This window comes from Camelina sativa, chromosome 5, assembly GCF_030686135.1.
Source record: "Camelina sativa cultivar CO46 ecotype springtype chromosome 5, ASM3068613v1".
Lineage (NCBI taxonomy): Eukaryota > Viridiplantae > Streptophyta > Magnoliopsida > Brassicales > Brassicaceae > Camelina > Camelina sativa.
In genome coordinates, this window is record NC_141884.1 from 37,271,179 (window position 1) to 37,331,708 (window position 60,530).

Here is a 60,530-nt window from a genome sequence, read left to right on the forward strand (position 1 = left end):
GTTAAATTTTCATGAAAACACTACAAGCACGCGTTTTGCGATGGACGAATATGTAGCAAATCCCTCGCAAATCGATAAAAGCGAGAGATTTCTCGTACTTTCTTCACAAATCCACCGCAAATTTGCGAGAGCTATAGTCCGTCGTAACTGTTCCTCGCAAAACGCATGTTTTCTTATAGTGAAATTGGTACAAAATATTCCTACGCATTTTCTAATATTCTTACGCATTTCCTAAATTAACATTTCTAACTATATCTACGACCACTAGTTTTTCGTAATAAATTGCAGGTTGTAGTAACTCATGTTGTTTTCCTGTATGCAAAACGTTTTTTTTTTATATATATATACAAAATCGTGTCTAAATTTTAATACGTACTACACCGGCTTGTGTCTGGATCGCATTGTGCTAATTAGTCAGGTTATCTGGGCTTAGAACTGGCCTAATTAGGTTTGCAGAAATTAAAAACAAAAAAAAAAACAATAATTTGAAAAAAGAATTAAAAAAAGCAGACATAAAATAATCTTGGGGATGTGATGTTATATCTAAAATATATGGAACAACGTATATCAACTATCAAGTAATGGAAAAAGAAGCAGATAATGAGGAGTAGTAATTCTCTAGCGACATGTAGTGATGCTTCTGATCTCCAACACTACTTGAAGGTAAGTGATAGAGAGCATGATTCGTATTACTCAATATGATCTCCTCAATATGGGTCTCATGATTGTGCGCTTGCGGTAGACTCACCAGAGCAGGACATTGTTTATGCGCCAATATCGCACTACTGAGGTCGATGTTTGAGCCTATAAGATTTGTGTATTGGTTCAGAAAGGATGAGTCTGCTGACGACGAGATCATGTAGTTGTTGATGAACTTTGGGAACTGAGGTGGTTGTGTTTCTTGTGGGACAAGCAAGAGGCTTCTCAGGTACTGTTGGTCTAGACGCGGACTAGGAGTGTGAGTGTCTAAAGAACCGAAATCCAAGTAAGAAAAGGGACTAGTAGTTGTACAAGTACTACTCTCGGTAGCTTCTTTATGATCAAAACATGAACTCGGTTGAGCCACATTCATATCCTCATTGTAAAACTTTAAGCAAGAACTATTCGGGAGGATCTTGTCTAACGAAATTTGGGATATGTTTGATGGTTTTTCACAGGGCTTTATGTCGGCGCGGCGTCTTGCTGTAATGAGGAAACAAAGGAGTGAGATATAGCTCTAAATGCCGTTGTGTTTATCTTCTTTAATATTCTGCATATAGCCCATGAATCCTGCATTTTCACATATATAAATAAGATTAGACCAATTAGGTAACATAAATAGTCCAAAGGAAGGAAAAGAAAAAAGAAAAACAAATATATATAGCTATTATACAAATAAGACTTTTTTTCTGTCAACAAATAAAAGTACAATTTTGTCAACTATATAAGAACCTAGTTTCTTGCTCTTTTAGCCAACGTCACCATGTTATTAATTACTAACTAATCAATTGAGTTAGCTTTAATTAATCTGATTCTTTAAAACCAACATTACATAAGAACAGTCTTGCGTTTAAACCTTTTCTCCATATGCATGCATGCCATGGGCTTATAACTAAAATGATAATGTAGCTTAACTACTAACAACATGAATATTGCTTACGTTGGAAGAGACATGATGCGTATCACCAAGAATGTGTGAAGAAGTAGAAGGCAAACGAAACTCATGCATCATCCAATCTGTCTTAATGCCTTTAGCAGCTTTTCCACTGTAATACACAAGTGACTTCCTCAAGCCAATGCACTTGCTTCCGTCCGATGAGTATATCGGCCTGTCCGTTCCCGTGGCTTTCCAGAATCCAGCACCAGTCACTCGATTCGGTCTCGTGCTGTTCCTATACTTTCTATCTCTTGGACAGTAGAAGTACCACTCTTTCTCACCCGTCATTGCAAACTCTACATTCACCAAAGGGATTTTATTAAAAAATATATATAGTTTAGGGATTTAAAAAGGAGATAGTAGAAAGTAAAAGAGACTGTACTTGGAAGATCCCATGGGTCATATTTGTAGATATCAAGCTGTGTAATGAGCTTGATGGAGAGTGGGCGATCTTCAACCTTCCGCTTTAGATAGAAACTCACGAGCTCCTCGTCCGTTGGATGAAACCTAAACCCAGGCAACAACACATCTTCCATTTTCCTAGCAGCTTCTTCGTTAAATTCTCCCATATAGTATTAACTAGTGAATGTTTTTTGGACAAGGGTTATAAACTTTTAACACTCTTGTGTTTAAGCCTACCGTAAGAAGAAAGATATTGGGTGAGTGTGACAAGAGTAGTGAGGTTTTTTTCTAACCCCTAAATGGGAAAAAAGAGAGAGTTGGTAAGAGTGAAGTTTATTTGCTTGATTTGAACACAAATATATGCTGCCCTGTGGGTCTGACCCCGAAGGATCAGCCGCCTTTTCCGCTGATTTTACACAAATATTTTATTGTAAAGAGTTGTTTGATATCAAAAGTGTAAGTCTTTAGTAGAAGCATCTCTAGATAAGAGTTTGTGTGCTGTCTTGGAATATACGTCATAGTAGTTCAAATTTGACCTCTTAGTGGACTGCTTTAAGTCACTTTTGTAAAATACGATATGGCAAGAGATTGAAGTTGCAATTGTTTGTAACCAAAATACGTTTTGCATACACTCTTGTGTAAGGTTCTTGTCATTGGATAAATAAAACGCCTACATGACATGTTGTGTTTGTGTTTGTGACCAGTTTCGTTTTAAATTATCTGAAGGTTCTATATAAAAAAAATATTAATTATACACGAAAAAAATAAACAAACATAGTGCTAGTATATACTGTACTACTGTAATTTATGTAAACTGTAATTAATAAATGTGTTAAGGTCCCTCTTGTTTGACGTAATGACGTGTGTAACAAGAACCGAGGCGAATTAAAAGATTCGAAATTAGAATTAGCATAGCACTAAGATTTAGGTTTTCAGAATCTAATGTTATGATGAAAAATTCAAAAAGACTAGAATATTTTCCGGAAATCCGAAAATCTCTGAACGTTTCATTTTTATTCCAACAGGTTAATTCTATCCCCACTGATTTCTGTCAGGAACTGACAAAATTAAGTTTCGACTTAAAAGACAAAAGATATAACATGTGACTGACTATAGTATGTTGACCATTTTTATCTATCCTTCATGTGATCTAATCAGATATGTGAACCAGATCATTACACTCAATCTAGTTTAACTGAGACGTAAGTTCTTCGTAGTATATAATAGTTGATCGCTTATAATATCATGAATCATGACACAGTCATAATATTGTTCTATGGTAAACATGTACACAATATCGTGTCGTGTCCACCAAAACCCATTCAAGGTAACATGTCAACTGATAAATTCTCACGAATACCTTTTTGGTATAACGTGTTCACAGTCGTACCATTAATATGACTACTTAGTATGAATACCACGTTAACATGTTACTGTCTTACTGATAACGTTTATATGACTATAGTCTACAGGGAGTACCTATCCACTTTTTTTCACGTCCACATGCGTATTAGTAACGGAAAAAGAGTAAGTTTGAATTAGTGAGTTTTAGATGTGTATAACTGTATACAATACCTCGGATACGTTCATTTACTTCCACATTAAACAGATTAATTTATGACACAAGAAATGATATTTGAAGACTTATAGTACGATCTAAAAAACTCAATTACAAGAGGGCGCCTGAAACATTTACAAGGCAAAAGTCAAATCTGCCTATTTTGTTTCTCATTTTTTATATGGGTATTGTCAAAATATCGAATACCAAAGTATAGAATCTCTCAACAGTTTCCTGCTTTTAGTAAATCTAGTTGAGGTTAACATTTACTTCAATAACCTGAGTTTTCTTTAATACTATTTTATCTCTACAAGGACCATCATTTTTATCAATTATTTACTACAATGTCAAATAGTAATTAATATGTACCAGCTGAATAGGTTAAAATTAAAAACCAGAAAGTGACCGAGACTAATGCATGATGTCCAAATCAATACTTGAATTGATACTAATTTGTACTCCGTAATTACCTTAGTAAACTAGTTTTGCTCCTATTGTATATGTCGCTCTCAACGAATGTCCTTTTACATTTTTGTTTCTGACTTTTAAAAATCTGTCTCCTAACCGATTGATCTACTCCAAACCAGAATCAAACTATATATAGGCCAAACTCTAGGAATATATCAAATTCAATGAGATCACAAAAAGCCAAGTTTCCTCGGTAAATACCATTTTGTCTCTTCAAGCTTTCTATTGACTCATTTTAGTTTTTTTTTAACTTCCCAAACGTGTGTACTTGATTTTAGAGCTTTATATAAATAAATAATCCATTGTGTTATTATGAAAATGTTAGGAGTCAAAGTTGAAAATCTTAAAGCCCAAGCACCCATACCTCTGTCTTCGCGAACATGTTGTATGAGTATTAATAATGTCTTGGCTTTGTCTCTAGAAATCACATTTATATTGCACCAAAGTCTAGTCCATCTCCACTTACCATTTTTGAATAATATATCATTAGAGTAACCGACCTCCTTAAGACCTTAAATAATTCTCATCAACAAGACGATGATCAAAAAATTTGTAAGATTCTGGCTTACACACTACAAAGTTCAAAGAATCCAATATTAAAATACGAAAAAATGTAATCTGTGGACACTTTACTCTGTCCTGATTAGGATTGAGCAAGTTTCAACCCAAAAGCATTCTCTCTAAACATGGAAAAGAGGTTAGTTTACTCTGTCCTGATTAGGATTGAGCAAATTTCAACTTTCAACCCAAAAGCATTCTCTCTAAACATGGAAAAGAGGTTAAATGAAAAAAAAACCAACGAGTTCTGCTTCGACTTCAGCCAATACTTTGAGAACCCTTGCATAGAAAACGGATTTAGATGACAAAACATTCTCATAACAGTGAATGTAATCCTTGGAAATAAATTTTGTTCCTCATGTCATCAAAATTATCATACACTCCTTAAAAACCGTCCCACAAAGACCATAAGCCGAAGCCAAAACAATAACAATGTTGTTATGTGATGAGTCCGTTTACGAGAGAGATGTGCAAATGCGGTTTAAATCAGCATTTAGTTGCAAAATTCATAGAGATCCCATGGTAAAGTAAAGGTTATCTTATAAGCATTTTTCACAATATCTTACTAAATTTGGAGCAGCCCAAGCGAGTGTAGTAGATAGAATAGTCATGATCCCTATAAGTGTAAACAAAGACGTGAGCTTTTGCAAATCTTAAAGAGTTCAGCTACAACTGTTACGTTCATGTTGATAAAAAGTCAACAGCTTTGATCAAAGAACATAACCAATTCAAAATCTGAACTTCGCTCAAATAAACATTGTCACACAAAAGTAAATTTGATCAAACAAAGAGAAGTGGAGTAACTGATAGATTAGTGACTGAAAATAGTGAAATCAATAGCATTGGTCTTGATTTTGAACCTTGAAAATATAAGTGTCATCTATGTTGTCGGAACTGGACATGACTCAAGTTGTCTCTGTGTAGTCTTCGTTTGAATGAAGCACTTCTTATAGGTTGAGCACTGCACCCTCTTCAAAACTCACCTTCAGTCTTTCTAAAGCACTAGAAAACCAAGAAATTTCATCCTTTGCGGAAAATAAGATATACGCATTCAGTTTTACAACACTCGTTTCAGTAATTCTCGTGACCTGCAAGGTTTTGCGAAAATCATAATGAAAATTACATTTATTGAAAATCATTAATGGGATATCATATAATCATATCCCATCTGATAAGGAAATCGAATCATGTAATTGCCTTTACTATTTCATAGGTGATTGATATATCATATCTCTTTGTATTTAAATAGGAAGATACGCTCTCTTGTATAAAGTCTCTGTAAAAGGTTCTTCGTAATATACTGAAAACACTTCTCTTCATCCTCGTGTTCTCACTCTGATCTTACATGGGATCAGAGCCTGAAAATTTTTCCTAAAAAAAAAAAAAAAAGACAAAACAAAGAAACAAACAAACGAAGATGACAACCGAAGGTACAAACTCGAATGGTGCTGCAACAACGACTCTGACAACGGAGGTGAGAAGAACAATCTCACCTTATGATTTGACCTCTGCCGACAATCCGGGTGCAGTGATCTCTCATCCATTGTTGAAGGGAACAAATTATGACGAATGAGCGTGCGGGATGAAAACGGCGCTTAGCTCACGAAAAAAATTTGGATTTATCGATGGGTCTATTTCACGCCCAGCTGAAGGATCTCCAGATTTGGAGGACTGGTGGACGATTCAAGCTTTGCTTGTTTCATGGATCAAGATGTCGATTGACTCTTCTATTCGTTCCAACATCTCACATCGTGATGTTGCGAAGGATTTGTGGGATCAGCTGAAGAAACGTTTCTCGGTGACAAGTGGACCTCGCATTCAACAACTCAAGGCAGAATTGGCTTGTTGTAAGCAGAGAACTCTTGCGGTTGAGGCCTACTATGGAAAGCTCAACCGAATCTGGGATAGCATGGCGAGTTGCAGGCCCCTACGTGTTTGTAAGTGTGGCAAATGCGTCTGTGACTTGGGCACCTTGCAAGAACATGATCGTGAGGAGGATAAAGTGCACGAGTTCTTGTTTGGTCTTGAAGAAAATTTTCGAATCGTTCGGTCCAATCTGGTCTCTCGTGTCCCACTTCCGTCCTTGGAAGAAGTGTACAACATTGTACGTCAAGAGGAAGATTTGGGAAGACATGTGACGAAAGTTTCTGAGGAGAATCAGGAGATCAGTGCCTTTGCTGCTCAAGTCAAGCCACAGTTTCGAAGAGAAGAGAAAGAAAAATTGATGTTCTGTAAACACTGCAATCGTTCAGGCCATGCTTCGGAGAGTTGTTATGCCGTGATCGGGTATCCAGATTGGTGGGGAGACCGACCGAGGTCTCGTTCAGCAACAGGTCGTGGTCGTGGTGGGCAAGGTTTTACGTCTTCCAATGGACGTGGTCGTGGTGCTGTTTCCTTTGCCAACGCCGTTCGTGTAACAGCTCCAGCAAACGGTGAACAAGCAAACTATGTGATTACTGACAAGGATCGTGATGGGGTCAATGGTTTGACTGATACACAGTGGCGCACCCTCATGACTTTTCTGAATGGTAGCACGAATGCCAGCAGCAGTGGCACAAACCTATCCACCGAAAAACTATCGGGTAAGTCTCACTCTACTTGGATACTCGACACTGGTGCATCTCACCATCTTACACGAAAATATCATCTTCTCACTGATGTGAGAGACATGGTACAGCCAGTATTAGTTATTTTGGCAGATGGTAGAGAACGAATAGCTACTAAGGAGGGGACAGTCCTGTTGGGACCAGATTTGTTGTTGAAATCTGTGTTTTATGTTGAGGAATTTCAGTCAGATTTGATTTCTGTTGGTCAGCTAATGGATGAGCTTGGTTGCATAGTACAGTTAGCTGACAAGTTCCTTGTTATTCAGGACCGCGCTTCGAGGATGATGATTGGTGCGGGTAGGCGAGAGTTAGGATCCTTCCACTTATGCACGATGGTGTTGGCTGCTACTGCAAGTGTTCGCGAAGAGAAATCCTATGATTTGTGGCATAAGAGGATGGGGCATCCTTCTCCTAGAGTTGTTTGTTCACTTAAACAAGTTGATGTTTCTGTTGTTTCTGAAATTTCCAATAAGGCGTGTGATATTTGTCTCCGCGCTAAGCAAACCAGATCTTCGTTTCCAATAAGCAATAATAAAACTTCTGCTGTTTTTGAGCTAATTCATATTGATCTGTGGGGGCCGTATAAGACACCATCATCTTCTGGTGCTCGTTATTTTCTCACAGTTGTAGATGATTACTCATGAAGTGTTTGGCTTTATCTTCAGAATGATAAAACAGAAACTGCAACAAACCTCAAAAATTTCATCACCTTAGTTGCTCGTCAGTTTCAAGCACAAGTAAAATGTGTTTGTAGTGATAATGGGACCGAATTCACTTCCATGGGAGCCTATTTTCGTTCTCAAGGGATTGTTCATGAAACATCATGTGTCGGCACTCCTCAACAGAATGGGAGAGTTGAGAGGAAGCATCGCCATATCTTGAATGTTGCTAGAGCATTACGTTTTCAAGCTACCAATTGATTTTTGGGGCGAATGTGTATTAACAGCAGCATATTTGATCAACAGAACTCCAAGCTCTGTGATGAATGGTGAAACTCCGTATGAGAGACTTCATAAGACTGCACCGGATTATTCACATTTGAAGGTATTTGGCAGTTTATGTTATGCCCACAATCAGGCTCATAAAGGCGATAAATTTGCAGCTCGAACTCGTAGGTGCATCTTTGTCGGTTATCCCTATGGGAAGAAGGCTTGGCGATTATATGATCTTGATCAACATGAGTTCTTCGTGTCACGCAATGTCAGATTCTGTGAAAATGAATTCCCGTTTCAACAAGTTGCAGTTCCAATCTCGGGAAGTGATTTACAAGAAGAAGGAGCTGTCTTATGGGCCTCACTTATTTCTGATCCTTTATGCGATTTAAATGGTCAGCCCAACATTCCAAGCCCAACAACTTCTGCTGGCCCAATAACCTCCTCCTTGAATGAATCGTCGGGGTCGTCTTCAACCGAGACATCCCCTGTTGTTCTGACATCTCCACCACCGGCTCCGTCCCCTTCTTCCGACACTCATGCTTCACCCGCTTTAGGTGATTCTTCCTCCGAGTCTAACTCTCCTACGGGATCCTCATCTCCCGAGCCGATCTCCTCGCCATCGTCCTCTGCGATCTCTCCGCCTGATTCTCCACGCTCTGCCACTGCAGAGTTATCTGAAGCCGAGTCTGTTCCTCCTGTTGAACCAGTCAATCCGGTCCGGCAGAGTACACGACCACGCACACGCTCGGTCCGATTACACGGGTATGTCACCAATACAGTACACACACGCTTGTTAGATCCATCTAAATCAAGGTCTTTGTATCCTATTGGAAATTACATTGGCTGTACTCGTTTCTCTGCCACACATCGGGCCTACTTAGCAGCTATTACAGCTGTCGTTGAACCAAAGTCTTTTAAGCAAGCAATGGAAATCAAAGTTTGGAAAAATGCAATGGGGTCTGAAGTTGATGCATTAGAGGCAAACGAGACATGGACCATCGAGGATTTGCCTCCTGGAAAACACGCAATTGGCTCTAAATGGGTTTATAAAGTTAAACACAAAGCGGATGGTACTGTTGAGCGTTACAAAGCGCGACTTGTCGCTCTTGGAAATAAACAGGTAGAAGGCGTTGATTATGGAGACACCTTTGCTCCTGTTGCAAAGATGGAAACTGTTCGTTTGTTTCTTGCCACTGCTGTGGGTAACAACTGGCCTGTACATCAAATGGATGTTCAAAATGCAATTTTACACGGTGATCTTGATGAGGAGGTATACATGAAACCTCCACCAGGTTTTCATGTCTCTGACCCTAATAAAATATGTCAATTGCGCAAATCCCTGTACGGTCTCAAGCAAGCTCCGTGACTATGGGTTTGTCCAATCTCTCTCCGACTACTCGTTGTTCACGTTTGCTAAAGGAGGTATTCACCTTAACCTTCTTATCTATGTTGATGATATGATTGTGACCAGCAATTCCGTTGGTGCTTTGGAGATTTTTAAAGACTATCTTGCTTCTTGTTTCAAGATGAAAGATCTTGGTCCTGTGAAATATTTTTTGGGGATTGAGGTTGCTAGAAGTTCTACAGGTTTCTACTTGAGTCAACGTAAGTATGCCTTAGAAATTGTATCTGATGCTGGTCTCCTTGGGTCCAAACCAGAATCTTTTCCACTAGAGCAGAACCACAAGCTTGCTCTTTCCAAGTCGACATTATTGTCTCAACCAGCTCGGTATCGCCGGTTAGTTGGTCGACTCATCTACTTGTCTGCAACCCGACCTGATTTGGCTTTTTGCGTTCATGTTTTAGCACAATTTATGCAAAAGCCTAGAGAGGATCATTGGCAGGCAACATTAAGGGCTGTTCGATATTTAAAGGGGACTGCAGGACAAGGGATTTTGTTGCGAGCTACGACAGACTTTCAGATTCAGGGTTGGTGCGACTCCGACTACGCGACATGTCCTACGACTCGTCGTTCAGTTACTGGTTATTTTGTTCAACTTGGCACATCTCCGATATCTTGGAAAACAAGAAAGCAGAAAACAGTGAGCATGTCCTCAACTGAGGCCGAATATCGAGCTATGGCGTTTCTTACAAAGGAGTTGCTATGGCTCAAACGTGTTCTCTACGATCTTGGTGTTCGACATGCTCAACCTATGCGTGTTTTGTGTGATAGTAAATCCGCCATCTACATCGCAACAAACCCAGTGTTTCATGAACGCACAAAACACATTGAAGTCGACTGTCATTTTGTTCGTGAAAAGATACAGTCCGGGATCATTGCTACAACTCATGTGGAGACCACTTCTCAACTGGCTGACATCTTCACCAAGCCACTGGGCAGTCAATCTTTTGCAAGCTTTCGAGACAAACTGGGCATTCAAGATCTACATGCTCCAGTTTGAGGGGGGGGGTAATGGGATATCATATAATCATATCCCATCTGATAAGGAAATCGAATCATGTAATTGCCTTTACTATTTCATAGGTGATTGATATATCATATCTCTTTGTATTTAAGTAGGAAGATACGCTCTCTTGTATAAAGTCTCTGTAAAAGGTTCTTCGTAATATACAGAAAACACTTCTCTTCATCCTCGTGTTCTCACTCTGATCTTACAATCATAATGAGAAGTCTACAAAAAAACGAAACCACACAAAGCACATGTTCTTTAGAAATTACAATTCACATTCCATTCATTTCAACAATTGAGATCCTTCCCATGTAAACTAGTCAGCAAACCTTCTTTCACGGGTGGTTATAAAAGTTTTTTGAATCTTTCATTTACAAGTTGATGATTTGAAATTTTTTTACCTCACGCAAGTAGTTGAGAGGAGTGATGTTTTAAAATTTACGAGTATGATGTCGTAATTGAATTTAATAATTAAAACAATAAAGTGGAAATTTTTCTACGGCTTAATCTTAATTTTTTTTTTCTTTTTCTTTTGACAACAATAAGATCAGCTCAAAAGAGCCAATGTGAAGGAAAAGAGTTTAGAAAAATAATCGGATGCGGAGATGTATGCGCCTGGCGTGCCAAAGAATCCGTATTTACATTAGTATATCTAGAAATAAGAGATAAAGAGAAAGAAGAAAACTCCTTCCTGTCTATCCTGATATCATCAAGGTAAGTCTTGAAAGCTGGCCAGTCCTGAGGAAAAAACACCATCTTCACCAAGTCTGAGCAATCTGTATAAAACGCTACCTCCCGATAGTCATGGCCAATAATGCACCGCATAGCCCAGACAAAGGTTTCTACTTCAGCATGCAATAGGGAAAGATTGCTTCTGAAATTGGCCGCTCCCTTCTTCGTCGAAGCATCCTGATAGGATGAGCACACCCAACCTGCACCCGCATAGTCATCCTCCGCTTTCCATGAGCCATCAACAAAACACCTGTAACCAGAATAAGCAATAGGGAGATTCCCTACGCTCCCCCCCTCCTCTCGCCCACTAGTGGCTTTGGGACTCAATGACACATTCTCACCCACATCCTCTGCCTGAGCCTGCAACCATGTAGCCCCCTCCCCTACCGCTAACCTTACAACCTCGTCGGGTTTATCCATCATATTCTCAAACACAAACGCATTCCGCGCCTTCCAAATATACTACATCATTCAAGGAAAAGCCGCTACATGAGAACCTGGATTGGCAGAACCCAGGAAATGATCCATATTTGCATACAGAGAGTCTGTAGGGAAAGAAACCGATCCAACTGGCACCTCACCTGAGCTAAAGCCCAAGTCTGTCGAGCTGACAGACACCTAAAAATAGCATGATTCACCGTTTCCTCATCAGCCCCACAGCAAGCACAACCGGCATCACAAGCAATGCCCCACCGCTTTAGATTTGTCGTAACCGATATACACCCGGATAAGACTTGCCACATAAAATGCTATATTTTCGGAGGACAAGCCACCCGCCAAACTCCGGCGAGGAGTGGAATAAAGTCTGGCCCAAACCGAGGCACCTGAGACCCCTGTTTCGTCAAGCGTTATGTATTATACCCTTAATATTTATCAATTTAAAATACATAAAATATGATCATGAATAAAAATATTTATACATTATATTGATTTTATATTTTGTAGATGACCAAAAATGCATTCAGTTGCCAATTAACACATCAATATTTCTAATTATTAAACTGTTTTTTTTTCTTTCCCGCATACCCTTTATGTATATATATATATATATATATATATATATATATATATATATATATAAATATGTTAAATCTGCCTATTTTGTTTCTCATTTTTGTGTGGGTTTTGTCAAAATATCGAATACCAAAGTATATAATTTCTCAATAGTTTCGTGCTTTTAGTAGATATTTTTGAGATTATATTTACTTCAACACCTTATGTTTTCTTTTAAATTTTTCTTCTTTACAAGTCAATTTTATCAATTATTTATTTACCGCACCAAATATCAATGGAAAAATATTATAAAAATGCTTAGCGAAAAAAATTGTAAAAAACCTCAATTTTGTTTGTGTTGAATTAATCAATCCTCATCAACAAGATCTGTGGACACACATATGTCCTGATTTTGATTTATTAACCTGATCTTTGAGGTATCAAACTCTGTCTTTATTCCTTACCTAAAGAACCATACACTCACTATTACAAGAGAGCTTCTAGATCATTAACTCTCTAATCCGTTGTTAATACTCTCAGATAATGCATGATTGCTACAACCTCACAGATCTCCTCTGCACTTCCAACTTCATCTACCTCAGCTCACCCACGTGCTCCTTCCCTCTGATCATAGCCACAGTTGTTTTATATGATCTCCTAAACTGCATTACTAAAAATGTAACCAAGTCTCCAAGTAATTTTAACTCAAATCTTCACGGATGCCCTTTGTAAACAAATAGATTAAAAGTAAACAGTACTGTGTGGTACAATAATACATGCAAAACAAAAATCCAAAGTAGAACAACAACTCGATAATGTTTATATACAAATCTCAACTCTGACTACTTCGCTCTTGTAAAAAAAAAAGAGGCAAAAACGCAAACCAGTTCTGTTTCTGATTTAAAACCACACCTCCATGACACAAGTATATCATCCATTAGCAAACCTCAGTGCAGATAAAACAAACATATATCCACAAATCCACAAATCTTAATCATCTTTGAATTCTTTAGTCGGGCGTGCTTCGAATCCTCCATCTTCTCTTTTCTCGAGCGAGTAAGGCATGTAAGTTCCCAGAATCCGATCCCACATGACAAAGAAAGGCTGAGAAAAATTGTATTTGGTTCCATAGAGCTGATGATGGATATCATGGTAAGCCGAGTTGTTCTTGAACACCATATGGAATAAGTTTCCAGGAAGCCAGAGACCGCAATGGTCATCCACGGTCTTGATTGTGGCGAAAGAGAAGAAGAAGATGGAAGTTCTTGGTGACATACCAGAGACTAGGAAAGATAAGGCCCCTCCAACTGTATCCAAGAGAAGACCTTCTACTGGATGGTTGTATAACGCTCCATATGCATATGGGACGATGAGACGATGGTGTTGAGAGTGGATATGTTTGTATAAGAACTTGTTGTGATGCATATATCGATGCATGAAGTATTGCCATGTGTCGAGGATTATCATGGCCGTCACAAACTGTCTTGCTAGGACCAAAATGGAAAACTGTTGCGCTTTGTCTGCTTCGGCATCACTTCCTGTCACCTGCATAGACACAATAGATAAGCATATGTGATGAGTGTTAACGCAAGACACCAGAACAAACGAAGAAAAAAGTTATTCCATGGTATTGACAAATCAATCTATCAGAGACTCTATTAAAGACTTGTCTAGCAACCCACGCCAAGACATAACAAGTACTCAGGCTAAACATCATTCAATGCAGCAGAGTAGAGCTAACTAAGGCAAACAAGAATCTATGACACTGCTACATGGATTATAACACCATTCCTGCTATCACTACATAATAACTCGTTGCAATTTATTCAACAGAAAACCTTGTGAAAGCATATTTATCAGACTTAGCAAAGTTTTATATTGCTACTCATCAGAAAAGCTGATAAGAACCAGAGTCAATATCCAAATCAATATCCAAATCAGTAGCCAAACCAGAATCAATATTCCTCTCTAAATCTGAATACAAGTGACAAACACAGGAAAAACCAACGAAAGAGTCCTAGGGTGAATTCTAGAGCACCCTAAGCTCTCCCCATGTCCCAAACCAATAGCCAAATCACTAACAACGCCTTTAACTGGTCTCTTATACTCAAAGCTCTAACTCTGTTTCTAACACCAATCTATCACCAGTCTCATGAAAGATTGAGAACTATTCAACTATCAAGTAACAACCAATCTGTATGATCTACATACAAGGTTAAAATGTTACAGAACATACATAATTGGCAAATGTTACAAAAAAATTTCTCTTTTTGGGTGGACAAGGACAACTAACATCAATTCAAAAAGATTCAACAACCCTTTTTATAAAACAAATAACTTCATCATCAATCACATCAGATAGCAAAACTCCCCAATTTGTATAACCTAACTTTTCACAAAAGCATAAACACAAAAAATGGGATTACGAAAGAAGAAGAAAACTATACCGTGAACAAAAGAATAGCGACAACAGCTTGAACAACCTGCTGAAGAAGAACACCTTTGACAACATTAGATTTCGAAACAAGATTCTTCTCTGCTTCTTCAGCCTTTGAATGTAATCTATAACTCTCCAAAGACGATAGCGCTACGTAAATCCCAGAATACAACCAATACACCACAATCGGAGCCACAGTTCCTAACAATTCATCCGATACAGCAAAACCCATCATTCCCTAAAAATCTCTCTCCCTAATCTCAGATCCTCTTCTTCATTAAATGATGATACAGAGAGGGGGCAATAAAATTATGCAAAGATTTGATTTTTCACAGGAATCAAAACAGAGGAAAACTACCAAAGGTTTGATTTTTATCCTTCAAAATAGGGAAATTTTGATTGTTGAATCGATGATTGAGGATTGTTTTAGGGTTTGGGTATTATTGTTGATGAGTTGACAAATCAAACGATGAAGAAGGGAACACAAAAAAAAAAAAAAAAAAAAAAAAAACAATACTTTTGCGTTTTGTCTGAGAGACAGACGTGGCTGAACTGTACTCATTGAAAGAAAAAAATAATAAAAATAAAATATCTGAGTTATCTAGTGTGGTTATATGTACAGTGAGTGTACCTACGTGGTAAAATATGAAGCGTTTATAAATTGTGATGTGTTTTTTAAACGTTAGATTCGGTAACAAATATCTTGTTGACGTGTTACTTACCGTATTTAATTATTATTACTGTTAGCGATGGTTTTTGTTTTGTTCCTCGTTTTAGTTCCATGTCATCTGCGAAACGGTGCCGTATATTATGATGAATCCTTAGAGCCATGTCCAGTGGCAGTTTTTTATGGGTTACTCAGTCAGTTTCTGGACCAAAAATAAATCGAAAACAAAAAGAAAAACCCAAAATGTTAAGAATCGTTACTCAAGTGAGCATCGGAAAAACGCTTGAAGCAACGATAGGTGGCAACTTCTGATTGGATGCCTTTTAAAATATAAAACACCAATATTTTTTTTCCTCGTTTTCTTTTTTTCTTTTCCCGACTCTCTCTTTTTTTCTCTCGCGACACTTCCCTCTCTCTCTCAAAAACCATTCGACAAATCCATAAAAATCATTTGATTGAAGGTGATTACGAAGGTGGTCGTCGTGGGGGAGGTTTCTTCTCCAGTCGCAGTGGTGCTCGTCGTGATGGAGGGCGCGGCGGCAGTGGCAATGGCAGTCGTGGCGGTGGTGGTGGCGGTCGTGGGGAACAGCGATGGTGGGATCTGGTAATTTGTTCCTTTCTCTTTTCTTGTAAGTCTACCTTTCTCTCTCTCTCTCTCTAATCTTTTTCCTTTACGGTGAATTGATGATTTCTGCAATCTAGATGAATTGTGTGTCCCCACTAAGCTAACGGTGTGGTTTAGAAAATACTTTGGTGTGCCAAGTGATAGGAGCCAAGAGGGTTTAGAAGTCGCACAATTCCTTGCATGAAAATCTTCTCATCTGTTTTTAATGTTTCACTATCAGCTAAATACAGAAAAACGGATAAATATTTGCCATCTGCTCTAGAGTTTCCCTTCGGATACACCTTTAGAACCATACAAAACACATATATACAGTGTCGTGCTCAGGCTATTAATTGGTGGCTTAGGGCAGATAAAAATTATGGTTTTTGTTATTAAAGATATTAAAATAATTTTTTTTATTTCAAAGACAACAATTATCTTAAGATGAAAAAAGAAATAGTATAAACCAAAATTCTCTATCTTTTTTCCTAAAAATATTTTTAGTCACAATTCCAATACATAATTCTTTTATTATTAATTATCTCTTTTTTATTAATTGTCTTCCATTAGTATTCTTATACAATAGTTATAACTATAAAACGTAATTATTTTACGTGCAGAAATTTCCTTATACATAAAAAATATAGATTTTCTTGTAATGATATAATGTCATGGATTTCTCAAACAAAACACCACTTTACAAACATATTTATGTCATCAACTTAGATATATATATAAGCTTAGATAGAAAAAAATGTGGCTTAATAAATTTTTAAAAATCTGTGGCTTAGGGCAATTATGTCCTTTCCACAACACTTTAAGCATGGCACTACATATATATATATATATATATATATATATATATATATATATATACTAGATTATGATCCGTAGTACACCTTAAACAAATTTGAATCATAAGAAAATAGATTGGGAGACTATGGGAATCAGTTATTATCTTCGTATATAGAAAAACAAATTTATGGAACCCGAATGAGAATTAAAAACTGGTCCAAGACGTAACATTGTGTCTTAGTGCTCAAGACATAGAGTAGAAGAACAAAGTAAACAAAAAGAGGGCTTTTAGGTATTAATGGGAGAGTATTTGGCCTCAGAAACAACTTTAAATTCCGTCTCAAATTTCAATGTGTCTTCTTTGTCCAAGTAAGTCTGTTTAAGTTCAGCTAAACGAACAAAGTTATCCCAACCCCAACCATTCTTTTTTTCTTCGTGCCAGCAGCTGACTGCCAAAGAGAAAACGCGCAAGAAACATATAAAGTTAGATAGAGAAACACGAAACACCAAATGAATATATCAGTATATATATGTCGAAGGTTGTATTACTTTTGTTTAGTTAATAGATATATATATATATATATATATATATATATATTAATCATAACTGTGTGGTTTAGAAAATACTTTGGTGTGCCAAGTGATTGGAGCCAAAAGGGTTTCGAAGTCGCACAATTCCTTGCATGAAAATCTTCTCATCTGGTTTTAGTATTTCACTATCAGCTAGATACAGAAAAACGGATAAATATTTGCCATCTGCTCTAGACCTGCCCTTCGGATACACCTTTAGAACCCTACAAAACAATAATTCTTATGACTTTTAAACAATCACACACAAACAAACACACATATATATGTGTATAGATACATTATACTATAATATATATATATATATATATGTTTGTTATTCCAAAAAGTTCTTATAGATACTCACCATTTCCTTCCTCCCATTGGAAAACTGTTTGATGTGTAAATCTCCTCTCTCAACTCAGAAAAATTCTTAACAGTCCACGAGAACTTGGGATAAGAGAGTAGTTTCTCATCAAAAGAGACGATCTCCCAATTGGTAAGGGGTGGGGGAACAATGACATCAATACCAAACTCACATTGACCTCCCTCGAATATGTATCCATTTTCAGGGTGAATGAATGTTTCATATGGAAGAACTTTTAGCAACCCCCACACCAGTTTTAGAGCATTGAACCGCTTTACCTCAACATCTAAAAATACATAACACACATCAATAGATGTGAATATACATATATATTTAGAGAGAGAGAGAGAGCAAGAGCATGAGTTGTAAAGTTCACCTTGAATAGTGAAGTACTTGTTTATTTTCTTGTTGTAGACAAAGAAACGGAGTTTCGCAAACACCTCAGTTGGTGGGGTAGATACCAAGCTTGTGCTGTCGACTTCCACGTACATCGAAATAAATCCACTCCCATTGTCCTTTACGTTCCCTTTTGGGTATACAATCAATCTCCTGTTTTTTTAAAACAACACATTGCATTAGCTAGACTGATATATTGATAATTTATGGTTATGAATAATAAAGAATAAAGAATGCATTAACGCTAACTAAAACTCATGAATACACAAAATACAATCCGTTACACACAAAATACAATCCGTTACCATTTATGTCCACCTGAGGAAAAAAAACGAGATTGATATTTATGATCAGAGGAGGCAGTCGAATTTTCAAGTTGGGAGAAGTTTTGAATCTTGAGGGAGTAAGAAGAAGGAGGATGGTCTCTCCATTTCTGCTTGATTGTAGGAACTGGTGCTGAGATTGTTGCACCCATTCTATTCTACCCAACGCACTGCAAATCTTGAAACTATGATTGGTTCATAGGAATCTTGAGGGTGTCAAGCTAAATGTTAGGGATTTATTATATACGATTATCGTTTAACAACAACAACAACAACAACAACAACAAAACATTCGCGAGAGAAATAGAGAGACGTCTCAGAATTTTTTTATTTTTTTAATATACATCAGATTTCTCTAACCCTAAGAAGATTCTGGTGGTAAGTACGTATCTTTTTACACCAGATTTGGTACGTAAGTAACATTTTTTTCTCTAGAAAGATTTCAATATTGTTTTTGTAATCTTAACCCTTACTTTTTCTACGGCGTAATCTTAGCCCTTAATATTATCAATTTAAAATACATAAAATATGATCATGATTCATGAATAAAAATATTTATACATTATATTGATTTTCTATTTTGTAGATGACCAAAAATGCATTCAGTTGCCAACAATGTTTTCACGACCGGACCGGATGGTGAACTGGACTACTTACTGGGTCACCGGGTCATTGGGTCAACCGGGTTTGACCGCGGGTTAATTGAATTATGATTTGTTTAATATATTTATAGAATTTATATAGTTTTACAAATATTAAAATAAATAATCATACCATAGTTAAAAAATAATAAAACCTAATAATAAAAATAAAGTGAATGAAATTTTTGAATAGAGAAAAATGCAAAACACATGAGGATCAGTTATTTATAATACAAGTATACAGCATAATCGATTGCAAAATATGCATACGATGAGGAATTGATGATTAACTATGATAGTTTAATACTATATTTGATTATGCAGAGTAATAAGAAAAAGAGCCACAAGAGAATGAAAAAGTATTATGCTAATATCCAAAATCAAGTAATGATGACGATCATAGAGGAAAAAAATCGAAATAAAAGAGATTGAAAACCAACTGTTTGTTGTTAATCACTACTAGAGTCTGAGGAGATGAGGACTAGTAGAGAAGATGAAGCGAAGCGACGGGAAGTTCTAAAAACCTGAAACCTTACAGTAGTCAGATTTTTTTTTTTTTCATGTATCCCGGTCGGTCCGGTCCGGTCCGGTTCACTGGGTTACGGGTTTATTGCGGGTTTATTTGGGTTTTGCCGGTTTTAAGATTTCCGATTATTAGCAGTAATCCAAACTGGGAAACTGCCCGGGTCATGGGTTAACCGGTCGGACCGGCCGGTCCGGTCCGGTCGTGAAAAAATTGGTTGCCAATTAACACTCATCAATATTTCTAATTATTAAACTTTTTTTTCTTTCTTGCATTTCATAAAATCGGGGATTAAGGGCGAGGCTGAAATTAAAAATTAAACTTGTCCAAGCAGTCCCGTCTCAAACTATTTTTTTGACCCTAGGAAAAATAAATTTTATAGACTAAAATTTTTTTTTGGACCCTTTTTCTTTAAGAGTTTGAATGGTAACTGCGGTCAGGGCGGTCAAATCCATCTGCGGTCTGAACCACTCTATTTTTAAGGCGGATAACAGACCACTGTTGACCAACTCTATTTGTATGTAAAACGGTCCACAGTTGGTCTGTAGCAGTTCTATCTCTATTTTATTTGGACCGCACCACTACGTACTACATTTGCTGAATGATAAATCAAAAGCGGTCCAGTCCGCAGACTGATTTGTCCGCCCCAACCGCTGCAACCGTTCACACTCTAAGAGTTTTAGTCAAAAAAAAATTTGGACCCTAGTTTTTTGCCTACCTTACCACCCCATAGAGACGAGCCTGTGTCCAAGACATTAACATTGTGTCTTAGTCTACTCATAGAGTCATAATAGTAGAAGAATATCAGATAATATTCTAAATTAAAAGCAAACAAACAAAAAGGAGTTCAGATAACGGTAGAGTATTTGGCCGCAGAAACAACTTTAAATTCGGCCTCAACTTTCAACGTGTCTTCTTTGTCCAAGTAAGTCTTTCGAAATTTATCTAAAGAGAAAAAGTAACTCCAACCCCAAACCCAGTTTGTTTTCTCGTACCAGGAGTTCACTTGCAAGAAAATAAAATGTGAAACATATAGACGACCGCCAGAGCCGTGGCTATGTGTAAACAAAAGAAGCGTTCGCTTCCGGCCCGTTTTTTTGAACAAAAATTAAAGGCCTTAATTTTCCCAAATAAGCTTAATAATTAGACCCAATAAAAATAATTTTATGTGGTAAAAGGAAAAAGAGAACAACGACGGTTATAGAAAACTCGAGAAAGAGATCCATTGTTCTCACTTCTCCGATCACGATCAGTCGATCACCACTAAAACATTAACATATAATTTAACTTATGCTTATTTTTATTTTCTTTTTTCTTGGTTTGGCTGCCATCAACAATCATATAAGTATGTTTTTATAATATTATAGTTCTCTTTTTCATAAATTATATAGAGATTTTTAAAAAAAAATTTAAAGCCTTTTTTTTAAACACCGCTTCCAGTCCATATTATTCTAGGCACGGTTCTGACGACCGCCAAAATGAATAACACAGTATGTATATCGAAGAAAGAGTACTATAACAACTATTAAGATATAATAATGCAATTGTGGTTTAGAATATACGTACATTTGAGTTCTACGTGATTGGATCCAAGCGGGTTTAGGACTCGGACAAGTACTTGAGTGAAAATCTTTTCATCAGGTTTTAGTGTTTCACTATCAGCTAAATAAAGATACACGGATAAATATTTCCCAGTTGCTTTTAAGTAGCCCTTCGGATACAGCATTAGACAGCTACAAAAGATTAAATATTATGAGCGTTCGTATATTATGTATAGAGATACATTTAGTCTAAAAAATAACTATTTTTTATAATAATACTCACCATGTCTTTCCTCCCATTGAAAAACTGTTTGACTTGTAAACAGACTCGCTCAAGCCAGAAAAGTTCTTAACAGTCCACGAGAACTTGGGATAAGGGAGTAGTTTTTCATCAAAAGAGACGATCTCCCAATTGGTATGGGGTGGGGGAACAATGACATCAACACCAAACTCACATTGACCTCCCTCGAAGATATACCCATTTTCAGGGTTAATGAATGTCTCATATGGAAGAATTTGGAGCAATCCCCTCACCATTTTAAGGGCATTGAACCGCTTTACTTCTACATATATATATATAATTATATAAATACCGTTTACTGAATAATATGTGAAATGTATGCGTAAAATTTTAAAGAAGGATCATGATGAGATATAATAATGATGTATAGTTAACCTTGAATATGGTAAGATTACAGTTTTGTTTTGTAGTGTAAGTGTATTATATATATGGAAAGGATACATTAGTAAATAATATCTCTTATAAACACAGTATATATATTGTAACCCTACTATCTAATAATACTATTTAGCCTCCATTCATACAGTTAAGTCCAAAAAGTTTTTATAGATACTCACGTAAAATTTTCAATGGGAAATATTTCCTTACTCTCATTGAAAAACTGTTGGATGGGTACATATGCTCTTTTAACTCAGAAAAATTCTTAACAGCCCACGAGATCTTGGGATAAGAGAGTAGTTTCTCATCAAAAGAGACGATCTCCCAATTGATAAGGGGTGGGAGAACAATGACATCAACACCGAACTCACACTGGCCTCCCTCGAAGATGTATCCATTTTTTTTTAAAATAAAATATAAAATTTATTCGAAAAAACTGTTTTAAATCAATTGCAAACTATAGTTAGAGTTTGACAATGTTTGGAAATGCTCTTGTTGAAGGCTTAAAAAAAATTAATAAGAAGAACTCAACGCGTTGCTAGCCATAGTTCCATGCATCCTGTAACTTTGCTGTCACCATGGAGGGAGAGGAGACGATTCTTAACTTGCCTATCGAAGCTTTTCACTACAAAAAATGTGGTATTACATCATTTATTTTCTATTTTTACATCAGTTTTAAATGATGCAAAAATAATTTGCATCACTTTAATAAATGATTTATATTTTGTTGATGTAAATAATTTGTATCAATTGAAATAAATATTTGATTCAATTACTGAATTGATGTTTATTTACATCACTTATAAAAAATGTTGCAAGTCTTACATCAATTTTACTAAATTGATATAAAACATTTGCATCATTTATCAAAACTAATATAAAATAATTATACCATTTTTAAAAGCAAGATATTAAAATCAATATTATAATAAATTTATGAAATTTTTTTTTCATGTAGTACAATATTTAATTATTTATATTTTCAATCATATTTGTTTATATATTATATTGATATATATAATATATATTATATCTACAATATTTATGATGGACCCACGATTAGTTGTAATCCTCACTAAACTTATGTAATGGCAATTATGTAGGTTTAAGTATTTATAATAGATAGATCTCATCACTCCCTAAGAAGTGGTCGATGTGGGATTGTTAAATCCTCTCCTTAACTACCAACGAAAGAAACAAAAATATTGACAACAATAAAAAATAAGTAATTGTTGTGAATTATAACCAAAATACACTTAACTTATGTTTGTAATACTTTGTAAAGTAAACAAGAAATAACAAAGAGAGAGAGAGAGAGAAGAGAGGCCACGAGAAAGGGAGAGAGTTTGGAAAGCTTTTGATCAAAGAACTTATGTATTACTAACTCTTCTTACACAACCTCTTATTTATAGTGTACTACAAAACACATGAGTCACTACCTATTAGTTGTGGTAATGACAAGTGGAGAGATGTAATGACAAATGTTAACACTTCAAATATTACATAGACAAGTGTTATGCCATGTGTCTTGTGATGGATTAATCACAATTATATTTCATAATACTCCCCCTTGATTATCCATCACCATTGACGAGTTACGTACTACCTCATTAAAAACCTTGTCACGGAAAAACCCATTGGGATAAAAACCATGACAAGGGAAAAAGAGTATAGTAACGTAATCTCCCCCTCAAAAATCTTCATAGATCTCGTAGATGCCGCATTCCAATACTCTGAATATGCTTTCGGAACGTTGAAGTAGGAAACACCTTTGTAAACATGCTTTATAGTTCCCAACGAATAGTGATGCAATCTCTCCCTTCATTGGCATTCTCCGTCGAAGTCGGTCTTTTGCGTGTTATCTGCTGCCTCGTTAAAAACCTTGTCATGAAAAAAACCCAGTGGGATAAAAACCATGATAAGGGAAAAAGAGTGCAGTCACGCGAATCATCATATTCTCCCCCTGGAAGTATCATCTTCAAAATATGCATTTTGATCTCTGAAGATGCATTCTATATGAGGTAGTCGGAAGCACATTTGTAAATAACTCTGCTACATTGTTACTTGAGTTGATGGACTGGCTATCAACTTTCTTATTCTTGTCGAGTTCTTGAGTGTAAGAGAGGAATATGTCTTGTCTTGTCGTTCTTGGTGTAGCTTCCTTTGATTTGGGGAACATATGCAACAGAGTCTTCAAACAGAGTTGTTGCCTTTCAGTTGCTTCTTGCTAATGAGTCTCAACAAATCTTAACTAGTTGATGCTGATCAAACCCTCAGTGCAAAGTTCTTCGCCAACATGTTACGAGGCTCCCGTCTTCGGCGGGTAACTATTGGTTGACGTTCGAGCATCATCTGAGCCATTGTGGATTCTCGATTGGCATATGAAGCAAAATTATTTTGGCATGACTTGAACAAGCAATGGCCAAAGTCTATCACTGAAACGTCGTGAAGTCGTTGTTTTGCGATATATCTTTATATTGATCCGATATAAATCTTCCATCTGCAAAACCAACTAAACCAAACTTGGGGGTTCCAAAATATATTAAGCCCAAGTTAATCATACCTTTGCAATAGGAGATACGTTTTAACTCATACTCAAAATCTACTCATAGAGAATGAGTTTATGCTGCAAAGAGATTAGTAGAAAATGCTATGCACAATTCATAAGATACATAAATGCTCGTCAGCATTTATATATGATATTATATGACTATATATATATATATGACTTCTATTAGAATTGGCTATTATAGCATCTATTTCGGAAGATGTTTCCAAGATCTTTTCTTGCAAATAACCTTTAAAGGTTTTGATGATCATTAATGAGTTCTCGAGAACATAATTATGATATCATATATCTTTCGGGATAAGCTCTTCAAGCATCCTATGAGATGTATTTCAAGTCATCCATATAGCATCCATTTTGTTTGATAAGGTATTTTAACAAAATATGGCGCGACACACCATTTTGTTATATATAATTATACCCTTCTGATGCTTGGACCAATAGTCCAAAAATTACTCATTTTCATACGAGTTTATATAGACTTGATTACCTCTTTATTGGCCAATATATATCTCTATACGCTCACAGAGCGGAGATTTATGATCCTCATTAATCACATTGCGCGATATAATATTTTTATTGTCGACAATATGTCTTTGGTTCCATATTTTCCGTAATGACATGGTTAATCGAGATCTCTTTAATCATTATATAAATGATCTTATTCAGGTACCTGATTTCGTTATTAACCATATCAATCGGTTTCTCTACTCTTCTTGAGAAGTATCTTGCTCCTCTTTAGGATTCTCTGTGCTCCTCTCTGGGAGTCTATTAGCTCTTCTTAAAGAGTCTATCTACTCCTCTTTAAGAGTTCATTTGCTCCTCTTTTGAGAGTATAATCCTCTTTTTGATTTTCTCCTTTTTATTTTAGAGGATATTATCTTAGGAACCAAAGTAGTCTATAAACGTTTTATACGTGTCAAAGACTTACTATGTCATCCGCCAGAGACATATTTTTATTGGAGCATTTTTAGCTGGGATGTGAAATTTCTTAGAACTTCAAGTTCATATTTATCTATGTGAGGATCAATAATTAAAAAAAAAATCTCATCCATCAGCTTTTTGCAATATATGTTTTGAATAGTGATTTGTTGAACTTCTGAACTTTCAAGTTCATATTCATTATATTCATTTGTTCAAAGATTCAAACTATTCAATGATTCTCCTATAATGATGGAGAATTTTATCATCCAACATGATGATATGCAAATCTTGCAATAGGCACATCTCTCATAAGATGGCTCAATATTTTAGAGCGGAGACTCATCTCCAGCATCTATATATTTCATCCTCTGTGGATGATATTTTTATGTGGTGTGGAGGAGCATTTTAAAATATATATCACACACCCATAAGATTCAAAATGAAAAATATTTAATCTCCAACCATGAATATATAACATGGGAGAAATATTTCTTTATAAAATGTTGGCCTCATATATAATATTTACTACATGCAAAACTGCATCTTCCATGTTTTAACATGGAGATTAAATCACCAAGAACCGTTTTACAATATCTTTGAGTTGCGCTATGAAAGATTCATTATAGCTCATTTCAAGAGTGAACATCATGGATGTTCCACTTTATCATATGCGACATATATATGTGATAAACTAAATGATATGACTTCACCAAAGTTCTATCGCTCTAGGGTGTCAAATTCACCAAAGTTTATCGACTTATTGTCGATGTGGGATTCCTTGAATTCTCCCCCTCGAGATGATAACTCTTGGAGTTCAATCATCTCGTACTGAATCCCACTTAAGGATCAACAACATACCGATTTCGGCTATGTCTATTATCTTAGATCCTAATAAGATGTGAGATTAGTATTATCCCCTCTCAAGATGATGACTTTTATATCCATTCACCTTTAATCGAATCTTATCTTTAGATCATTTATATTTGGGGTTTAATTTGAGGATATATCAAAGAAATCAAACCATCATATATATACAATGAGCTTGTTAATCCAAAAAGGATGGTGAATGAGCCAACATTATATGATTCTGGAGGCATAGCCTACCACAGAATTAAGGAGGAGGTATACAACCATCGACTCCATAAATAATAAATAGAATTTTAAAATTAATTTTAATAAACTGATACGAATATAATATAAATTATTTTACCTCAGAAAATGTGAATGGAGGCATGCAATGCTTGAATAAGCTTCTTTTTCTTTTCATAAATTTCAATGATATTTAATATCATTTATAGATCATGATGGATTGATTAGTTATGCTATGCTTAAAGCAAGCATTAGTAAATTTCATATTTTACTATTATTTTGTCATCTTTGTTTTTGCATGATGCAATTATATATATATGTGTGTCTCCAATATGGTTGAACATGCGATACCATGTTTATTTATTGTCTCAATATAATAATTTTATGCAGACAAAATGTCTTTGAAACTCCATGAGTTTATTTGAGACTTTGGAGAACACAAGACATCGATAATTATGAATCTTATGTCTTTGGAAGTCGAGAGACTAACTCATCTAGACCTTCCAATTATTTTTTGCACTGTCTAAAATATATTGACATGTGCTTAATATATTCTCATAAGAGATATATATTTTTGATTAAAGACATTTCATTGTCTTTAAATCTTATATAACACATATAATTATTCTTTACGAATAAATAAAATTAAATAAACAAACATATAAATTCAGAAAATAAAATTAAGAGCTATAGCCTTATATATAAGAATTTAATAGACATAACTTTTCTTTGATCGTAGGCAGAGCCTATCATATATAATGATCAATCCATAAAAGACAAAGCTTTTTATTTGATCATTAATGAGGCAGAACCTCTATATGTATAACGATTAGTCCGGAAATGACATAGCCTTATATTGATCGTATAGGAGGCATAGCTTGTCATTTTTAACGATCTTTCCGGAAAAGACATAGTCTTTTGTTAGATCTGGAAGGAGGCAAAGCCTACCATATAAAACGATCTATCTATCCGGAAAAGACATAGCTTTTTTTGATCGTGAAGGAGGCAGAGCCTACCATATATCTAACGATCTATCCGGATATGATTTAGGCATTTAGCTATAGATTTGATCGTTAAAGAGGCAACGCCTACAACTTATGACGATTAATCCAGAAAAATGTATAATTTCACGATGTCTATAATATTTATGTTCTATAAATATAAACCAAAACAATATGAATTTACTTACCTCGTAAAAGCTCCGGCGGTAAAGACATCATGCTGATAACGTGTTGTGAATTATAACCAAAATACACTTAACTTATGTTTGTAATACTTTGTAAAGTAAACAAGAAATAATAAAGAGAGAGAGAGAGAGAAGAGAGGCCACGAGAAAGGGAGAGAGTTTGGAAAGCTTTTGATCAAAGAACTTATGTATTACTAACTCTTCTTACACAACCTCTTATTTATAGTGTACTACAAAACACATGAGTCACTACCTATTAGTTGTGGTAATGACAAGTGGAGAGATGTAATGACAAATGTTAACACTTCAAATATTACATAGACAAGTGTTATGCCATGTGTCTTGTGATGGATTAATCACAATTATATTTCATAATAGTAATTATATTAATTCATTAATTCTTTCCTTGGCTTTTTGTTGACAATAAATAAATAAGTAGCTATATTAGAAATTACATGATGTAAATCAATTTACATAAGTGATTTTTAATTATAGCTGGTGTAAATTAACATCAGTTTTTATCAATATAAATTTTGTATCATATTAGAAAGTGATTTCAATAAAATTAATAGATTCATCAATTATCTAAATGATGTGAATCTATAATTTATCAATTATTAAAAAAGTGATACAAAAGCATAAAGGTTAAATCAATTTTATTTAATTGATGTCAAATTAGTTAATTAAAACATCACTTTAATAACTGATGCTTAATTATATTTATTTGTTTCAGTTTTAAATAAGTAATTCAAAGTAACAATACTTTTTTGTAGTGTTTGATGAGAAGATTTGGGTTCCCCATGCCAGCAATTATTTCGTTCCTTCCAGAGAGAATGCAGAGAAGCTTGAAAATCGTAACGGACTAAGAAAAGAGCAGAACTTCCCAAGGTCGTAATGAGAAGCCCTGATTTGTGTCCCAGTCGGTAGTAAACTTAGAAGCGAGAAGCTTGGAGGCCAGTGCAGTCCACACTTCAGCTGAAACAGAGCATGTATCCATTTTCAGGGTTAATAAAAGTAGCATACGGAAGAACTTGGAGCAATCCCCAAACCATTCTAAGAGCATTGAAACGCTTTACCTCAACATCTACCTATAAAATCGGGAGAATAAATTAAGAAATTATGGCAATCAGTTATCTATCTCCTTCTAAAAACAAATTTATGGATAGTAAAGAACTCGAATGATAATTAAAAAATATTTCGAAGCCATAGTATTATGTCGTAATAATTGTTACTCTAAAAGAAATAAAATAAAGATTAGATGATGGGAGAGTATTTGGTTGCAGAAACAACTTCAAACTCGACTTCAACTTTCAAAGCGTCTTCTTTGTCCAAGTAAGTCTTCCGAAGTTGAGCTAAAGACAAAAATTTATACCAACCCCAACCAAAGTTTGATTTCTCATGCCAGTAAATCACTGCAAGAAAATAAAATTTGCAAACATAGTTATGAGAGAAAGACTAATTGATATCTAAGTTAATTTGTATATAGAAAGATTATATAATACTTGGTTTTCTAGAAATTACATTGGCCTGCCACGTGATTGGATCCAAGCGGGTTTAGAATTCTGACATGTGCTTGCGTAAAAATCTTCTCATCTGGTTTGAGTGTTTCAGTATCAGCTAAATGCAGAAAAATGGATAAATATTTGCCATCTGCTCTGGAGTCGCCCTTCGGAAACATCTTTAGAACCCTACAAAACAATAATTATTATGAACTTTTAAACATTCACACACAAACAAACCCATATATTAGATACATTATATATATATATATATATATATATTCCAAAAAGTTTAGATACTCACCATTTCGTTGCTCCCATTGAAAAACTGTTTGATGTGTAATTCTCCTCTTTCAACTCAGAAAAATTCTTAACAGTCCACGAGAACTTAGGGTAAGAGAGTAGTTTCTCATCAAAAGAGACGATCTCCCAATTGGTAAGGGGTGGGGGAACAATGACATCAACACCAAACTCACATTGACCTCCCTCGAATATGTATCCATTTTCAGGGTTAATGAATGTTTCATATGGAAGAACTTTTAGCAACCCCCACACCAGTTTAAGAGCATTGAACCGCTTTACCTCAACATCTAAAAATACATAAAATCACATAGTTCACTGAAATATATGTGAATATACATATATATTTAGAGAGAGAGCAAGAGCATGAGTTGTAAAGTTCACCGTGAATAGTGAAGTACTTGTTTATTTTCTTATTGTAGATAAAGAAACGGAGTTTCGCAAACACCTCAGTTGGTGGGGTGGATACCAAGCTTGTGCTGTCGATTTCCACGTACATCGAAATAAATCCACTCCCATTGTCCTTTACGTTCCCTTTTGGGTATACAATTAATCTCCTATTTTTTACAAACAACACACTGCATTAGTTAGACTGATATATTGATAATTTTTGGTTCTCAATAATTAATAAATAATGCATTAACGCTAACTAAACTCATGAATATACAAAATACAATCCGTATACCATTTATGTCCACCAGAGGAAAAGAAACGAGATTCATATTTATGATCAAAGGAGGCAGTCGAATTTTCAAGTTGTGAGAAGTTGTGAATCTTGAGGGAATAAGAAGAAGGAGGATGGTCTCTCCATTTCTGCTTGATTGTAGGAACTGGTGCTGAGATTGATGCACCCATTCTATTCTACCCAACGCAGTGCAAGTCTTGAAACAATGATTGGCAGCGAGAGAAAGAGAGAGACGTCTAATTAGTAATTACATCAGATATTGTTTTTTTAATATACATCAAATTTGGTATACTTGTAAATATTTTATTTCTCAAACCCTAAAAAGATTCTGGTTAGTACGTATCTTTTTACACCAAGATTTGGTACGTAAGTACATTTTATTCTCTAGAAAGATTTCAGTATATTTTTTGTCATCTTAACCTTTTTTTTTTCCACGGCGTAATCTTAACCCTTAATAAGATCAATTTAAAATACATAAAATATGCGGGAATAAAATATAATCATGAATAAAAATATTTATCTGTTATATTAAAAACCCAAAAACTGAAGAAAGAAGAAAAAGGCCATGAATAGAAAGATGGTTTTTAAATGGTTTTAAGTTTATAGATTTTGGTTTTTGATTTTTGGGATTTTAGTATTTGTAAGAAAGTTATTTTTAAAATAATTACATAAAGAAACATGAAAAATAATAAGAATCGTAAGTTTTCCCTAAAATCTCTAATTATGTGGATTCTAGTTTTGGTTAATATCTGTAAAGAAAACCTAAAAACTAAAACTAGTTTTTAGGGAATCTATTTAACGTAAAATCTTGAATGGAGAAAAGTTGGTTTTTGAAAAACAAAATCTAAAACCTTTTGTAAAATCTACTTGACATTCAGTTGGTTTTTGAAAAATATGCATTCATTGCCAATACTCATCAAGAATTTAACTTTTTTTTTTTCTTTCCCGCATTTCGGAAAATCGGGGAATAAACGTGAGGCCGAAATTAAAAATTAAACTTGTCCAAGACATTAACATTGTGTCTTACTCTACTCATAGTAGAAGAATATCAGATAATTAATAGAGATTCTAAATTAAAAGCAAACAAACAAAAAGAGTTCAGATAACGGTAGAGTATTTGGCCGCAGAAACAACTTTAAATTCGGCCTCAACTTTCAACGTGTCTTCTATGTCCAAGTAAGTCTTTCGAAATTTATCTAAAGAGAAAAAGTAACTCCAACCCCAAACCAGGAGTTCACTTGCAAGAAAATAAAATGTAAAACATAGTTAGACGACCGCCAAATGTATAACACAGTATATATATATATATATATAACAACTATTAAGATATACGTAAGCAATTGTGGTTTGGAAGATACGTACATTTGAGTTCTATGTTATTGGATCCAAGCGGGTTTAGGACTCGGACAAGTACTTGAGTGAAAATCTTCTCATCAGGTTTTAGTGTTTCATTATCAGCTAAATAAAGATAAACGGATAAATATTTGCCAGTTGCTCTTAAGTCGCCCTTCGGATACAGCATTAGACCCCTACAAAAGATGAAATATTATGAGCGTTCGTATATTATGTAGAGAAACATTTTTGTTGGTCTAAAAAACAACTCTTTTTTATAATAATACTCACCATGTCCTTCCTCCCATTGAAAAACTCTTTGACTTGTAAACAGACTCGTTCAAGCCAGAAAAGTTCTTAACAGTCCACGAGAACTTGGGATAAGGGAGTAGTTTCTCATTAAAAGAGACGATCTCCCAATTGGTAAGGGGTGGGGGAACAATGACATCAACACCAAACTCACATTGACCTCCCTCGAAGATATACCCATTTTCAGGGTTAATGAATGTTTCATATGGAAGAACTTGGAGCAATCCCCTCACCATACTAAGTGAATTGAACCGCTTTACTTCTACATCTGAATATATATAAATACCGTTTACTGAATATTATGTGAATGTATACGATAAATTTTAAAGAAGGAAAGCATGATATGATGAGATGTAAGAATGATGTATATATATATAGTTCACCTTGAATAGTAAAGTAGCGGAGTTCCGCAATTGTTGGTGAGGATTCCATCAAGCTCGTGCTGTCTAATTCCACGTACATTGATATAAATACACTTACATTGTCGTTTACGTTACCTCTGGGGTATACAATCAATCTCCTGTTTTTATAAACATCATAAATATTGCATATTTGCATTAGCTAGATGGCATTGTTAATTTTGGTCCTGAATAATTAATGATGAATGCCTTGTTTAGGTCCTTACATATACATGGCGTTTCATTAGCTAAATCATGAATATACAAAACACAATCGGCGTACGTACCAGTTATATCCACCAGAGGAGAAAAGACGAGATTGGTATTTATGATCAGAGAAGGCAGTATGATTCTCAAGTTGGGAGAATTTGTTAATCTTGAGGGAATAAGAAGAAGGAGGATGCTCTCTCCAGCTCTGCTTGATCGAAGAAACGGGTGATGAGCATGACGAACCCATTATATTCTATGTACCCTACACAATGCAAGCCTTAGAAACTATGATTGACTAATATATAAAGAGGAATCTTGGGGAGGGGGTCACGATAATTAATTATTAGGGTTTTCATAAAAGTTATATAAAGAGAGATAGCTAGACGTCTTAATTAAAATACCTGCAAACGCATCATATATACATCAGATTTGGTATAAGTATTTTATTTCGATGAGAAGATAATTTTGTTCGTAAGGACATATCTTTTTAAGATAACTTCACACCAGATTTGGTCAAATAACATTGTTTCCCCTCTAATAAGAATATGATAACTTTTGTCATTCTTAACTTTTAATATCATCAATTCAAAAAACAATAAACATGCGAGAAAAAAATTACTTTTATATTATAATGTAGTAATATTTTCATAATGATCATAATTTTTTCTCTCGTGTTTGGGAGTAGAAAATGCACTACGTACCGAGCTAACGTACTTGGGGCCTTCTTTTATTTGTCCCGTTCCCGTAGCTACTAGGACCCAATTGACCGAGACACTCATTTTTGACATTGGAGATAAAACCTTTGTTAAGAAACATAAGGAAATAGATTGTGAGACTATGGGATCCGTTTTTCATCTCGTACAAAAACAAATTTATGGATTTGGCTTAGATAATGGGAGAGTATTTGGCTTCAGAAACAACTTTAAATTCGGTCTCAACTTTCAACGTGTCTTCTTTGTCCAATTAAGTCTGTTCAAGTTCAGCTAAAAGAACAAAGTTAGACCAACCCCAACCATCGTTTGATGCCTCGTGCCAGCGGCTGACTGCAAAAGACAAAACCCGAAACACCAAATGAATATATCAGTATACATATGTAGAAGATTGTATTACTTTTGTATGAATATATCAGTATACATATGTAGAAGATTTGTGTTACTTTTGTTTAGTTAATATTAAAATATTATAATTGTGGTTTAGAAAATACATTGGTGTGCCAAGTGATTGGAGCCAAGATGGTTTAGAACTCGCACATGTCCTTGCGTGAAAATCTTCTCATCTGGTTCTAGTGTTTCACTATCAGCAAAATACAGAAGAACGGGTAAATATTTGCCATCTGCTGTAGAGTTGCCCTTCGGATACACCTTTAGTACCCTACAAAACAATAATTATTATGAACTTCTAAACATTCAAATTTCACACACACACACACACACACACACACACACACACACACACACACACACACACATATATATATATATATATATATAGATACTCACCATTTCCTTCCTCCCATTGAAAACTATTTGATGTGTAAATCTCCTCTTTCAATTGAGAAAATTTCTGAAAAGTCCAAGAGACTTTGGGAGTTTCTACATATGTATATATAAAGGGTTCAGGGAATTTCTCATCAAAAGAGAGGATTTTCCAATTGGTAAAGGGTGGAGGTGTTGGGATACAATCTAAGTCCCACATCTGAAGTTTGAAGGGACTATCATTAATATATAAAGGGTTAGGGTCAATCTACTAATTGTCAATTGGTTTTTAGTTAGAAGCCCAGGATAAGCCCAAATTTAACATGGTATCAGAGCCCAAGGTTCAAGTTCTGGTGGGCCTAGAAAAGTGGATACGGACATCCCTCTTGTTTACCCGAGCAATGGGGGCCCAAGAAGGGGTTTATTATCGGTCCAAGTGGGATCGGTTCGAGATGGAGTTATCATCTCGAGGAGGCGTGTCAAGATATGTGGTCCTTGGTTTGAAGGGGAGATTGTTGGGATACAATCCAAGTCCCACATCTAAGGTTTGAAGGGACTATCATTAATATATAAAGGGTTATGGTCAATCTACTAATTGCCAATTGGTTTTTAGTTAGAAACCCAAGATAAGTCCAAATTTAACAGGAGAGACAATGACGTCAACACCAAACTGGCATTCACCTCCCTCAAAAATGTATCCCTTTTTAGGGTTAATGAATGTATATCATATGGAAGAACTTGTAGCAACCCCCACACCATTTTAAGAGCATTGAACCGCTTTACTTCAACATCTGATTGCAAAAATATATATATATATATAAAGCTACTGAAATATATATTTACAAAATGAGGACATGAGATGTTTATGTAATTCACTTTGAATAGTAAAGTACTTGTTTTCTTTCTTATTATAGACATAGAAGCGGAGTTCTGCAAAGACCTCAGTAAGTGGTGTGGATTCCATCAAGCTTGTACTGTCGATTTCCACATACATCGAAATAAATCTACTCCCATTGTCCTTATTAACGTTCCCTTTGGGGTATAGGATCAATCGCCTGTTTTTTTTTTATTAAAATCATATATTGCATTAGCTAGACCGATATATTGATAATTCTGGTGCTAAGTAGGGAAAATGCATTAGTTGGGCCTTATACATGGCGCTTAACGCTAAAGCATGGATACATATATAATCCGTACCATTTATATCCACCAGAGGAGAAAAGACGAGACTGGTTTTTACGATCAGAGAAGGCTAAAAAATTCTCAAGTTGCGAGAAGTTTTGAATCTTTAGGGAAGAAGAAGAAGGCTAAAAAATTCTCAAGACTGGCTTGTACTGTCTCCAGTTTTGCGTAATTGTAGAAACTGCTGCTGAGCACGAACCCATTCTATTCTACCTAGCGCAGTTCGTTAGGTACGAGGAAATCGTTATTGTTTTCTTTGGACGTTATTATCAAACAAGGGTTTATAATATTTATTAAATTCAAGACTTATGCCAACTAGTAAAAAAAATATAAAGTAATAATATTATGAGATGAACTTATCTATTTATTCAAAAGATGATAGATTTTTTTAATTTATATTCTCTATCTTCTTTTATCTTATATTTAAGATACTAGGACAAAATCAGAGATTTTGGTACGACGATTATGAAGACTGGGTGGGGTATCCAGAGTAAGGCTCTAAATGGAGAGAACGTGTCGGGCAGAGTAAATCAAGCGGTTCAAACAGATCAAACAGAATAAAATCGGATCAAACAGATTTGGCTGTTTAAGAGTAGATCAAGCGGTTCAACGTATTTTAAATATATTATATTTTCTAATTGAAATTATTTAATGTTTTAAATATAATATTTTATTATATAAACTTTGATTTTCAAAGTTAGTAATTCATATAATCGCGACATATACTCGATAATATTTTGACATGTGCAAAAAAAATTATTTAATAATTATAGGAAAATTAAAAAATATATAAAAATAAAAGGATTACAATTAATATTTTTGAAAAGTATATAAAACTAAAAGTAATATATTATATCATTTATTTTAAAAGGAAAGTTATCTATTAAATTTCTGATTTTAATAGGGAAATATGTGCAATTATTAAGAAAAATATTTGCAATTTAATTGCAATTATTATTTATTATAATCATATAGTAAAAATAAATATATACAGAAAAGTGATTAAAGTATAAAAAGGTTTAATGTGTTAAAATTAGTGATTAACATAATATAAGAAAATAAGATAATCAAATTAAGAAATTAATGTAATTTTTTTAAGTTTTTCAATCAGTGAATGACTTGATAGCGTATTCAATATTATGTCATTATATAAATCTTGGTTTTCAAAGTTAGTAACTCATGTGATCGCGACACGTGTCAATTTTAAATATTAAATATTTTGTTATGTGTTCAAAAACTCTGCTTTAACATATTTGTAAATTATAAGAAATTAAAAATTTAAAGAATTTATTAAATATAGAAAGATAGCTCATATATGTATATAAAAATAGTACTAATTGTAATTTTAAATTACTAATTCTATAAGAAAAGAATTAAGAAATTATACAATTAGTTAATACAATACCACAATTAAATAAATTATACTGTCAGTTTTAATCCTAAAAGAAAAAGGATCGTAGAAAATGTTAATAACTATAACAAATTTACTATGTACATAAGTTATATACAATACATAAACATAAATATCAATAATTATAAAAATTGTATTTTATTTACTTGCATAATTTTATTAAATATCAATAAGTGTAGAAAAGATAAAGAACATTATATAGAAAAATAAATTTTGTTTAATTTATGTAATAAAATACTTTTGATAGAGAAGAAGAATGAAAATGATAGAAATTTTGATTATGTGTTATATAACTGCTTTTTAAAAGTGAAAAGGAAAATAATAATAATAAAATGTGTTTGAATTATTATTTTATTTAATGGATCCACATAAAAAATGGTGAACAAAAAAAAAAAAAAGCTGTAGACCAGATCTGCATGCATACCATAAAAGACAAAGAAAATATGAACCATGTGCAGTTCATATTCATTAACTTTTAAAAGTAAAAAATTCTCGTTATGGGCAGTGTCACATAAGACGAACCGATGAAGCGCATCTATCACCACCATGGGTTACCCGGCTCCTCCAGCAATCCCTTTAACACTAAGGAAATAGGCGGTGCCTCAAACACCAAAACCGGTGATATCAGCCAGGAAAAACCTACCACACCCCTGGACCCCAAAACCACTCTGGAAACCACCGACGGCTCAGCCTCAAAAACCAACACCGCATCGATCTTAGGCACAACTCATCGTTGCGACTCTTCACCGACGCCGAGTTCGAGAGCATCGTCACCAAACTCACCACAAATTTTCAATCAGCATTTACTCTGCTTTTTGCTTTTTTGTATTTGACGTCGCTCACTCCGCTGAGTTACTCGGAGTTAAGAATAACAAAATCGCCGTGTTCGTAGCTGGAGGTCTTGGGCTAGTTTATATATCATTTGCTACTGTGGACTCCATCTTCAGATCCAAGGTCAAATCTAGTAGATTATTCGGTGAGATCGGCCTTCTCTGTTTACTTTTATCCTACTTGTGCATGGTGTTTGGGGTTTCCGGGCCATTTTCTCTCTTTGCGTCTCTTGTGACTGTGATAATCATTGGACTTGGAGCGTGGCAGTTGATGAAACATTATCCGGACGGGGAAAAAATACGTGGCGATCTTCCAGATCACAGGTTGGAACAAGTAACCAAACGTTTGGGGAAGGAAGGAGATCTAAATGACGTGTTATACGATGCAACAATCAACGCGATTCATCAAAATCCAGAAAACCCAAGTACCGAGCGTTTGTTCCAAGCCACCCTCTCGGCCTCTCCGGATGAGGCATCTCCGAATGTGACACGAACTAATCAAACCATGAACGATCCCTATCACGGTATGGGCGGTCTTACCTCACTGCTGTGATTTTTCTCCCACGCTGATTTTGAGAAAACCGTCACCAAACTCATTTCTTTTTTTAATCATTGGACGCCCTTCTTTTGGCTTGCTTCGTATTTTACGCGTCTCAGTCCTCTGAAATCCTCAAACGTGAGACTAACCAAGTGTTGATGTTCTTCGTGGGTGGACACGGCATCGTTTACACTTCATGTGTTGCCGTCGATTCTATTTTTAGATCCAAGGTCAAATCTATCAGATTCTTTGGTGAGATAGCCATTCTCTCTGGATATGTATCCTACTGGTGCCTGGTAGTTATTGTTTTCGGGCCATGGTATCTCCTTGCTCTTCTGGTCACTCTCGTAATCTTCGGACTTGGAGCGTCCCAGTATATGAAAAACCATCTCGTCAGCGACGGGACAATAATACGTTTAGGAAGAAAACCAAAAGGGTTTAAACTCTGTCTTACACAGTTCAACCATCAATGCTATTCTTCAAAAGCCAGAACATCGAGATACAGGTATTCTGTACACGGCCACCCTATCTTCTTCACCGGAGATTGTGGAAGTGAAGACTTCAGGAGGAGCCAACCTGACACAGCCCATCTATGTGTCCTCAGGAGGCTTACCTTCGCATTTCATGGACAACAGAGCCATCGGCGACGGCACAAATCTGGCAGGTCTCGCATTCTCCTCTATGCAAACCGGCGACGCCACAACTTCGGCAAGTCTCACATCCTCCTCCATGCAAGCCGGCGACGCCACAACTTCGACAGGTCTCACATCCTCCTCCATGCAAGCCGGCGACGCCACAACTTCGGCAGGTCTCGCATCCTCCTCCGCGTAAGCCGGCGACGCCACAACTTCGGCAGGTCTCACATCCTCCTCCACGCAAGTCGGCGACGGCACAACTACCGCAGGTCTCGCATTCTCCTCCAAACTAGCCGGCGAAGGGAGTTCTGCCGCAACCATCAAAGAAACCGGCGAACAAATTGATAATGCAACAAAACCCCACGACCCCCCTCCACCGGTGCAGGCGGCAACGTAAACTTTTCTTTTTACATTTCCTTTATTTATTTGATTTTTTCGTAACAAATTTACATTTAATTATAATTCTTGTTATCTAATAAATAAAGAATTTCGGTTTTTTTTCTCTTTTTTTTTGTCCTCCGGGAACACTTGTTCAGGGAACAGCGCTAAATCACCTTCTATCTTGAGAAGGAGGAAATCAGGAGCCGCCGACGAGGAAGCCGCCACCCAGACCAATAAAAAATAAACATCTGGCTGATGAGGGTGTGAATAGAAGAAAAATGCTGCTAATCTGAACTAGGCCTAGGAGTCGCCAATTGAGTACTTTTCGTTCTTGTTTTCTAAATAATAATTAAAAACTAAATGTGGGTGCTTTATGAATCCAATAGCCCTAAAATAGCAAGTTTGGACGAGAAAATTGTAATTCAAGTTTGAGTGATTTGCCTACTATCGCATCTAGAAAAGCTGAGCCGGAGTATATATGTCAGCCTCCGCCTTCCTCGCTGTAAGATATGACTTGTGCCTAATAGGAAACTCATCCAAGCAACACAACTATGGTTTGTCTGATATTAGATCAAAAACAGGCAAACGTTTTCAATGGAAACAAAACGTTTATAACTTACAAGACTACAGAAAAAAAAAACGAAGCAAAATAAACAGAGAGACTACCGAAAATCCGCGGCGAGGCTACCGATCTGAGGTTGCAACTCGTCATCAACCGATTAGGAAGAAAACGTGACCTCTACGAACCATTGCACATTGCAACCAACGCTGCAATATTGGGACACCCCTACAACACCACAATGTAAATTTTTGTTTGAGATATTACATTTGTAAATATATTTATTTGGTATAGATTTATAATACAAACTTCTATTGGTCTGAATTAACAAGTTTATGAAAGTTTAAAATAGTAATCATTTCACCATAAATTTTAGATTGACATAATGGCGGATCTCGATCAAATGTGAACTGAATTAGTTATCGGTTAGATTTCTATCAAAATCTTGAATCATCAAATCATAAAAAACTGCAAAAAAAAACTAAAATTTCATGAACCTGGTAAAATCCGTCCGCTAAGCCTTCTCGCAATAGGTTTAATTATTTGAGTTGCAGAATGTATTTACATCTGTCCCGCTCGTAAGATCTGTGGGTACCCACATGCATTTCAATAAATCATATTTTCTAATATGTAAAATATATTTAAAGCTTAAACTTAATTAAAATTAATAAAGTTATTTTAAACAGAAACAAAATTGCCTTTCTAAAAAAATTTAAATTTTGATGATTATGTTATATATATATATATATATATATATATAGTGCATAATTTTTGATAATTATGTTATAGTGCAAATTTATTTTATGATTTTAATACTATATATTTTATCTTCTTTTCCAAAAGTCCGCGGAAAGTCTGCAAATCCAAAGAGTTCACCGGGAAAAATATACAATTATCAGTAAAAGTTTTAAAATTTAATTTAGTTAGAAAATTTTTATGATCTTTTCCCTGTTACCCAAAAGCTTGCAGACTAATAGAATATTAATGTTTATGATATTTATGTTTAATTTTTAATAAATTTATGTATGGAAAATTAACATAATTATATATGAAAATTTATAAGTGAGGCAACACATCAGCTTTTTCTTTGAGAATGCTTCTCTATTAATATATAGGAGATTTGGTAACATATATATTGGAATTGCTCCATTTCTTAAACCCAAAAAGGGAAACTTATACTTTACCAATAAGAAATGCTGACTAACAAAATAAAGCTTGTGTCTTGTTTACTTTTATACTCTTACATTAATTGTACTTTAACATATATATCTAAGCCACATATATGTGCTTTAAACAAAACCCCACGATGCCGGAGGGGAGATACTCCCTAGGGACCCCAAAGGCAAAGCCTCCACCGGTGCAGGCGGCAAAGCAACATAAGCTTTTCTTTTTTATATTTTCTTTATTTATTTGATTTTTTCGTAACAAATTTACATTTAATTATAATTCTTCTTATCTAATAAATAAAGAATTTCAGGTTTTTCTTCTTTTTTTGTTCTCCGAGAACACTTCTTCAGGAAACACTTCTTCAGGGAACAGCGCTAATTCGTTGTCTATCTTGAGAAGGAGGAAATCAGGAGCCGCCGACGAGGAAGCCGCCACTCAGACCATTCCTATTGGTAATACCATGAAATGGGTGTTAAAATTTAACCAATAAAAAATAAACATATGGCTGATGAGGGTGTGAGTGGAAGAAAAATGCTGCTAATCTGAACTAGGCCTAGGAGTCGCCAATTGAGTACTTTTCGTTCTTGTTTTCTAAATAATAATTAAAAACTAAATGTGGGTGCTTTATGAATCCAATAGCCCTAAAATAGCAAGTTTGGACGAGAAAATTGTAATTCAAGTTTGAGTGATTTGCCTACTATCGCATCTAGAAAAGCTGAGCCGGAGTATATATGTCAGCCTCCGCCTTCCTCGCTGTAAGATATGACTTGTGCCTAATAGGAAACTCATCCAAGCAACACAACTATGGTTTGTCTGATATTAGATCAATAACAGGCAAACGTTTTCAATGGAAACAAAACGTTTATAACTTACAAGACTACAGAAAAAAAAACGAAGCAAAATAAACAGAGAGACCATATACATCTCCAGACTTTTTACGCTAAATAGCGGTAAAGTTTCCGGTCTGTACTATCCCTCTCCAAGAAGTCGCGTTCAATGAGCGACTCTATTCTCTTCTTTATCTCTGTCGGGTTTGCCAAGAACCGCGACTGCAACTGTTTAATGACCTCTGCGATTATGTTGTTGTGATCCAACACTCGTCTCGACTTCATGATCCTCACAATGGCTGCTTCGATCTGAGGTTTCCTGTCTTCTTCTACTCTCTGTCTCGTCTCTTGCTTCTCTGGTTCCGTCTCCTTTTGTGCCACCACCGTTCCTATCTTCACTTTGTAGAACTTGCTTGTGAACCTGTCGTTCACAATGAACGAGTCCTCTTCTCCTATGTCCTTGCTCATTGGTTCTTTTCTTAGCACGTTTTTACCCTTGACACATGCCATTGACTGCAAGCAACGCTTTAGATCTGAGGCGGGTATCTCAGTTGCCTGTTCGATCTCTTTGTAGCTTAGTCGATCGGAGTTGTAGCTTAATCATTTGAATGACGAAATTCAACTTTATTAGCTTCACAATTAATGAAAGGATCAAAAAAAAAAATCCGATTTTTACATAATCACCATTTGAAATTGAGACAATCTCCTTCTTTAGGTTTAGCAAATCTATCAGCGATCCAATGCATGAAAGATTAATGGTTAATGAAGATGATAAGCGATGACTAAACCAATGCATAAAAGATTAATGATTTGGTTATAGAAAATTATTCCACCAAGGATCCAATGTAGTGATGAATCCTTAACTGTGAGTAGTAGCACAAGCAAATTCCAAATACACCAATGGTCGTTTTTTCAACAATAGAGCCATCAAAAGGGTAACACATAAACCGCTTAAAACTTTGGCTAACCCCCTTGGAGAATGGAGATAAAACCTTTGTCAAGAAACATAATAAAATAGATTGGGAGACTATGGGAATCAGTTATTATCTTCGTATATAGAAAAACAAATTAATGGAACCCGAATGAGAATTAAAAACTGGTCCAAGACATAACATTGTGTCTTAGTGCTCAAGACATAGGGTAGAAGAACAAAGTAAACAAAAAGAGAGCTTAGGTATTAATGGGAGAGTATTTGGCCTCAGAAACAACTTTAAATTCCGTCTCAAATTTCAACGTGTCTTCTTTGTCCAAGTAAGTCTGTTCAAGTTCAGCTAAACGAACAAAGTTATCCCAACCCCAACCATTCTTTTTTTCTGCGTGCCAGCAGCTGACTGCGAAAGAGAAAACGCGCAAGAAACATATAAAGTTAGATAGAGAAAGACGAAACACCAAATGAATATATCAGTATATATATGTCGAAGTTTGTATTACTTTTGTTTAGTTAATATATATATATATATATATTTATATATATATATATGTATATTAAAATATTAATCATAACTGTGTGGTTTAGAAAATACTTTGGTGTGCCAAGTGATTGGAGCCAAAAGGGTTTCGAAGTCGCACAATTCCTTGCATGAAAATCTTCTCATCTGGTTTTAGTATTTCAGTATCAGCTAGATACAGAAAAACGGATAAATATTTGCCATCTGCTCTAGACCTGCCCTTCGGATACACCTTTAGAACCCTACAAAACAATAATTCTTATGACTTTTAAACAATCACACACAAACAAACACACATATATATGTGTATAGATACATTATACTATAATATATATATATATATATGTTTGTTATTCCAAAAAGTTCTTATAGATACTCACCATTTCCTTCCTCCCATTGGAAAACTGTTTGATGTGTAAATCTCCTCTCTCAACTCAGAAAAATTCTTAACAGTCCAGGAGAACTTGGGATAAGAGAGTAGTTTCTCATCAAAAGAGACGATCTCCCAATTGGTAAGGGGTGGGGGAACAATGACATCAACACCAAACTCACATTGACCTCCCTCGAATATGTATCCATTTTCAGGGTGAATGAATGTTTCATATGGAAGAACTTTTAGCAACCCCCACACCAGTTTTAGAGCATTGAACCGCTTTACCTCAACATCTAAAAATACATAACACACATCAATAGATGTGAATATACATATATATTTAGAGAGAGAGAGAGCAAGAGCATGAGTTGTAAAGTTCACCTTGAATAGTGAAGTACTTGTTTATTTTCTTGTTGTAGACAAAGAAACGGAGTTTCGCAAACACCTCAGTTGGTGGGGTAGATACCAAGCTTGTGCTGTCGATTTCCACGTACATCGAAATAAATCCACTCCCATTGTCCTTTACGTTCCCTTTTGGGTATACAATCAATCTCCTATTTTTTTACAAACAACACATTGCATTAGTTAGACTGATATATTGATAATTTCTGGTTCTGAATAATAAAGAATGCATTAACGCTAACTAAACGCATGAATACACAAAATACAATCGGTACCATTTATGTCCACCAGAGGAAAAATAACGAGATTGATATCTATGATCAGAGGAGGCAGTCGAATTTTCAAGTTGGGAGAAGTTGTGAATCTTGAGGGAGTAAGAATAAGGAGGATGGTCTCTCCATTTCTGCTTGATTGTAGGAACTGGTGCTGAGATTGATGCACCCATTGTATTCTACTCAACGCACTGCAACTCTTGAAACTATGATTGGTTCATAGGAATCTTAGGGGTGTCAAGCTAAATGTTAGGGATTTATTACATGCGATTATCGTTTAACAACAACAACAACAAAACATTCAACAGCGAGAGAAATAGAGAGACGTCTCAGAATTTTTTATTTTTTCAATATACATCAGATTTCTCTAACCCTAAGAAGATTCTGGTGGTAAGTACGTATCTTTAATTCTTTTTACACCAGATTTGGTACGTAAGTAACATTTTTTTCTCTAGAAAGATGTTACTTAGCCCTTAACCCTTACTTTTTCTACGGCGTAATCTTAGCCCTTAATCTTAACCCTTACTTTTTCTACGGCGTAATCTTAGCCCTTAATATTATCAATTTAAAATAGATAAAATATGATCATGATTCATGAATAAAAATATTTATACATTATATTGATTTTCTATTTTGTTGATGACCAAAAATGCATTCAGTTGCCAATTAACACTCATCAATATTTCTAATTATTAAACTTTTTTTTTTCTTTCCCGCATTTCATAAAATCGGGGATTAAGGGCGAGGCTGAAATTAAAAATTATCTATATTATTATTTTTGAAGTACATTTTATGTTATGCCTTTCAAGTTTTGGTTATTTAATTTGTTTTATTTACAACATTAACCCTTAACTATTTTTCTAAAATAACAATTCCTGGAAACTCATTTAATGGAACTAGTTAAATTGACATAATTTGATACATTTATTACCATAAATAGCTTGACAACATCTATACATTAAGATTTTTCTAAAAATAACTCTACGCATTAATTTTTTAATCTCATAAAAATCTCCAAACCTATTTTAATAGATCTTTAGAGACTGTATGATCTCTTAAATTTAAATGACACAGCCGAGTTTGAGTAACAAATGATTACAATCACAATAATTATTATAACGTTAATAAAGTTAATAAAAACGAGAACCCAATTTTAGAAACTCAATAATCGGGTATATTTAACTTTAGCATCAAGAAAAATATTTAATATAATATATACCGTGTTAAGAGACTGAATATTATTCTGCGATAATGTTATCAACTCAAATAGGAAAACACTAAAATCTCTCTTTTATTACTACGGATCGTAAACTCCTTGCTTATCAAGCATTTTCCATGTATAAATAACAACTTCACAAACAAAAAAACAACACACAACCAAAACCATTAATATGACGGTTTTGAAACACGGGTTAAACCACTAATATGATGGTTTGTTGTTATATAGCGGGACATGTTATTAACATGACAGTTTGAATTAACATTAGTATAAATATAAAATATTATTAATTCGGTTTTGAAACACGGGTTAAATCTTCCTTTAATTATTTGGTAAATACCACTAATATAAGAATATTAGACATATTAAATCAGGGTAATTTAACTAAAATTTTGTAAACCATTTAAATCATTGGCAAAATTGTGACTTAATTTGACAATAGCTTATAAATTACATATTTATGTATTTATTTCCCCTATTATTGTTCTAATAATTGACAATCCAAACAAAATTATTATTTAATTAAACAAAACAAACTAAATATATATATAAAAAAATGTTATTATTTTTTTAAAAAATTGTTCCGCGGTGTACCGCGGATTAAAATCTAGTACTTTTCCAAGACATTAACATTGTGTCTTAGTCTACTCATCAATACAATAAAAGTAGTATGTTTCTCTCCAGGGCTTGACACATCATCTTTGTTATTCAAGCAGGAGCTGACACCTCAATTAAAACAGGTAACCAATGAAAACATTTTAATTAATACCGCTCATCTGATTTTACGCCTACCTGGACTAAATAGAAGAGAACCGAACGTGAGAGTGTTTTTATTTTTCCTGGATTTCTTTTACTTACGGTTCGGTTTGGAAGTGTACAACAGAGGAAATGAAAGCGTTAAACTTTTTGTCAAAGCACTTGAATCTGAGTGCAATTACTTTAGATCAAAGTAAAATCCATGCAAATATATGTGTTTTGAGGTTAATCTGAGAAAAAATTATATGCGGCGCTGCAACCTAAAAAACTAACGAAGAAGAAAAGCAATAAGGTTTTTTTGTTTGTTTGTTACTTACACGTGGCCTGTATTCTTTTAATTAAAAACTGATTATTGAGCTGTTTTTTTCTGGACCTTTCGTTTGGACTTTTTGTTTAGCTAAGGAGGATGTCTTTCTTTGCTTATGTATTTTGGCTTTGTGTAATATATTTGATATCAATAAAACTTAGTGTTAAAAAGAGATGGGAACAAAAAAATCTACATTTAAATTAATGAAATAAATATGTATATGACAAACTAAAACCAGTAGTCGTTCGCCCTAGCCGCAATTCCGGAACCTACAAAGAAGTCTCCGCCTACCGGCGCCGGTGTTGCTTTGGCTCGCCGGCGCCGGTCTCTGTCTTCTCTTTGCTGTCCTGTTCATCTCCCATCAAATCCAATATCGCTTCAGCTCAAGGGTGTGTTCGAATCGTATTTCCGGTTTCAGATCCGGCGCTACTTCCGCCGTGTTCTACCTTCTTCCATCGCTTGCCTCCTTCTGGCGATGTTTTTGTTTGGCTATGCTTCTCACCCCGATCCGGGATCTGAGAGCTCCTCGGCGAGATTTAGGAGAAACTTTATCTCTAGCTCCGCTGTCCTCTTTCGTCGGGCTAAGTCCCCAACCGCCTCTAACCTCTGGTTTCAGTCCTCTGTTCTTTCGGAGTTCCCCCTTCGAGGATTATCCAGCGACCTCATCTCCGCCTCTTGTGCCCACCCGAAGAACCAGGCTAACCTGATGGTCTCAACTGGTGTGTTTGTTGCCGTCCCTCCTGGCAGCCGCCGCCACGATGCAACTCCTCGCGGCACCTCCTGCTTCCACCCCCAATAGAGCACCGGATACTTCTCCTGCTCTTCCGTACCTGTTTCGGATAATTCTCCGTCAGGTCCTCTTTGCAGTCAGTCCAGAATCACTTTTGTTGGTTCAGACTCCGCCCAACTGTGGCGGTGCTTGTTTACCGGAACCTCCTCCGTCGTTCCTGCAGGTTGCCTTCAACCTAGAGCCACTGTTGATGGCTCGAAATTCAGTTCAAAGTCACAGTGTTTGGTGACTATCGTATTACCAGTTGAGCTTTTTGTGTTGTATGCATCTTCTCTCATGGGTGTTCTTGTGATAGTTTGTTTCAACACATCACCTGTTCCCTATCAAGCTTTGTCAAGTTTGTGTCTCTATGTTTAATCTCTACTTGTTCTTGTGCTTTAATTTCAAAGTTTGCTATTCGGGCATGTTCGAATATGCTCCATCCCTTTCTATTTTGATAAGTTTGAATGAAGAGTGTGGATGCACAAAAAAAAAAAAGATGTATATGACATACTCTACAATTTAAGATATGATATTTTGAATTATTCATAACATAACTATACAATTAAATTATACAAAAACATATTACATATATATATATACGTGTACCCGTTTTCTAATTTTTAAAAATATTTCGTGAAAAAAAAATACTAAGAATCCAAATATGTTTTGGAGATTATATTTGGAGATTAAAATTGAGGATGGAGAAAAGAGGAAGGAGGAGACTTGTGAGTGGGTTTATTTACAAGTTGCGGAGGAGGGAATCAAGGAAAAGGTTGTGATTACATAACATTGCATCAAGCTTCGGAGTTTGAAGCATCACTGGACCGAGTTGATTTATCTGGTCGGAAACTGATTGCTCATTAAAGCATTTGCAAAAATTCAAAGTCTCCTTGTCCCGAATCTCTACAACAATCAACTTGAGATATGTTCTAAATAAAATAAAATAAATTGTGACATCTGATCAAGTCTGTTAGTGTCTTGATATTTTATGTGTGAAAGATGTAAACTTTTGCTTTTGATTTGTACGTAATATTTTTTTACTTTTGCATATATTCTTTAGCTTTTGGATCGGTTCTTATCAAAATATAAACTTTATCTGGATTGTCTTTAATAAATAATATATTTTATCAGTTTTTGTGTTGATGTCTAGATTGAGATATGTTTTAAAGTGTATGTTGTTATGTCTTGTTAACGCCTAAAACCTGCAACAAGAATAAAGGTCGACAAAGAGAGAAAGAGACGACATATTGATGACCAATTAAAAAAGAAAAGAAGACAATGTATGTGTACAATACTACAATCAATACTAAAAAGCTTGAGTATAGATTTTAGTATTTTGATTTGTTTGTCAATTATTAATAAATTAATAGTTTTTTTAAATGAAGCACAAGGCTTATTGTTTTGCCACGTAAAATAAACATCGCCTAAATGAAATTAAACCAAACTTGACCGGTAATATATACACCGAACTGTTTTAAACTTTATTTCAACAAAAACCTTCCTCAGCAGACACCAGTAGTACTTATGATCGATGACTGATTTCAGTATATATAACCAGAATGGGTTTTACTTTTACATAAGGTGAACCAAACCCCATCATCAAATCGAAAGCCCAATCATAAACCCCAAAAAGAAGATGTTAATGACAAAAAAAAATGTTTTGATGGATTACTTTTTTGATTAAAAATATTCAATAAAGTTTCATATCCGGAGACAAAAATGGTTGGACAGTTTTGAACACAAGTTCGACTCATATGAGTTAATTTTTCCAAAGCGAGAAAAACATTTTTCGTTATATGTTTGATAATTAATTAACTAATCTAAAAAACATGTAAGGAAGTAGAGTTGATATAACATAATCAAACAATTTCTTTAAAACAAAATATTCTTAAAAATCTTCTCGGTGTTAATTAAAAACATTAAATATCAAATGTCAAAACTGATTAAATAAAACAACACAACTAACAATAATAATGGTCCTGCAATACATACTAACTAGATAATAACTCGCGCTGGTAGCACGGAGAATTTTTTTTTAATTTGTTATTTGTTAATATTATGTTTATGTTGTATCATTCATTTACATGTTATATAATATAGTACTATATGGTGAATTTTGATTCATATTAAACTACTAATAGGTAGGCCTGGAAACTACTACCCATATCCATATTGGATCCGTTTTTTGGTTTGTATCCGTCCCAAAAGAAGGTACCCGCAGCTTTAGGGTCGAATGAAGGGTATAATAATTATACTATCCATGAATAATGATCGAGTATCGGATATTATTTTAATTTTTGAGCGTCTCGTTACCCGTCTCATTACCCGTTTTATTATCCAACTCATAAATACACGTTAATATTTTGTAGTATAATGTTACCAGCGTGAAGAAATATTTATGTAAATTTGGATTTGTTTGTTACAAAATAATAGTAGAAAATTTATTAATTCTGTACATTTTATAAAATCATATATTTAATTTATTTAAGGTCATACTCTGATTTCGACCCGTAGTTGGTACTACTATTTTGGTTTGGTGCAATATCAAATTCGTTAATTATACATTCGGTAAAGCCAAAAAAATCCAACAAAACATGTATTGACCCGTGATTTGGTATTTCAAATTGATGTGATTGTGTTTAGAGATCTTAATATACCTGATATGTCTATACTTTGTCTCTCCTTAGCCTATTTTTATCATGCATTTAGCTAGGATAACTCATTGGTTTGCATCATTTTTTAGTTCTTTCTATACACTTTGCACGTCTAGGTAGCTCTTGCATCATCCTTGCATACATTGTGCATCTTGGAGTATTTCAGGTATTTAGGAAACATTGGAAGCCATTCTCGTCCGAGCCATGGTCACCATCTTCGTTTCGTCCGAGCCATGGTCACCATCTGCGTTTCGTCCTAGCCATGGTCACCATCTGCGTTTTGTCCGAGCCATGGTCACCATCTGCGTTTCGTCCGAGCCATGGTCACCATCTGCGTTTCGTCCGAGCCATGGTCACCATCTCCGTTTCGTCTAAGCCATGGTCACCATCTCTGTTTTGTCCGAGCCATTGTCACCATCTCCGTTTCATCCGAGCCATTGTCACCATCTGCGTTCCGTCCGAGCCATCCGTTCGAGCCGTCCCACTCGAGTGGGATTTAGCTTTCGACGTCTTCATCAAAGTTGTAGGGAATTGAATTATCTTTCCAACGACGTTTATTTAAAGTCAATCGGAGGTGGGGTTCAAGAGTTATCATCGTTTTAGTGGATGCGTATACACCACGCTCGAGCCATGCTCCTCAACCACGCATTCCAGCTTGTTTGATCGAGCCATGCTCCCCAGCATCCGTCCGAGCCATAATGACATTGCATTCCATTCGATGCACACGGACTCGATCGCACATATGGGGAAGAAAGACGTTTGGTTTCACACGCTTCAGGAGATTACCGAACCGACGCTTTACCTTGTCGTTTTAAGTTTTAGGGCTTTCCATGTTGGACTACTATATATACATTTTGTTAAGTCTTTGCAGAGACATCGAATCTTTTATCTCGTTTTTGTTCCCAGAAGGTTTTAAGCTAGCTACAAAAATACGTTCTGAGACTTGTATTCCGATATTTTTGAGACTTATTCAGATTTTGCATTTGATTCCTTCTACAAAGTTGTTCATCTTATTTTTATCTATCTTATTATGCTTGATTCAATGATTTCTGTTTTTGCATCCTTGACTATGATTTTCGGATCTGAGTAGTGTGTTAGTTTCTGAGGATGGGATAGATTAGGTGGAGGATCTTAGGATGTGGAGTGTTTAAGCTTTGATTGTATGATTCCCTTCTGGACTAGAGTTAGAATTACTAGTTTCTCTCTGATCAATTGGAACTAGGTTCGAGACATTTTCGCACCCAAAAGGTGTTTGATGAAATGTCTGACCAACTAGTGCCAGAGACTTACGTTCCTAGCCTAAGAGATTAGTTGTCTAGGATGTTTGTTGACGTGAATGAACTTGTTTGTCATGCCTGCTCAACCACGTTTCTCTAGCAAGAGCTAGGTATGGAAGTGGTTGAGTCTGAGTAGCTTTTGCCAAGAGATTGGGTTAGCTAAGTTGTGATGTTCATTGTTTAGGGATACTTTGCTTGTGGTATGTTAAACACTCCTTAGACTAGGATACTCCACCGACATCAATTACCCCATCCTTAGGTCTTCTTTCTTTCTGATTTTTATTACATTCCTGGAACTGTTTCGTTTGTTCATGCTTAGAATCTTTTACGTTTTTATTCACTTTCGCTTCTCGTCATGCATTCTTGTTTCTAGTTCTGTGACTCATTTCCGTTTTGCATTTTGATCATTCTAGGACTGTTAGATAAAAACATTCTTCGAATTGGCTTGACTTGTGATAGCTTGATTGCATCTTGAGTGATAGTAAACATTCCCAACTGGATTGACACCTTAAGTACTACAACTACATAAGGTTAATTGAACCTACTAGGAGACATAAAAAATCTTAGTATCAATTTGGCGCCGTTGCCGGGATCAATTTGAAACCAAACGTCTTTCTTCTCCACATGTGCGATCGAGTCCGTGTGCATCGAATGGAATGCAATGTCATCATGGCTCGGACGGATGCTGGGGAGCATGGCTCGATCAAACAAGCTGGAATGCGTGGTTGAGGAGCATGGCTCGAGTGTGGTGTATACGCATCCACTAAAACGATGATAACTCTTGAACCCCACCTCCGATTGACTTGAAATAAACGTCGTTGGAAAGATAATTCAATTCCCTACAACTTTGATGAAGACGTCGAAAGCTAAATCCCACTCGAGTGGGACGGCTCGAACGGATGGCTCGGACGGAACGCAGATGGTGACAATGGCTCGGATGAAACGGAGATGGTGACAATGGCTCGGACAAAATGGAGATGGTGACCATGGCTCGGACGAAACGGAGATGGTGACCATGGCTCGGACGAAACGCAGATGGTGACCATGGCTCGGACGAAATGCAGATGGTGACCATGGCTCGGACAAAACGCAGATGGTGACCATGGCTCGGACGAAACGCAGATGGTGACCATGGCTCGGACGAAACGAAGATGGTGACCATGGCTCGGACGAGAATGGCTTCCAATGTTTCCTAAATACCTGAAATACTCCAAGATGCACAATGTATGCAAGGATGATGCAAGAGCTACCTAGACGTGCAAAGTGTATAGAAAGAACTAAAAAATGATGCAAACCAATGAGTTATCCTAGCTAAATGCATGATAAAAATAGGCTAAGGAGAGACAAAGTATAGACATATCAACTCCCCCAAACTTACTCTTTGCTTGCCCTCAAGCAAACAATCAAGAATAGAGTATGGAGAAGAGGTGTGAAGATGGGGTCTCAGAACCTAAAACATGCTAAATAAAATAGTTAGAATCAATGTCCTTGTTTTTAGTTCTATGATGCATGGTGAAGGAACTCTATATTTTTTCTACACATGCAATCCTATCAATCATTCCCTTTAACATTCATTGACAGAGAACCGTGAATCAAGCTAAGCAATGTCGTTGAACTCATTTGGCTAGGGTGAAGGGTTGGAGATTTAGATGGTCTCCTTCTCGAGCGGTTTCATCAATACATGACAAGGTTCTCTCACAAAAATGAGTTGAGCTTAAGAGAAGGCTAAAGGTTGAAACCAACTGATACATACAAGAGCAGCGTCCTGTCTACCCAAAGAACATTCCAAACGGAAGTTGGTCCTATCTCTACCCTTCATCAGAAACATCATCTCAAACCCATTCTTTCACTCTTTATACTTGGTCTTAGGAGAAGTTCACTTATTATCATTCTAGCAGATTGGGAGATCTTTATTATCACTATGGTTCTTTTTCTTTTCTTCTAAGGACTCTAGACATCATAAGCATTTTTACTTTCTTTTCTTTGTCTAATCTTTTCGTTTTATGCCCAGAACCAATAACTCATTGTTTTGCTCAACCCAAATCCTTTACTAGACTTGTAAACCTTGAAAACACATCCCCCTCCTAAAGACTTTCTCCCTTTTACTTTCTTTTTACACTTCACTCTTCTGCACAAATCTATACCCAATACCCAAAATCGAGTTCTCACCTAGTCCTACTAGTCCGGATAACGCGAACTAGAACTACACAGGATCCTACTCTTGTCGGTTAGAACCTAACACTTTCTAACAAGCTCAACTCGGAAAAAGACCTGACACTCAAAAATACAATTGGCTTGGAAGAACGGTTGGTTAAGGGTGCGGGGAACTGTTCCAAAGATGGGAATCAGCTACTTGGATTGACAAGGGTGGTAAAAATGTGAAAGACAATCCAAGTATGTATATGGTATCCATGAGTTCAACTTCAATGCATAACAGGATAATTGCAAGCCAGGATTAGGTTCAAGTAGATAGGGAATGATATCAATTCAAAACATGCTTCAATCTTAACTTTTCAGGTTCAATCAACAAGCATCAAAGAACTAAGAACAAGGGCCTTGATCCTATCCTATTGAATCCAGCATGCTAACAAGGTTACAATCATCATAAACCCCTATGCTAAATGCAACAACCCTATATGAATAAACATAGACTCAATCCTAGTATGCAAGTGCAAAACTACATGAACACTCTGTTTTTGTGGAAATTTTCATTTTTTTTTCTTTTTTTTTTTTAATGCAATAGATGGATGCAAACTCAAATATGATATGATGCAAAAATTAAAATAAGAATCATAGAACACAACATTAAATACATCATCTCAAACCCTCCCTCAAACTTAAATTACACAGTCTCCTGTGTAAGAAAAATTTGGAGGAGGATTTAAGAATCACAACAGAAACAATGCAGGAATGAAATGGTATGTACAAAGGGAAGGTCGAAGTACCTCAGTAGTAGAAAAAGGAGTCTGAACTCGCCCAAGGAGGAGCGTTATATTGACTTTGTCCTTCACCTTGTTCTGGATCCGCAGGGGTGTCCTCAGTGGTTTGGTCGACGTGCTGCTCAACCGCTTGCGTATTCTGATACATGTTCGGCTGCTCGTCACACTGCATGTCGTCGACTCTGAACTCGCCATGATCTGATACTAGCACAACCATCTCTGCAGGCTGATAATCCCCTTGATGTTTGATCTGCTGCTCAACTCCGTGCATGCCCAGATGTGGGCTCGAGCGGGTGTCGTGAGTGGCTCGAGAGAGGAAGTCGGAATGTGGCTCGATTGAGGCTGTTGGGAATGTCGGCTCAATTTGTCGGTTCGGAACAGCGAGAACAGCAGCTCGAGTGAGGCAGTCGGGAAGGTCGAGTCGCGAGCGTGATGTGCCGGTGTCGGTCGAGTCGAGTTTTGTAGACCCCTCTAGAATGTCTTGTCTAACCATATACTCTTTAGCATTCTGCCCAGGTTCAAGAAGAAAAGATCTTCTCTTCTTCATTATCCCCAACCTCTGTCTTGCTTTTCTTGGAGAAGAGATTTTAACTTTATCTTGGAGCTGCATTATTTGCCCTCTCATCTCCTCCAACGTGGCTGTTAACTCCGCCACTGTATCCCTTAAAATCTTGGTTGTTTGGGGTTCAGATAAACTGTCAAGCGCGGGAGGACTTGTCTCTTTCGGTTGGTGATTAGGAAGTATGTCTCGACGCGTAGGGAGGGTAACGACTGCACTCGAGTTGGAGAATGTTCGAGTGACACTTTGAGTTTTCTCTTTGGTTACCAAAACCTCTGCTTCTGCCTCATTCACATCCTCAAAGATGCCAAACCCAGATTTCTGATCTTTCTCTTCAATCACGAAGGTCTGTCCATCAATAGTTGGTTTCTTCTTAGAATCCTTGATATCAAACTTCATCTTGAAGCTGTTACCCAGATTGAGATCAATCATCCCCTTCTTTACATCAATGACTGCTCCAGCTGTAGCTAAGAAAGGCCTTCCCAGGATTAGTGGATCTTTAGGCTCTTCATCCATTTCCAGCACAACAAAGTCAGTAGGAATCTCAGCTTGTCCAATTTTGATGGACAGGTTCTCTAATAGACCATGAGGCAATCTAGTAGTCCTATCAGCCAATATTAAGCGGAGGTTGCATGACTTGTATTCGTTGAATCCTAGCCTCTGAGCTACAGAGAGTGGCATGAGGCTTACTGAAGCACCAAGGTCACATAGGCACTTTTTGAAGGTCAATGGACCTAGAGAACAACGCAAGGTGAAAGAACCAGGGTCCTCTAGCTTCTTTGGGATAATCATCTTCTGAACGACCGCCTTGCATTCATGAATAACCCCACCTATGTCATGCCCTACCCTCTCATCTTCCAGAGCCTTAGCTTGAGCTCCTTTAGCTATCTCCTCCTTCTCTTTGGTCTTTTCGGTTACCAAGTCAGTTAAAAACTGTTGATATTGAGGCACAAGTGCAAATGCATCAAGCAAAGGCATCCTAAGTTCAATCTCCTTGACTTGGTTTTCGAACAGAGCTTTGTACTTCTCAGTAAGCTGCTTCTTAAACCTCACTGGAAATGGTAGAGGTGGCTTGTATGGTGGAGGAATGAATCTCACAGGTTTATCCTTGGGAGTAGTGGGTTCTTTAGTAGCTTCAGGATCAGATTGTTTGGCTGACTCAATTGGATCCTTGAGCACCTCGACAGGATCCTTTATCTCAACTTCATATTGAAGAAAATCCTCCCCATCTAAACTCTCAGTGTCCTCAGTGAGCCGTACATCTACAGCTTGGGTGGTGATGGCATGCATAGTAGCATAGTCCTTAGGGTTTTGAACTGCTTTTCCAGGTAGTTGGCCAGTTGTTGGGGTAGAAGTAGAAACAATCTTGCCTTCCATATACTTCATCTTGGAGTTAAGAGCTTCAAACTTGACATTCAGATCATTGTAAGAGAATTCCATCCGCTGACTGAGTTCAACAAACTTCTTAGCAGTATCCAGAGAACCACTAGCTTGACCTTGAAGAAGTTGTTGCAGCATGTGCTTCATTTCTTGATCTGGAGCTTGAGTAGGTTGAACTTGTTGTGGTGAAAATCCAGGTGGTGGTCCGGGAGGAGCGTGAGAACTTTGCTGGAACTGTTGCTTAGGCATGAATCCTTGATTGTAAGGAACAAAAGGCTTTTGCATACCTTGTTGTTGCTGCTGAGGAGGGTACACTTGATCTTGTGGATTTGCAACATTGGTGCTCCGGTAAGACAAATTGGGGTTCATCTTGTAGGGGTTATAACCCTTGTTGTATCCACCTTGATTCTGTACGTAGTTGATTGCTTCAGACTGCTCACCCTTCCCATCCTGAACTTGAAAAGGGTCATCCTCAGATACAAAATGGACAGTCTGCTGCTGACTTAGCAAGAGGCGGTCAAGCTTGTCATTGACATTCTTAAGGTCCCTCTTGTACTTCTCCTCAGACCCAGCGTCGCCGCGAACTGTGCGGTCATAATCCTCATTGTAGTTGCCGTCAGACTGAGCGAGATTCTCAACCAGTTGCCATCCTTCCTCAACGTCTTTGTTCAAGAAATTACCGTTAGAAGCAGTGTCAAGCAGCATGCGGATTTTTGGAAGTACACCACGGTATAGAGTGCTCAGCAGTGACTCGTTGCTGAAACCATGGTGTGGACACTGGCTGTGGTAACCCTTGAAACGCTCCCAGGCTTCACAGAATGATTCTGAGCTCTTCTGAGTGAAGCTGGAAATCTCATTCCTGAGACGTGCTGTTCTGGAGTTAGAGAAAAACTTGGCCAAGAATGCCTTCTTGCAGCCATCCCAGGTGGTGATTGATCCCTTGGGAAGGTTTTTCTCCCATTGATGAGCCTTGTCTCCCAGGGAGAAAGGGAAGAGGCGCAACTTGTAACCATCCTCACTCACGCCGTTGATCTTGGTGAGACCACAAAGACGGTCGAACTCGTCCAAGTGGTCGAGTGGATCCTCCATAGGCAACCCGTGAAACTTGTTTCCTTGGATCATGGTAATCAGACCACTTTTGATCTCGAAGTTGTTGTTCGGCACGGCGGGAGGGACGATTCCAGCACGTTGAGTGTGAGTGTTCGGTGCATTCCCAGCACCAATGTTTCGCGGTCCCTGATGTGGTTCATGCTGTTGTTCCATAGGGACTGGTACGGGATGATCGGTGGAAATACGAGCTTGTCGTGGGCGTTGCAACCGATTGATTTCGTCGATAACAGGAAGGAGATTCTGATGCCCTCTTGATCTGGTGTGCATGCAAGGTTGCAATCAACAGGTACCTGAGGTGCAAGACAAACAAGCAAAAAACCAAAGCAAGTCAGTACTCAGAATGATAAGTGTAACAGAACTTAATCTTGCAAAACTTGAAATCTTAAATGTAGCAAAACGATTCCCAAATGGCAACGGCGCCAAATTGATACTAAGATTTTTTATGTCTCCTAGTAGGTTCAATTAACCTTATGTAGTTGTAGTACTTAAGGTGTCAATCCAGTTGGGAATGTTTACTATCACTCAAGATGCAATCAAGCTATCACAAGTCAAGCCAATTCGAAGAATGTTTTTATCTAGCAGTCCTAGAATGATCAAAATGCAAAACGGAAATGAGTCACAGAACTAGAAACAAGAATGCATGACGAGAAGCGAAAGTGAATAAAAACGTAAAAGATTCTAAGCATGAACAAACGAAACAGTTCCAGGAATGTAATAAAAATCAGAAAGAAAGAAGTCCTAAGGATGGGGTAATTGATGTCGGTGGAGTATCCTAGTCTAAGGAGTGTTTAACATACCACAAGCAAAGTATCCCTAAACAATGAACATCACAACTTAGCTAATCCAATCTCTTGGCAAAAGCTACTCAGACTCAACCACTTCCATACCTAGCTCTCGCTAGAGAAACGTGGTTGAGCAGGCATGACAAACAAGTTCATTCACGTCAACAAACATCCTAGACAACTAATCTCTTAGGCTAGGAACGTAAGTCTCTGGCACTAGTTGGTCAGACATTTCATCAAACACCTTTTGGGTGCGAAAATGTCTCGAACCTAGTTCCAATTGATCAGAGAGAAACTAGTAATTCTAACTCTAGTCCAGAAGGGAATCATACAATCAAAGCTTAAACACTCCACATCCTAAGATCCTCCACCTAATCTATCCCATCCTCAGAAACTAACACACTACTCAGATCCGAAAATCATAGTCAAGGATGCAAAAACAGAAATCATTGAATCAAGCATAATAAGATAGATAAAAATAAGATGAACAACTTTGTAGAAGGAATCAAATGCAAAATCTCAATAAGTCTCAAAAATATCGGAATACAAGTCTCAGAACGTATTTTTGTAGCTAGCTTAAAACCTTCTGGGAACAAAAACGAGATAAAAGATTCGATGTCTCTGCAAAGACTTAACAAAATGTATATATAGTAGTCCAACATGGAAAGCCCTAAAACTTAAAACGACAAGGTAAAGCGTCGGTTCGGTAATCTCCTGAAGCGTGTGAAACCAAACGTCTTTCTTCTCCACATGTGCGATCGAGTCCGTGTGCATCGAATGGAATGCAATGTCATCATGGCTCGGACAGATGCTGGGGAGCATGGCTCGATCAAACAAGCTGGAATGCGTGGTTGAGGAGCATGGCTCGAGCGTGGTGTATACGCATCCACTAAAACGATGATAACTCTTGAACCCCACCTCCGATTGACTTGAAATAAACGTCGTTGGAAAGATAATTCAATTCCCTACAACTTTGATGAAGACGTCGAAAGCTAAATCCCACTCGAGTGGGACGGCTCGAACGGATGGCTCGGACGGAACGCAGATGGTGACAATGGCTCGGATGAAACGGAGATGGTGACAATGGCTCGGACAAAACGGAGATGGTCACCATGGCTCGGACGAAACGGAGATGGTGACCATGGCTCGGACGAAACGCAGATGGTGACCATGGCTCGGACGAAACGCAGATGGTGACCATGGCTCGGACAAAACGCAGATGGTGACCATGGCTCGGACGAAACGCAGATGGTGACCATGGCTCGGACGAAACGAAGATGGTGACCATGGCTCGGACGAGAATGGCTTCCAATGTTTCCTAAATACCTGAAATACTCCAAGATGCACAATGTATGCAAGGATGATGCAAGAACTACCTAGACGTGCAAAGTGTATAGAAAGAACTAAAAAATGATGCAAACCAATGAGTTATCCTAGCTAAATGCATGATAAAACATAGGCTAAGGAGAGACAAAGTATAGACATATCAATACCAAATTTACAAATTGAAGTTATTGGTATAACATGTTGTATATTAATTTTATAGGTGAAAATTACAATTAGGTTATGTATATTATCAATATTATACACTTAGTATTGTTTATATAGTGAATATTGTGTATAAACAATTAAGTTTTAGCCAACTAAATAGTTTGTTATTATTTCCTAAGATTTATGAAACAATAAATAGAGTTTTATTATTTTGTAAACAAATCTAAACTTTTCTTTTGTTAGTTATTAGAATAATTAAAATATAATAGTATTTTCGTAATATGTCATATCATAACTGGTTAAATTTTTAACAACATAGCTTAAATAAGTATATAGATATATTTTAAAAATATAAAGAATGTTGTATCCTAATTTTAATATATATTTGTTATTATTAAATGATTTAGATATGTAAATATTTAATCTTAATTTTATAAATAAATTTAAGTTTTATGATTTTCTAAATAGTTTGTTATTGTTTCCTAAGATTTCTGAAACAATAAATAGAATCTGTTTAATTATTTTATTACATAATTTCAAAATAATTTTATTATTTTATTAAATAATTTCGAAATTATTTTATTAATGATTTCTTGTAATCTAATAAATTAATAATTACTATTTTTTGGATAATTATTTTCAGGTTTCAACAAATTAATATTAAGATTCTGTTATTATATTTTGTATTAAAATACATTGGCATTTTGTGTAATATTTTACATGGAGTAGGGTTATTTGTTTAAAGGGTTGCTTAAATAAGTATATAGATACAGGAAAAAATGATTTTAATCTACAGTTTCATTTCAATAATAAAACTAGCAATACATAATAATAAAAACCTAAAACCAAAAATATTACCAATGAATATTGTCAAAAACTATATTAATAATGATTTATTTTAATCTCAAACACATATAAAATTATCCAAAAATAATAAAAACAAAAACAAAATATAAAACAATCCCGCGGCGTAGCGCGGGTACTATCCTAATAGAGTCATAATAGTAGAAGAATATCAGATAATATTCTAAATTAAAAGCAAAACAAACAAAAAGGAGTTCAGATAACGGTAGAGTATTTGGCCGCAGAAACAACTTTAAATTCGGCCTTAACTTTCAACGTGTCTTCTTTGTCCAAGTAAGTCTTTTGAAATTTATGTAAAGAAAGAAAGTAACTCCAACCCCAAACCCAATTTGCTTTCTCGTACCAGGAGTTCACTTGCAAGAAAATAAAATGTGAAACATATAGACGACCGCCAAAATGAATAACACAGTATGTATATCGAAGAAAGAGTACTATAACAACTATTAAGATATAATAATGCAATTGTGGTTTAGAATATACGTACATTTGAGTTCTACATGATTGGATCCAAGCGGGTTTAGGACTCGGACAAGTACTTGAGTGAAAATCTTTTCATCAGGTTTAAGTGTTTCACTATCAGCTA

At 36.0% G+C, this 60,530-nt stretch overlaps 6 protein-coding genes, 1 non-coding gene and 4 pseudogenes across 8 annotated transcripts; 1 reads left to right on the forward strand and 10 right to left on the reverse strand.

Moving 5' to 3' along the window:
• Nucleotides 1-574: 574 nt before the first annotated feature.
• Nucleotides 575-2,208, reverse strand: LOC104789731 (protein FEZ pseudogene; annotated as a pseudogene).
• Nucleotides 2,209-10,751: 8,543 nt separating this feature from the next.
• On the reverse strand, nucleotides 10,752-12,049 carry LOC147944845 (uncharacterized). Its single transcript, XM_087512745.1, has 3 exons — nucleotides 11,888-12,049; nucleotides 11,217-11,768; nucleotides 10,752-10,796 (listed from the first exon to the last, which is right to left on the reverse strand). The coding sequence occupies exons 1-3, from the start codon at nucleotides 12,047-12,049 to the stop codon at nucleotides 10,752-10,754; spliced, it is 759 nt and encodes a 252-aa protein (XP_087368871.1).
• A 970-nt stretch (nucleotides 12,050-13,019) lies between these two features.
• LOC104788032 (sphinganine C4-monooxygenase 1) lies at nucleotides 13,020-15,799 on the reverse strand. Its single transcript, XM_010513710.2, has 2 exons — nucleotides 14,747-15,799; nucleotides 13,020-13,844 (listed from the first exon to the last, which is right to left on the reverse strand). The coding sequence occupies exons 1-2, from the start codon at nucleotides 14,969-14,971 to the stop codon at nucleotides 13,290-13,292; spliced, it is 780 nt and encodes a 259-aa protein (XP_010512012.2). The 5' UTR covers nucleotides 14,972-15,799; the 3' UTR covers nucleotides 13,020-13,289.
• Nucleotides 15,800-16,987: 1,188 nt separating this feature from the next.
• On the reverse strand, nucleotides 16,988-18,730 carry LOC104788033 (uncharacterized). The gene is made up of 5 exons (XM_010513711.2): nucleotides 18,438-18,730; nucleotides 18,113-18,285; nucleotides 17,737-18,022; nucleotides 17,430-17,596; nucleotides 16,988-17,251 (listed from the first exon to the last, which is right to left on the reverse strand). The coding sequence occupies exons 1-5, from the start codon at nucleotides 18,605-18,607 to the stop codon at nucleotides 17,091-17,093; spliced, it is 957 nt and encodes a 318-aa protein (XP_010512013.1). The 5' UTR covers nucleotides 18,608-18,730; the 3' UTR covers nucleotides 16,988-17,090.
• Nucleotides 18,731-20,466: 1,736 nt separating this feature from the next.
• On the reverse strand, nucleotides 20,467-24,200 carry LOC104789732 (uncharacterized). The gene is made up of 5 exons (XM_087512746.1): nucleotides 24,111-24,200; nucleotides 23,904-24,066; nucleotides 21,444-21,723; nucleotides 21,186-21,352; nucleotides 20,467-20,624 (listed from the first exon to the last, which is right to left on the reverse strand). Exons 1-5 carry the CDS (start codon nucleotides 24,198-24,200, stop codon nucleotides 20,467-20,469), a joined length of 858 nt encoding a protein of 285 aa, XP_087368872.1.
• A 4,658-nt stretch (nucleotides 24,201-28,858) lies between these two features.
• On the reverse strand, nucleotides 28,859-30,258 carry LOC104788034 (TNF receptor-associated factor homolog 1a-like). Of its 2 annotated transcripts, XM_010513713.2 has the most exons (6): nucleotides 30,099-30,258; nucleotides 29,788-29,946; nucleotides 29,641-29,693; nucleotides 29,408-29,589; nucleotides 29,126-29,292; nucleotides 28,859-29,016 (listed from the first exon to the last, which is right to left on the reverse strand). In XM_010513713.2, the coding sequence occupies exons 1-6, from the start codon at nucleotides 30,256-30,258 to the stop codon at nucleotides 28,859-28,861; spliced, it is 879 nt and encodes a 292-aa protein (XP_010512015.2). The 2 variants fall into 2 exon arrangements, with proteins under 2 accessions (XP_010512015.2, XP_087307332.1); XM_087451206.1 differs by having other exon boundaries at nucleotides 29,408-29,693; nucleotides 29,788-29,960; nucleotides 30,089-30,258.
• A 928-nt stretch (nucleotides 30,259-31,186) lies between these two features.
• Nucleotides 31,187-32,584, reverse strand: LOC104788035 (uncharacterized; annotated as a pseudogene).
• Nucleotides 32,585-33,222: 638 nt separating this feature from the next.
• On the reverse strand, nucleotides 33,223-35,197 carry LOC109133036 (uncharacterized; annotated as a pseudogene).
• A 6,253-nt stretch (nucleotides 35,198-41,450) lies between these two features.
• Nucleotides 41,451-41,852, reverse strand: LOC147944846 (cullin-3A pseudogene; annotated as a pseudogene).
• Nucleotides 41,853-42,464: 612 nt separating this feature from the next.
• LOC104789733 (uncharacterized) lies at nucleotides 42,465-44,010 on the reverse strand. The gene is made up of 5 exons (XM_087451207.1): nucleotides 43,841-44,010; nucleotides 43,545-43,717; nucleotides 43,171-43,456; nucleotides 42,866-43,032; nucleotides 42,465-42,673 (listed from the first exon to the last, which is right to left on the reverse strand). The coding sequence occupies exons 1-5, from the start codon at nucleotides 44,008-44,010 to the stop codon at nucleotides 42,513-42,515; spliced, it is 957 nt and encodes a 318-aa protein (XP_087307333.1). The 3' UTR covers nucleotides 42,465-42,512.
• Nucleotides 44,011-56,460: 12,450 nt separating this feature from the next.
• Nucleotides 56,461-56,567, forward strand: LOC147944847 (small nucleolar RNA R71). Its single transcript, XR_015558671.1, has one exon. It is a non-coding gene; the product is annotated as a small nucleolar RNA R71 (small nucleolar RNA).
• The last annotated feature ends 3,963 nt before the right edge of the window (nucleotides 56,568-60,530 follow it).

Bases quoted from the DNA above. Each gene is read 5' to 3' on its own strand.
- LOC147944845 (XM_087512745.1), bottom strand. From the start codon at position 12,049: ATGTGGCAAGTCTTATCCGGGTGTATATCGGTTACGACAAATCTAAAG. The intron at 11,769-11,887 runs GTGAGGTGCCAG...TGAATGATGTAG, and splicing joins AGACTTGGGCTTTAGCTCAG to TATATTTGGAAGGCGCGGAA. The intron at 10,797-11,216 runs GTAAATACGGAT...GTTTTTTTGTAG, and splicing joins TTATTTCTAGATATACTAAT to ACTTCTCATTATGATTGTAA.
- LOC104788032 (XM_010513710.2), bottom strand. From the start codon at position 14,971: ATGATGGGTTTTGCTGTATCGGATGAATTGTTAGGAACTGTGGCTCCG. The intron at 13,845-14,746 runs GTATAGTTTTCT...GTGTCTATGCAG, and splicing joins TCGCTATTCTTTTGTTCACG to GTGACAGGAAGTGATGCCGA.
- LOC104788033 (XM_010513711.2), bottom strand. From the start codon at position 18,607: ATGGGTGCAACAATCTCAGCACCAGTTCCTACAATCAAGCAGAAATGG. The intron at 17,597-17,736 runs GTGAGTATCTAT...ATTGTTTTGTAG, and splicing joins CCAATGGGAGGAAGGAAATG to GGTTCTAAAGGTGTATCCGA. The intron at 17,252-17,429 runs GTATTTTCTAAA...TCTCTTTGGCAG, and splicing joins CAATCACTTGGCACACCAAA to TCAGCTGCTGGCACGAAGAA.
- LOC104789732 (XM_087512746.1), bottom strand. From the start codon at position 24,200: ATGGCTCAGATGATGCTCGAACGTCAACCAATAGTTACCCGCCGAAGA. The intron at 21,724-23,903 runs GTAACAATGTAG...ATATATATGTAG, and splicing joins TAGCCAGTCCATCAACTCAA to AAGTAAAGCGGTTCAATGCC. The intron at 20,625-21,185 runs GTACGTATATTC...TTTTCTTGCAAG, and splicing joins CAATCACGTAGAACTCAAAT to TGAACTCCTGGTACGAGAAA.
- LOC104788034 (XM_087451206.1), bottom strand. From the start codon at position 30,258: ATGGGTGCATCAATCTCAGCACCAGTTCCTACAATCAAGCAGAAATGG. The intron at 29,961-30,088 runs GTATACGGATTG...TGTAAAAAATAG, and splicing joins TCCTCTGGTGGACATAAATG to GAGATTAATTGTATACCCAA. The intron at 29,017-29,125 runs GTAATTTCTAGA...ATTTTCTTGCAG, and splicing joins CAATCACGTGGCAGGCCAAT to TGATTTACTGGCATGAGAAA.
- LOC104789733 (XM_087451207.1), bottom strand. From the start codon at position 44,010: ATGGGTGCATCAATCTCAGCACCAGTTCCTACAATCAAGCAGAAATGG. The intron at 43,033-43,170 runs GTGAGTATCTAT...ATTGTTTTGTAG, and splicing joins CCAATGGGAGGAAGGAAATG to GGTTCTAAAGGTGTATCCGA. The intron at 42,674-42,865 runs GTATTTTCTAAA...TCTCTTTCGCAG, and splicing joins CAATCACTTGGCACACCAAA to TCAGCTGCTGGCACGCAGAA.